This window comes from Neomonachus schauinslandi, chromosome 8 (assembly GCF_002201575.2).
Source record: "Neomonachus schauinslandi chromosome 8, ASM220157v2, whole genome shotgun sequence".
Lineage (NCBI taxonomy): Eukaryota > Metazoa > Chordata > Mammalia > Carnivora > Phocidae > Neomonachus > Neomonachus schauinslandi.
This window is the reverse complement of record NC_058410.1, coordinates 64,919,877-64,991,965: the sequence shown is the minus strand read 5'-3', so window position 1 is coordinate 64,991,965 and position 72,089 is coordinate 64,919,877.

The window sequence follows — 72,089 nt, the reverse complement described above, 5'->3', positions numbered from 1 at the left end:
TGTTCTGATAGAATGTATGCTGGCTTCCATAAAGCATGATCTTGGAATATTCTCAGAGTAAACTGATGCTTATCAAATGTCCCAAACATAATGGGGAGAGAGAAAAAGAGAAACAGTCACAAGGGGTAAATGACATGATAGGGACCCAGGAAGCAACTTTGGAGTCTCTGTGATTTTCAGCAGGCATCTAGACAACATAGTGCCACAATATTTTTGCATTGTTTTATCTGATAAATACCATAGATTTTAGATGAAATGAAAATAGCCAAAAGGAAACTGAACTTTTATGTATGTGTATTGTTTGAATTTCAAAATATACCTCATTATCATAGAAAAATTAATCTAGGATTGATGATACGTAGGTAGGTAGAGAGACAGACGGATAGATAGATAGATAGATGATAGATAGATAGAAATAGATAGATAATCATAAACATCAGATGACTAAATGCAGATAATTTTAAAATAATATGGAGGAGGAAAAGAAAAGGGAAAAAACATTAAATGAAGTTAGAAAGTCCTTATAAAGAATATCTAGTGCATGGTCAATATTTATTGAATAAAGGCAGAAAAAAAAACACTGCTAGTACTTTATGAGAAAAAATATATATATGCTTGAAATAGGTCCACATGTCTATTTTCTAATCCAAAAACAGTAAAAAGAGAGTATTCTTGAATGCAATATATACTTGAGGTTCAGATGGAATATAATATAAATTTCACCATGAAAATACCATCTACTATGGTAGAATGAGACCCCCATAATTGGAATATGCTAATGGGAAAGTATAATTTATTAAGATATATGCCTGAGTAATAAACAGAATAGTACTATCTAAAGGGTTATACATCTACAAATTTTCTTTATGCTATATGGAAAGTGAAATGTAATTTAAATGTAAACTATTATGTAAAAATTTAAGAAATAGTGAGCATTAAGCTGTATTAAGTGGGCCACCATTTAAGGAGAAAGGGAATATGATCCTTCTCTTCTACCCTCATTGAATCATGTTTTTGTTTTTTGGCTTTTGTTTTCTGTGATTTATTTGTTTGCACATACAAAGGCAAATATAGGAAACCATCTTTGTAAGGGGATACAGAATTATGCTATCTAAGAAATGTCACCTTCTAATAACAGGCACCAGGATTGTCGTGTTCATTTCTCTGTCATAGATCTCTAGCACAATGTCTGATACATAGTAAATGAAAAATAAATATGTTTTAAGTAAGTAGCAACTGTATTCAAATATTTGATGTCAAATTAAAGTCTCTGAAATTATGATAGAAAACAGATAGAATCTTAACCAAAGGATGGAAATAAGTATGTTTCACTAATAAAGTGGTTTGTCATTTCCTTTAGTTGATTGAGAGTAGATTTGAAGACTAATTCTGTGGTTTCTGTGGAAGACATGCAAAATATAATCAGTGGTGAGAGATGTTAGAAAAATGATTGTGGAGTCTTGCTAAACCTTCACAATCTAATTGTATATCATCTGTGTCTCTCTTTTTCAGTTTTCTAATTGCCCAACTATTAATAAAACCCAACAAAATTAATTTAGATTTTAAGCTATTGTTAAATGCTAAGACTTTGCATAGTGATAATCAAATACCATTAACTATTTCATTTGAAAGGTCAAAGTTACAGCTTAAAAATAACATTAAAATGACAATAAAATAGTACACTTGCATACATTAATAAGCTCATTTACCACACTCATTGGCTATAATTAAGAATTTTTTAAATTTTTTTAGATTTATTTATTCATTTATTTGAGAAAGAGAGAGTACAAGCAGGGGGAGCAGCAGGCAGAGGGAGAAGCATGCTCCCCACGGAGCAAGGAGCCCGATGCGGGGCTCAAACCCAGGACACTGGGATCATGACCTGAGCTGAAGGCAGATGCTTAACCGACTGAGCCACACAGGCACCCCTATAATTAAGAAATCTTATAAAATAATATGAATAACATAGTTAAATTATGGGGCCTACTAAGATCCTACTTCATCTGAAAATCATGTATTATGCCAGTCTTATTCCAGCTTAAAGAATCACATACCTCTAGCATCACTTTCCTATTTACGACAGAACACTTAATTGGTAGAAAACTTTTTTTCACTATTTGAACACATTTGACTTACTGCTATTTCATAGTGCTGTATCTTTCTTGGGTTATTTTGTAACTTGATGTTTCCATTGAGACCATTATAACAAGAATGAGGGTCAGAGATCTGGAGGAAGACCCCTTCAAGCAGAGGGAAGACTTAGGTAAGAACCTGGCTGAATGAAAAGATCAAAGGGACAATGTACTGCAGCGTAGTAAGTGAGGGACAAAAGAGTAGGAAATTAAAAGTATATGGAAGCCTTCTATGCTAAGGGTGATGGCAAAACTTTAGAGAGTTTACAGCAGGGAGTTAGCATGAACTGAGTTCTGATTTTAAAAGGTCACTGTGACCGCTTTGTGGAGGGATAACAAAGAGAGAAGAGTAGAAGCAGGTAGGGGTTATTCCATTATTTTAGGCAAAAGCTATTAATGGCTTAGAGTAGGGTATAAATGGTAAGAATAGAATCTGACAGATTCTATATGTATGCTCAATTTGGAGACAATACAACCTGAGATATTCAGCTGAGAAAGGCAGAAAAGAGAGCAGGGGGGCAATAATAGCTCCTAAATTTTGGCTTGCTTAACTGGATGGATCATTGGATCATTATTACCATTTACAGAGATGAGAAGTTCAGAGGAAGAAACAGATTCAGAGTAAGTAAGGGGAAAATCAAGTGTTTGTTTTTGACATATTAATTTTGGGATGCTCATTAGATATCTAGCTATAGATGTCAAGATAGGGTTGAATTTACAAGTCTAGAGTATTAAGAAACAGATTGTAAAATCTCCTTTCCAAATATCCGTCCCTGCCTGAAGAGCTTATCAGAATTCTTCATGAGTTTTTGTTGTTGTTGTTGTTGTTGTTGTTATTTTTAATTGCAGTTTCTAAACCTCTGTTAGTTTTTTAAAGAAATTATATTATTCTTCTTTAATATAGTATTTCTTTATGTAAGGAGAAACATTTTTGAGATGATTTGTATTTGACATGTGAACTTTTTAAAGGTAGAAGTTTCTAAAACTCAGAGGGAAATAATGAAGATAAAATGAATGCTCTGAATTTGTATCTTGATTCAGAGTTTGCTTTTTCTCTCTCTTCCTTCATATATATCCTGAGAAATTAATTTTGATTCTTGGTATTAATATTGAATTATTTGCTCATAAAACAATGGAGGTCCTTTAAATGTATTTTAGCCTGGACAACTAGAGTCTATCCTTATTTTTCTTCTCAAGGACATTCTTCCTTTGCCTATTCTCTTTCTCCTTTATATCATCACTTTTTGTTGTTGTTGTTCTGAAATTCTGTCTGGAGCATTCTTATCTTTATAATTCCATGTTCTGTTCTATTTCAGCTTAAACAAATAAAAAGCAACTTAGTTAAAATACCTCTCTAGCTGAGAACTCATTTCTTTGTTCTCATTTTTGCAGCAAAACTCTAAGGACTAATTGTCTAGACAACTTATTACTTTGCACTTGCTCTGCTAACATTGCTAATCTCCACTGCAGTCCACAAAAGCTATACAGTCAAAGCCACCAAAGACTTACATACTTCCCCCCCACCAAAAAAAAGTTTCTATCCCTATCTCATTTGATTTCTCAGTAGCTCTTTATACATTATCATCTCACCTTTTATAAACTCCTTCTTAACTTTTCGTATTTCCTTTCACAACAATATGCAGTCCTGGTTTTCTCCCTAATTTATTGGCCATTCCTCAATATTCTCACTGATTTCATAAGTTACATCAGAGCTCTAAATATTAGAGTACCTTCAAATTATGTCATGGGTCAGTTTCTTTTCACTTTATATTCACCCCTCACCAAATTTTATGGCCATCTGTTTGGTGATTACTTTCAAAGTATATCTCAAGCCAAAACAATTTCTCTGAACCTCAGACTGGTATATTCAAATTTCTACTTGACATTTCCACTTAATCATCTCAAACTTATTGTGCGCAGAACATAAGTCTGGATTCTCTTTTTATCCAAAACCTGTTACTCATTTAGTAAATGGCATCACTGTCTACCAAGTTGCTAAAGCCAGAGATTCTGGGGTAATGCTCCACTTATTCATCTTTGCCTTACTTTCCATATCCAAGTTTGTCATGTCCTTTTCATTCTATGTCTAAAGTCTAATATCCATTCACTTTTCTCCATTTCCACTCCAACCTTGTTAAAGCCACCATCATTTTTTTATGTAGCTATTTCAGTGGCTCCTTAGATGATCCCTCTGTGTCCTCTCTTGCCTCTCTAAAATCTACTTAATATACAGGAGCCAGAGTGATCTTTAAAACAAAAAGAACTGATCAAATCATTCTCCTGCAGGGCTTCACCGTGACCAAGAAGGCCCTCTGAATCTAAGCTCTCCCTTCTTTCCACACTAATGTTATGCCTGTCCTCCCTCATTCAATTTGCTCCATTCAACTTTGGCCTTCCACTACTTAAAATATGCCAAGTGTCTTTCTGCTTAAGGGTTTTACTATTTCCTCTCTTGGGAATGTTTAATCCTAGCTCTTTGCTTGTCTGCTTTCATTCTTCCATTTCAACTTAAAAATCGTCTTCACATAGACTTATCTGATCACCTGACCTAAACAAGGCTTCTGTTCATATTTTCTATTTCAACATTCTTTTTATTTATCTTATGACATGGCCATTATAAATCTACTTGAACTTCAGAGGCCATATCTGTCTTGTTGACTTTACCTGTAATAGTCTTTCAGTATGCTATGGACTGAATGTTTGTGTTACCCCAAAATTCATATGTTAAAGCCTAAATGCCAATGCAGTGGTATTTGGAGGTGGGGCCTTTAGAAGGTAATTAAGTCATGAGGGTGCATCTCTCATGCATGGGACTAATGACCTTGTAAGAAAGAACAGGATAAAAATGGTCTCTCATCGTGTGAGGGTACAAGAAAGTGGCTCTCTGGAAACCAGGAGGTGGGTCCTCACCAAAAACTAAATCTGCTGGCACCTTGATATTAGACTTCCTAGCCTCCAACACTGTGAGAAATAAATGTTTGTTGTTTAAACCATTCAATTTATAGCAATTTGTTATAGCAGCATGAGCAGAATAAAGTAAAATAAGTATTTTTTTTTGTTAGAAAGAAAGAGGAACTTGCCAAGAATACATATAAGGTATTTTATCTTAATAATCTGTGGACAGTAACAGTTTGGGGAGTAACTATGCTTCCATGGTCTTATGTGGCACCAGGACCTGCGAGTCTGGATGGCTCTGCTTTACTAATTGATTAGAATAAGTCCTTGGTATTTCTCTATAGTCCATGCATTCTTTCCTGGAAAGAATTTATGGATGGACTTTAATTTCTGTAAACTGTCTGAAATTATATGACATTTTGTGAGTTATTCATTATGAACATTTGCCCAAGATGAGCTTTTCAAAATTTTCCATAGCTTTTACTCAAGTTGCAGAAAAAAAGAGTTCAAATAAAAATGATCAATAGTTACTGAAATCACGGTCATGAATTTTGGACATACTCTGGGTCCTTAATCTAATGTTGTTTCTTTCTGTTTTTGGTAAATACTTACATACCTAGAAGCCAAAATGCAATTACATAAAGAATGTTGATTTTGAATCTTCAAAACCTAGTGAAGAATACTGCTTCTACTACTTACTACTTGGCTGACGTTGGGCAACTTAATTAACCATACTGAAACCTGGTTCCACTGTATGTAAAGTAAATCTAATAACATCTATTTTGCAGACTAATTGTGAGAATTAGAGAAAATATATACTAGGCATGTAATATAGTACCTAGTAGGAATTAATGGTCATTCAATATTGAAAAGCATTGATATTGTTATAATAACAATCATTCTAGATTCATCAACTCATTCTACTTATAATTTCATGTATAGAATGTTTGTATGCAGATGACTCAGAAATGTGAACTTTGTACCTGACATTATACCATTAAACAGCCTAGACTTGATAAAGTCTCTACCAGTCAGCTTGTATATATGCATGCATATGTATGTATATATGTATGCATATATATTATACCTACTGATTGGGTTTGTCACTCTCCTTAAAACTTAAAAAATTCCCTGCCCTGTTCTGTGCTCAGGGATGCTTAGTCCGACATATGGCATCACCCAGGCCCTCTTGATTTCTGGCCTCTGATTGAGTTTGTTCAGTGGTATCATAGGAAATCAGAGGGCTAGGAGAGAAAGTTGAAGGTATTTGTCACTCCTAATAACCTCTGTGTAGCCTTGCCCAATGTGAGCAGTCAATATTCTGTTATTGGTATTCTTATTGGGCAGTTCTGTTTCTATGACTTCAAACTCTCTGTGAGGCTTCAATAACATCATTCCCACCATGTTCCCAGGAAGCCTGTTACTAGTGCTCTAGCACCTTGCTTTATCCCTTAATTCAGGTCAAATCTATATAAAAATTCCCTTCAGGGCGCCTGGGTGGCTCAGTTGGTTAAGCGACTGCCTTCGGCTCAGGTCATGATCCTGGAGTCCCGGAATCGAGTCCCGCATCGGGCTCTCTGCTCGGCAGGGAGCCTGCTTCTCCCTCTGACCCTCCCCCCTCTCATGTGTTCTCTCTCTCTCTCTCATTCTCTCTGTCTCAAATAAATAAAAATCTTTAAAAAAAATTCCCTTCATAAAAATGTGTTAAATTAAAAATGGAGTTTCCTAACAGCACTGTGAATATCACCCTACTGTATGCAAATCAATGACCTAAGCACTGTTAATCATCAAAACATCCAAGGACAAAATAATTCTGCCTAGTTCTACCATCACATAAAACTTTTCATTTAGCTGTGTTCAGATATGCTCTCAATGATGCAGCTCAGTCAGTGCCACACTTTTATAAAGCAGATAGAAATAGGAAGCAATTTACTTTGCTGTTACAATGCTCCATTACCACTTGGAAAAGGGAAATGTGCTAAACACAAAATGCTATCTTTCATTGTTCTCTTCTGAAAGAATGTTTCCATAATTCTTCTGAAATCAAAATGTGTGTCTGTTGAATTAATGTCAGGGATTGAGTGGTAGTGATTTACTTCCTCCTACACAATTTCAGAGAAAATGGGTAAAAAAGAAAGAAAAAATAATTGCTTTCACATAAGTACTTTTGACTTAAAGCACAAATGTCAGAAACGAAAAATTATAAAAATATATTTATAAGAAACAAGTGGATTTTACAATGCTATTGTGTATTATTTCCATTTAAACTAGTCCTGAATTTTAGTAGATGTAAAAGGCAACATTCATTCAAACACATAGAGATAGATAGAGAAATAGAGGTAGAGACACACACACACACACACACACACGAATACCTTATCTTTTACATATTTTTTGAAATTTTAGTATTATAAAAATATCTTCCATTTATTGCCAATACTTGGAGAACACATAAAGAGATTATTTTGAAAAACCTTCATACATCATACTCTGTGCTTGATAGGTACAAGTAGCAGAAAGAACCTGAGAACGTTATTTGCAAAATCTAGATTATTTGAAAAATAGGTATATTAAGATTTTGACCACAAAAGAGAGGAAAACACTCCCCACTGCAGGCAAGGAGAAACTCTGCAGAGGACTAACCTGAGGGAAAGAACAGCCAAAACACAATGGTAGAGTGCACATAGCACACCTGAACCACTTCCTGAAGCACCAGGCCCTAGGTAGTATATGACCTCTTCTTCATAAAGATATTACTCCCAGGAGCAGGAAATATAACAGGCTTTCCTAACACAGAGAAGAAGACAGAGACATAGACAAAATGCCAGGAAGAGGAATTCATCCCAAAAGAAAGAACAAGAAAAGGTCACATCCAGGGATATAATCAAAACATATATAAAAAATATACCTGATTCAGAATTTAAGGCAATAATCATAAGGATACTAGCTGGGCTTGAGAAAAGCATAAAAGACACCAGGGGGTCTCTTACCACAGAGATAAATGACCTAAAAACTAGTCAGGCCAAAATGAAAAATGCAGTAAGTGAAATCTGAAAGCAACTGGAGATAGTGGCCACAAGGATGGAAGAAACAGAGGAATGAATAAGTGATACAGAAGATAAAATTATGGAAAATAATGAAGCTGGAAAGAAGAGGGAAAGAAAAATATTAGATCACAAATGTAGACTTAGGGAACCCAGTGACTCCATAAAGCCCAATAACATTCATATCATAAGAGTCCCAGAAAAAGAAGAGAGAGAAAAGGGGTCAGAAAGTTTATTGGAGGAAATTATAGCTCAAAACTTCCCTAATCTGGGGAAGAATACAGACATCCATATCCAGGAGGCACAGAGAACTCCCATCAGAATCAACAAAAGCAGGCCAACACCAAGACATATTGTAGTTATGTCCAGCCTCCTGGATTTGCAAAATATAAAGAAAAAAATCCTAAAAGCTAGCAAAACAAAGAAAGTCCTGAATTCACAAGGGAAGACAAATAAGGTTAGCAGCAGGTCTCTCCACAGAAACTTAGCAGGCCAGAAGAGAGTGGCATGATATATTCAGTGTGCTGTGGAAAAATATGCAGCCAAGAACATTTTACCCAGCAAGGCTGTCATTCAGAATAGGAGAAATAAAGTTTCCCACACAAATGAAAACTAAAGGAGTTTGTGACCACTAAACCAGTCCCACCAGATATATTAAAGGAGACTCTTTGATTGGGAAAGAAAAGTCAAAAGTGACCAAGACTAGAAAGGAACAGAGAAAATCTCTAGAAACAATAAAACAAGTGCAAAAATGGCACTAAACTGATATCTATCAATAATTACTCTGAATGTAAATTTAAAACTAGATACCCTGATCAAAAGACATACAGTGTCAGAATGGATTAAAAAAAAAAATAAGACACATCTATATGTTAACTACAAGAGATTCATTTTAGACTTAAAGACACCTGCAGATTGAAAGTGAGTAGATAGAGAAACATTTATCATGCAAATGGACATCAAAAGGAAGCCAGAGTACCCATACTTCTATCAGACAATTTAGATTTTAAACCAAAGACTGTATGTAACAAGAGATGAAGAAGGACACTTTATCATAATGAAGGGATCCATCCAACAAGAATATCTAACAATTGTAAATATTTATGCCTCCAACTTGGGAGCACCCAAATATATGAAACAAAAACAAATATAAACAAACTCATTGATAATAATACAATAATAGTAAGTAACTTTGACACCCCATTTACATCAATGGACAGATCACCTAAGGAGAAAATCAACAAGGAAGCAGTGGCTTTGAATGACACACTGGATCAGATGGACTTAACAGATATATTTAGATCATTCTGTCCTAAAGCAGCATTCTTTCAAGTGCACATGGGACATTCTCCAGAATAGATTATGTAGATTACATACTAGGTCACAAATCAGGGCTCAACAAGTACAAAAAACTGAAATCATACAATGTATATTTGCCAAACACAATGCTATGAAACTTGAAGTCAACCGCAACAAAAAATTTGGATAGACCATAAATACATGGAGGTTAAAGAACATCCTACTAAAGAATGAATGGTTTAACCAGGAAATTAAAGAAGAAATTTAGGGCACCTGGGTGGCTCAGTTGGTTAAGCGACTGCCTTCAGCTCAGGTCATGATCCTGGAGTCCCAGGATCGAGTCCCACATCAGGCTCCCTGCTCAGCGGGTGGTCTGCTTCTCCCTCTGACCCTCTTCCCTCTCATGCTCTCTGTCTCTCATTCTCTCTCTCAAATAAATAAATAAAATCTTTAAAAAAAATAAAAAAGAAAGAAAGAAAGAAGAAATTTAAAAAAAAATACATGGAAACAAATGAAAATGAAAACAATGCTCCAAAACCTTTTGGATGCAGCAGAAGTGGTCACAAGAGGGAAATATATAGCAATATAGGCCTACAAGAAGCAAGAAAAATTTCAAATATGCAACTGAAACTTACACCTAAAGAAGCTAGAAAAAGAACAGCAAATGGAGCCTAAAGTCAGCAAAGGAAGGGAACTAATAAAGATTAGAGCAGAAATAAATGAAATAGAAACAAAAACAAACAAAACCAATAGAACAGATCAATGAAACCAGGAGCTGGTCCTTTGAAAAAATTAATAAAATTGATAAACCCCTAGCCAGACTTATCAAAAAGAAAGGAGAAAGGACCAAAATAAATAAAATCACAAATGAGAGAGGAGAGATCACAACCAAAACCATAGAAATACAAACAATTATTAGAGAATATTATGAAAAATTATATGCCAATAAATTGGACAAACTTGAAGAAATGGATAAATTCCTAGAAACATATAAACTACCAAAACTGAAACAAGAAGAAATAGAAAACTTGAACAGAACTATAAACAGCAAAGAAATGGAATCAGTAATAAAAAATCTCCCAACAAACAAAAGTCCAGGCCAGATGGCTTTCCAGGGAATTTCTACCAAACATTTAAAGAGTTAATACCTATTCTTCTCAAAGTGTTCCAAAAAATAGAAATGGAAGGGAAACTCTCAAACTCATTCTACGAGGCCAGCATGACCTTGATTCCAAAACCAAAGACCCCACTAAAAAGGAGAATTATGGACCAATATCCCTGATCAACATGGTTGCAAAAATTCTCAAGAAGATACTAGCAAACTGAAACCAAAAGTGCATTAAAAGAATCACTCACCACAATCATGTAGAATTAATTCCTGGGCTGCAAGAGTGGTTCAATATTCACAAATCAATCAAGATGATACACAACATTAATAAAAGAAAGGATAAGAACCTATGTTCCTGTCAATATAGGCAGAAAATGTATTTGACAAAATAAAGCATCTATTCATGATAAAACCCCTCAACACAGTAGGTTTAGAAGGAACATACCTCAACATCATAAAGACCATACACAAAAACCCATAGCTAATATCATCCACGATGGGGAAAAACTGAAAGCTTTTCCTCTATGGTCAGGAACAAAACAGGGATGTTCACTCTCACCATCATTATTTAACATAGTACTAGAAGTCCTAGACTCAGCAATCAGACAACAAAACGTAATAAAATGTATCCAAATCAAGAAAGAAGAAGTCAAACTTTCATTATTTGCAGATGACAAGATATTCTATGTAGGAACCCTGAAAGACTCCACCAAAAAATTGGTAGAACTGATACACGAGTTCAGTAAAGTTGCAGAATATAAAATCAATGTACAGAAATCTATTGCATTTCTATACCCCATAGTGAAGCAGCAGAAAAAGAAATCAAGTAATCTATCTCATTTACAATTGCACCAAAAACTCTAAGATACCTAGGCATAAACCTAACTAAATAGGTAAAAGATCTAGACTCTGAAAACTATAAAAGACTTATGAAAGAAATTGAAGATGACATAAAGAAATGAAAAAACATTCCACGATCATAGATTGGAAGAACAAAGCTTGTTAAAAGGTCTATTCTACCCAAAGCAATCCCTATCAAAATACCACCAGCATTTTCAAAGAGCTAGAACAAACAATCCTAAAATTTGTATGGAACCACAAAAGACCCAAAATAGCCAAAGCAGTCTTGAAAAAGATAAACCTGGAGGCATCAGGATTCCAGACTTCAAGTTATATGACAAAGCTGTAGTGATCAAAACAGTATGGTACTGGCACAAAAACAGACACTTAGATAAGTGGAAGAGAATAGAAAACTCAGAAATGAACCCAGAACTTTATGGTCAATTAATCTTCAACAAAGCAGTAAAGAATACACAATGGAAAAAAGATAGTCTCTTCAACAAATGGTGTTGGGAAAACTGGACAGCAACATGCAAAATGGACTGAAGACCTAAATGTGAGACATGAAACCATAAAAATCCTAGAGGAGAACACAAGCGGTAACCTCTTTGACATTAGCCATAGCAAATTCTTACTTGATATGTCTCCTGAGGCAAGGGAAACAAAACCAAATATTAACTATTGTGACATCATCAGGATAAAAAGCTTCTGCACAGCAAAGGAAACAATCACCAAAACTAAAAGGCAACCTGTGGAATGGGAGAAAATATTTGCAAATGACATATCTGATAAAGGGTTAGTTTACAAAATATATAAAGAACTTATAAAAATCAACACCCAAAATTCAACCCATTTAAGAAATTGTCAGAAGACACAAATAGACATTTTTCCAAAGAAGACATCCAAAGGCTAACAGACACATGAAATGGTGCTCAACATCACTCATCATCAGGGAAATGGAAATCAAAACCACTATGAGATATCACCATACACCTGTCAGAATGGCTAAAATGAATAACTTAGGAAACAACAGATGATAGCGAGGATACAGAGAAAGAAGAAACCTCTAACACTGTTGGTGGGGATGCAAACTGGTGCAGCCACTGTGGAAAACTGTATGGAGATTCCTCAGAAAGTTAAATATAGAACTACCCTATGTTCCCACTATTTTACTACTAGGTATTTACCCAAAGCATACAAAAATTTTGATCCTAAGGGTACATGCACCCCAATGTTTATAGCAGCATTATCAACAATAGCCAAATTATGGAAGGAACCCAAATGTCCATCAACTGATGGTTGGATAAAGAAGTGGTATATATATACAATGGAACATTCCTTGGCCATCAAAAAAGATGAAATCTTGCCATTTACAATGACATGGATAGAGCCAGAGTGTATTATGCTAAGCAAACTAAGCCAGAAAAAGAGAAATACCATATGACTTCACTCATTTGTGGAATTTCAGAAACAAAACAAATGAACATGGGGCAAAAAAAAAAAAAAAAGACTGAGAGAAGCAAACCATAAAACAGGCTCTTAACCATAGAGAACAAACTGAGGGTTTCTGGAAGGGAGGTGGGCAGCTGGATAGATTAAATGGGTGATAGGTATTAAAGAGGGCACTTGTGATGAGCACGTGATGTTTTATGTAAGTGATGAATCACTAAATTCTACTTTTAAAACGAATATTACACTATATGTTAAATACCTAGAATTTAAATAAAACTTGAAACTACAAAAAATAAATAAAACTAGAGTTTCTTCATGGGACCATTAAAAGGAATAATTAAAGAAATCCATGTAACATACTAAATGCAGAGCTGGATATATGTTAAGCACATAACATTGGTTCACTGTGCTTACTTTTATTGTAGTATTCTGTAAGACAAATTCTTTAGGTCTATCCCTGATATATAGATAGAATTTTGTATTCAATTACTAGTTAGAATCCTCCAAAATTGCTAGGTATATATCCCACCTTTTTGTAAACTCATGGTCAGGCAGTAACCACTCCACACCTGGTTTTTTGATGTTGACCTCTATGCACAATAGAAAACATCACTAATTTGGTTATAGTTTCACCTCTCAGTTTGTAATAAAGAAGTGATTGGGAGATATTTTAGCCAGAATTTATTAAAGGAAATATATCTATCTTGTTCCAGAATTGGTCCAGTTCCTTTTTCTGTATTAATTGATCTCTTGTTTTGACCCAGACAATTTACGAAGTCATATTATTTCACTGTTAAGGGTCAACTCCTTGATTCTTTTAACATCAGTTGCAGAAATTCATGATTTTTCATCAATGGTATTTCTTGGCAATAACTACCTCATAGACTTCTACAATGTTGAAATATAAGAATGAATTGAATTTCGGGGCGCCTGGGTGGCTCAGTCGTTGGGTATCTGCCTTCCGCTCAGGTCATGATCCCAGAGTCCTGGGATTGAGCCCCGCGTCGGGCTCCCTGCTCAGCGGGGAGCCTGCTTCTCCCTCTCCCACTCCCCCTGCTTGTGTTCCTTCTCTCGCTGTGTCTCTCTGTCAAATAAATAAAATCTTAAAAAAAAAAAAAGAATGAATTGAATTTCTTTTAATTCATTGCTAAATACTGTCTTCAGCTATTTATTATCCCAGAAATGAGTTATCTCTGAGATTTTTCATGTTCGTTCAGCATTCCTCTTATCCTGTAAAGTGGTGAGTTCATTCTCAATTATCATTTCTGGTTAAGGTTTAAAGCAGACCTTAGGAAACCTGCATTAACCTTTGGAACTGAGTAAAAACCAAATGGTAAAATTGGTTTTTTTTCATTGATGCTCTTTAGCATTCTGCTATAGATTCAAAATACAACTATTTAAAAATGTAAGACTATGTACCTGAAGTACATTTAAAAAAGGAAGAGGGGCACCTGGGTGGCTCGGTCGGTTGAGCGTCTGCCTTCGGCTTGGGTCGTGATCCCAGAGTCCTGGGATCGAGCCCCACATCGAGCCCCACATCGGGCTCCCTGCTCAGCAGGGAGTCTGCTTCTCCCTCTCCCTCTGCCTGACATTCTGCCTACTTGTGCTCTCTGTCAAATAAATAAATAAAATCTTCCAAAAAAAATAAAAAGAAAAAATAAGGTACAAAACAATTTTTAAAAAATCTTATTAAAAATAAGAAAATTTTAAGGACACAGTAGGAAAATTGATATATTACATATGATGGATATATTATATTGTTAGCATCAACAAAATACAATTGAAATCAATTGACAAAAAAAATGAGAGAGAACCCCCTGAAAAAATAATTTGGTAAAGAATATAAATAAGCATTTTATATTTATAAATAAGCATTTTACACAAGAAAAATTATCAATGTCTAATAATAAATAAAAAAACATAAAAAAGGATTAAACTCACTTGTAGTGAAAATATAAAATTAAATAATATTCAAATACTATAATCTGCTTACTAGTTCTATCTATTTATGGAGCTATTTATCCATCTATTTGCCAATGTAAGGGAGCAGGCTAGTAAATATGATGTGACACTGCTCATGGTATTATAAAGTGATAAAAGCATATGAAATCCAAGGTGGAAATGAGAATGAAAAATTCTAAAAATAACATATGCCCTTTAAAACAGAAAATCATCATGTAGGAATTTATAATTATAAAAAAGAATAGAAAACCAAATTATTTATAAGGATATTCATCACAATATGATCTGAAACAACACAAAATAAGAGAAAGTTTCCTCAAATATGAAATTGCATAAATAACTGGCACTCCATACAACTCTTCAAAGTCAAGATGTAGAATATTATTTTGTGACTGGAGAAAACAAGTTTAGAAAGGAAGCCCAGGGACGCCTGGGTGGCTCAGTCGGTTAAGTGTCTGCCTTCAGCTCAGGTCATGATCCCAGGGTCCTGGGATCGAGTCCCGCATCGGGCTCCTTGTTCCGCAGGGAGCCTGCTTCTCCCTCTGCCTCTGCCTCTCTCTCTCTATCTCTCATGAATAAATAAATAAAATCTTTAAAAAAAAAAAAAAAAAGAAAGGAAGCCCAAAAGCAGAATGTATGGTAATTATAGTATGTGTCTTTATGCAAGTTATCAAAACTGTTTTACTCAGGGACATAGAATTATGGGTAAAATTTTTTCTGTGTCAACCAGTTTCTTTCCCAATCCATATGAACTAGTTTCATGCTAATGATATCAGATTATGAAAATGAATAAAAATGTACAAAAATGTGTTGGAGGAAGAACATTACCAAGCCTAAACACATTTATTTAGATCTAGTGAATGACAGTAAAAAATCAGAAATGGAATAAAAAGATATGTCATTTGCTTCTTCTAGTGTTCCTGTATTGGAAAGTAAATCTGAAGCAAATTTATTTATAATTAAGTTTAATTTTGAGACTTTATGTGGATCTTTATGAAGATTAAGAAGCACAAATTGCATAAAAACATTTTATATTTATTTAATTATGGCAGAGGGTAGAAAGAAAAATAACCAGCTGATTATGTACACAGAAAATGTACTTTGTGCAATACTATGAGTTTATTGAGAATTGTGTATAAACAGACCTGTAGTCCCTTTCAGGATTATAAATGCTCATCCATAATTTCTAATGAAGTCTACTGAACTGTACACTAGGGATAATATATCTATTTAAAAATGAGTTTCTGAGCTTCAAGGGTTTTTTGATCTAAAGAAATTGCAAATTCAAATTCATTATGTATATTTGACCTCTGCCCCACTATCGTAAATGAAAAAGGACATAACAACTACATTTTCTCCTGTCAAAATAAAACTGTCATTTTGAACACTAATAAGAACTTCATCTATTGATTTAATCTTTAGCTAAGTGTTGTGGATGTCTCCTTTTGGTTTTGGCACTTGACTATAAAGCCTATCCCATATTTTATTGATTAGAGAACGATAAGTCAATGGTTTTATTCACTATGGCCGACATGAAGACTTAATATATCCACATAACCAGACATATTATGAACAAATAAGTATACTAGCAATCACTTTAGAAATTTGTTATTAGAATTTCTTAAGATATAAAAAAAAAATCTGTAGAAAACTGTATGTGTATAAGCATCTGAATGTAATTTACATTTATTCTTTAGATTAATAATTAATAAGCCCATGAAAATCCTACTTAGCATAGTGTGATGGCACATGAATCAATATTTGACTTGCTACACAAATATCTTATTACAGTTTCTTTGAATATAGGAAAAGGGTAAACTAGATGGACACCAAAATAGGGAACTATAAAATACAGATGAAAGAAAGAAAGGAAGAAGAAAGAAAGAAAGAAAGAGAGAAAGGAAGAAAGGAAGAAAAGGAAGAAAGGAAGAAAGAAAGAAAAGAAAAAAGAGAGAAAGGAAGAAAGGAAGAAAAGGAAGAAAGAGAGTTTTCTTAGTAGCAGAGTGAAATGCTTCTGTGGAATGAAAAATTCCAACTTTTCCTATTTTACCTTATGCTTTTTAATATATCGTGCTATTTAATCTTCTATCTGGATCAGTGCTTACAAGTCTATTTTGAAGGTCTCGTTGCCATACTAGATGCTCTCCGATTTAAAGGCATTCTTAGGTCATTAGTTTTGTAAGTAACATTTTTTCAGGTCACTAGGTTCTCAGAGTTCCTTTTTTATGATATATTTTACTTGATATTTCTGTGCATGGTCTCTTGATAGACTCCTCTGGGTAAAAGTGAAAGAGAATAAAGGGCAAAATATGTAGGCAGAAACCTAAACAGCAATGCCAGAGTGTATTAAACTCTACTTTATATGAGCAGATAAAGTACATAGGCCAATTTTGTTGTTGTGAGGGGGCATTTTTTAAAGGTGTGCAGATGTACATGCATGTGGGTGTGCATGTTTGTGTATGTGTATATTCATTTATTTCAATTCTGATCAGAGTTACAAGAGGTAAGAATTCCTGAAAAACAGAAATTGAAGGTGTCATTTCTTGCCCTTAACTATTAGATAGGTACCCCAAATTTTGAATATATGAACGAAAAGAAAAACATATTATCCTTCATTGTAACACTTGTTGATATAAAACAGGAATACAGAAAACATTTTTACTGTCTTTTCTGGAGAAGGTGAAATAGATCATTTAAGTCCTTGAGGAAAATACTGTATCTGCAAGTTGCTTAAATCCGTATGTATATTAGAAACTATCATTTGTTTCCCACACTCTTTTACACCCAGACTGATTCTCATAAGTTTCCACATTGTGAGTTTGTTCCCTCAGAATTCTGGTTATTTTTTACACGTCTGGGGGTTAAAGAGCTAGGAGAAACCTAAAGTAATGAAATTTTTTAAAAAAGTCATTTTGAAAAAGCAAAGAACCAAGTGGTAGAGGCACCTGCACAATGGAGAAAGAATCCAGACACTGTGAGTCAGGAATTGCTAGAGAAGACAATGAGTTCAGAGTTGTCCAAAGATGGGGTCTGGATGAGAACATGTTAAATACAAGTGGGGCAAGTCTAAGGCAATGGTTGAATGAAATTGTAATCAGATGGTGGTTGTGGTGCTTATGTATATGTTATTAAAGGGCCAGAGACAAACACCCAAAATGTGGATAATAAAAATATCAAGGGAATTTTCTGAATGAAATAAGCCCTTTCATTTTTATCTCTTTTATATGCATAACATAAGCAAAATTTAGCTGATTAATCAGTAGTAGGTAGTATTGTGTAACTATTATAATCTCTAATCAATAGAATAAATTTTAAAGTTTTTTCAAGGTATTTAAGTGGAGACTATAACTATTTTGTGTGTTGTTAACTAAGAAAATAACTGGGATATCTTGGTTTCTTCCAATGCTAAAATTCTATTCTTTTAAAAGCAAAGTCACTTTTTAGGAATGCCTGATATGTAGTGAGATGGACCTCATTTTGTTGAAATTGAGAAACCTAAACAGTATATCTGCCTGAACCAAAAATTGAGCCCTCTGTGCTAAGTTGGAGTTTCTCTAAGCAAAGGTAGAGGACTTCTTTTTTTTTTTTTAAGATTTTATTTATTTATTTATTTATTTATTTATTTATTTATTTATTTATTATTTATTTGAGAGAGAGTGCAAAGGAGTTGGGGGAGGGACAGAGGAGAATGGAGAGGGAGAGAGAGTCTCAAGCCAACTCCACACTGAGCTCAGAGTCCTGAGTGGGGCTCAGTTTCACAGTCCTGAGATCATGACCTGGGCCAAAACCAAGTCAGATGCTTCACCCATTGATCCACCCAGACATTCCAAAGGTAGAAGACTTCAAAATGAAGGAGTTCTGACTGCTCTAACACATGGAGGCATATTTCCATTAGCTGTTTTTTGTTCAGTTTTTAAAAAAATATTTTACATACATTCCCTCCAGAGTAGCACATACAATCGGGGGCTTGCACGTATAACTTTCTTACTGTCCATTCTCTTACACAATGATGGTTTTCTTCTGCAGTATTTGAAACTCCTTTCATAACAGATGCTAAGGAGTTAATACCCCAAGTTCAGCTCACAACCAGTAACAGATAGGAATCAATGAATAAATATATCCAGTTTCCCTCTTGTGGGGTGGGAAAACTCTAAACAGGTCTTATATGGCCTCCAGGAGGTCCACTGATTTGGCCACAATTCCCCAAAGTACAAACAACTTGCATATAAATGTATCCTTTGTTGATTTTTTTCCTCTCCATATCTCACTTTTCTTCCTTTTTCAGTGTTCACTTGAACTTCCTCACACAAAAATCAAACCTAAGACAATCTCCATTTTTCCACAACGATTTTTGTGATAGCTTATAAGAATATAAATGATCTAATAAAAAATGGAATTAAAGTTCCTAAGGTTAAAAATTATAACTAAACTTGAAAATTTCAAAGCAGATATTAAAGTCATCCATTATAGAGAGGAAAAAAATAATGCTATAATTTTTACCAATATATTATCAAAATTACAATAATATATTTATTGAAAATCCATACCTTAAGAATTGCCCCAAAATAATTTTCTGAATATCATTATTGGATATAATTCATTTAAATGTTGTAAACGTAGATAAATATTTTAGAATTGTTAATGTCAATTTTTTTTTTTTCCTGGTAAGGCTAACCTGCTCTTTGCGAAAACAAAACTATGTAATCAATATTTAAAGGGCTTTGTCTTTATATGTTATGGAAAATGGGACATAATTCAGATAATCAGAAAACAGTTGCTCATAGTTAAAATATTAGTTATGCGAAGGGATATAAGTATGTTTGTATCTTCTTTTGTATATGTGTGAGGAAATTATTCATGTAGTCTCTGATTCTCAAAATAGTGTTAAAAGTCAGTGTTGTCAATAAGATAGAGTAAGTGCACTTATTCCTGTTCTTCCCATCAAGTATAGGTAATTATATAAAACAAACATAAGAATACTCTGAAATGTGGAGAGAAGAAGGCAGACTGTCCAGGGACATTTGGACCAAGGAATAGCATGGCAGTTTATTCCCTGGATTTCCTTTTCGTCTCATGTATCATTAATTTGGTGGTATAAAAGCTTGCAACCCGAAAACACCAGCAAAAACAAGAAAGCCCCAATAAAAACTTTTTCTCTTGCTGAAGAACCAGGAAAGACAGCCTAGCAAGACAGAAAACATTTAGGTAATAATTGACCTACTCTTGACCAAACATCATAGAATAAACTGTGGACCCACCATAACCTTTGCAAACGAAGTTTGAATAGGGGCCAGGACTTCCACCCTCAACTATAATGAGACACCCCTGAGTTGTATTGAGGCCAGAAGGCTGAATGAAGAACTGGGACTTTCATTACCGCTGGATGATAATGAGAACTTCTGCCTCTCTCTCATCCCCCTGGTGTCCATTGGAGACCATGTGGGGAATATAGACTTGTACCCTCACCCAGATGTAATGAGGATCCCTTCCCCTACAGTCTGCTAGATGGGTGTCAGAGGTGGCCTACTAAAGAGTCAGATCTTTCCCCATGGCCCAGAGGTAATGAGCAATGTCTCCAACTGTGGGAGAAGAGGGGCATGTGAAGTGGTAATGAGGGCCCTCTGACCTACCAGGCAGGGTGGCATCTATGAAAGCCTAGTAAGGAGCCTGACCAATGGTAAGGAAATGGCTCCTAACTTGCACGGTATGGATGGAGGATGAGTAGAATGTGGACTTTCACCCCATTTAGCAGTAATGATATGATATTTCCCTTTCCCTGATGGCACAGTGTCAGAAGAGTCCTCCCAAAGCAGATAATTTAAATAAGATTCAAAGTTTCATAACATATTATCCTAAATGTTCAGGAAATTTTCTTTTTTATTTCTTTCTTTTTTTTTTTTTTGAGGTTAGAAAAAGTTATTTTTTTGTTGAAGTTTTTGTTTTAATCCAGTTAAACATACAGTGTTATATTAGTTTCAGGTGTACAATATACTGATTCAACAATTCCATACATTACCCTGTGCTCAACAGGACAAGTGCAATCCTTAATCCCTTTCACCAATTTAACCCATTCCCCCCACCCACCTCCCCTCTAGTAACCATCAGTTTGCTCTCTATAATTAGGAGTCTATTTCTTGATCTCTCTTCTCTTTCTCTCTCTCACTCTCTCTTCCTCCCTCCCTTGTTCCTTCCCTCCCTCTCTTCCCCTTTGCTTATTTGTTTTGTTTCTTAGATTCCACATATGAGTGAAATCATATATTTGTCTTTCTCTGAGTGACTTATTTTGCTTAGCATTATACTCTCTAGCTCTATCCATGTCATTGCACATGGAAAGATTTAATTCTTTTTTTATAGCTGAATAATATTCAACTGTGTATATATATACCACTTCTTTATCCATTCATCAGTTGATGGACAGTTAGGCTGCTTCCATAATTTGGCTATTGTAAATAATGCTGCCATCAAAAGAGAGTACATTGTTTTGAATTAGTGTTTTTGTATTTTGGGGTAAATACCTAGTAGTGCCATTACTGGATTGTAGGGTAGTTCTATTTTTAACCTTTTGAGGAACCTCCATAGTGTTTTCCATAGTGACTACACAAGTTTGCATTCCCACCACAGTGCACCAGGGTTCCTTTTTCTCCACATCCTCAAAACACTTGTTTTTTCTTGTGTTGAGCCACAGATTAGAGCCATTTTGACAGGTGTGAAGTGGTACTTCCTTGTGGTTTAGATTTGCATTTTCCTGGTGTTTAGTGATGATGAGCATTTTTTCATGTGTCTCTTGGCCTCATGTCTTTGGAGAAATGTCTGTTCATGTCTTCTGCCGTTTTTTAATTAGATCATTTGTGGGGTTTTTGGTATTGAGTTTTCTAAGTTCTTTATATATTTTAGAAACTAACCTTTTATCAGATATGTCATTAGCAAATATCTTCTCCCATTCCAAAGGTGCCCTTCTAGTTTTATTGATTGTTTCCTTTGCTGTGCAGCGGCTTTTTATTTTGGTGTAGTCACGATAGTTTATTTTTGCTTTTCTTTCCCTTGCCTCCAGAGACCTAGCTAGACAAAAGTTGCTATGGCTGATACATTAAAAAAAAAAAAAAAGTACTGCCTGTATTCTTTTCTGGGGTTTTTATGGTTTCAAGTCTCACATTGATGTCCTTAATCCATTTTGTCCTCAATCCATTTATTTTTGTATATGGTGTAAGAAAGTGGTCTAGTTCCTTTCTTTTGCATTTTGCTGTTCACTTTTCCCAACACCATTTGTTGGTGACTGTCTTTTTTTCCATTGGATATTCTTTACTGCTTGGTTGAAGGTTAATTGACCATATAGTTCTGGGTTCATTTCTGGGCTTTCTGTTCTGTTCCATTGATTTATGAGTCTGTTTTTGTGCCAGTACCATACTGTTTTTATTTTTTTATTGTTGTTATTTTATTTTATTTTATTATGTTATGTTAATCACCATATATTACATCATTAGTTTTTGATGTAGTGTTCCATGATTCATTGTTTGTGCGTAACACCCAGTGGTCCATTCAATACGTGTCCTTTTTGATACCCACCACCAGGCTAAACCATCCTCTCATTCCCTCCCCTCTAGTACCCTCAGTTTGTTTCTCAGAGTCCATAGTCTCTCATGGTTTGTCTCCTCCTCAGATTTCCCCCCCTTCATTTTTCCCTTCATACTATCTTCTTCTTTTTTTTTTTTTTAACATATAATGTATTATTTGTTTCAGAGGTACAGGTCTGTGATTCAACAGTCTTACACAATTCACAGCACTCACCATAGCACATACCCTCCCCAATGTCTATACCCCAGCCACCCCATCCCTCCCACCCCCCACACTCCAGCAACCCTCAGTTTGTTTCCTGAGATTAAGAATTCTTCCTATCAGTGAGATCATATGATACATGTCTTTCTCTGATTGACTTATTTCTCTCAGCATAATACTCTCCAGTTCCATCCACGTCATTGCAAATGGCAAGATTTCATTCACTTTGATGGCTGCATAATATTCCATTGTGTGTGTGTGTGTGTGTGTGTGTATACCACACCTTCTTTATCCATACTGTTTGGATCACTACAGCTTTGTCATATAACTTGAAGTCTGGAGTCCTGATGCCTCCAGCTTTGTTTTCTTTTTCAAGATTGCTTTGGCTATTCAAGATCTTTTATGGTTCCATACAAATTTTAGGATTGTTTATTCTAGCTCTGTGAAAAATGCTGTTGGTATTTTGTTACAGATCGCATTAAGTGTGTAGATTGCTTTGGGTAGTATAGACATTTTAACAAGCTTTGTTCTTCTGGTTCATGAGCATGGAATGTCTTTCCATTTCTTTGTGTTGTCTTCAATTTTTTCAAGTGTTTTATAGTTTTTAGAGTATGGCTCTTTGAACTCTTTGTTTAGGTTTATTTCTAGGTTTCTTTTTTTTTTTTTTGGTGTGAATAAGATTATTTTCTTAATTTCTTAATTTATCTTTCTGCTGCTTCATTATTGGTGCACCAGATTTCTGTACATCGATTTTGTATCCTGTGACTTTACTGAATCTGTTTATCAGTTCTAGCAGTTTTTTTGGTGGACTCTTTTTTTTTTGTTTTTAGTTTTGTATAAGTATAGTATTATGTCATCTGAAATAGTGAAAGTTTTACTTCTTCCTTACTGATTTGGATGACTTTTAATTCTTTTTGTTGTCTGACTGCTGTGACTAGGACTTCTAGTACTATGTTGAATAAAAGTGGTGAATGTGGACATCTTTATCTTGTTCCTGACTCTACAGGAAAAGCTCTCATTTTTTCCCCATTAAGGATGATGTTAGCTGTGATGTTTTTTATATATGGCCTTTATTATGTTGGGGTATGTTCCCTCTAAAACTACTTTCTTAAAGGTTTTTACCACGAATGGATGTTGTACTTTGTCAGATGATTTTTTTGCATCTATTTAAATAATCATATGTTTTTTATCCTTTCTCTTATTGATGTGATATACACTTTGATTGATTTGTGGATATTGAAGCACTCTTGCATCCCAGGAAAAAAATCCCACTTGATTGTGCTGAATGATTTTTTGAATATATTGTTAGATTCAGTTTTCTAGTATTTTGTTGGGGATTTTTGCATCTATGTTCATCAGGAATATTGGCCTGTAGTTCTCTTTTTTAGTGGAATCTTTATCTGGTTTTGGTATCAGGATAATGCTGGCCTCGTAGAATGAGTTTGGAAGTTTTCCTTCCATTTCTATTTTTTTGGAACACTTTGAAAGGAGTAAGTATTAACTCTTCTTTAAATGTTCGGTAGAATTCCCCTGGGAAGCCATCTGGTCCTTGACTTTTGTTTGTTGGGAGTTTTTTTGTTTGTTTTTGTTTGTTTGTTTTTATTGCTGATTCAGTTTATCTCCTGGTTATCAGTCTGTTCAAATTTTGTATTTCTTCCTGTTTCAGTTCTGGTGGTTTATACATGTTTCTAGGAATTTATCAATTTCTTCTAGGTTGTCCAATTTGTTGGCATATAGTTTTTCTTTTTTTTTTAAAGATTTTATTTATTTATTTGAGAGAGAGAGAATGAGAGAGAGCACATGAGAGGGGGGAGGGTCAGAGGGAGAAGCAGACTCCCTGCCGAGCAGGGAGCCCGATGCAGGACTCGATCCCAGGACTCCAGGATCATGACCTGAGCCGAAGGCAGTCGCTTAACCAACTGAGCCACCCAGGCACCCGGCATATAGTTTTTCATATTATCTTATGATTATTTGTATTTCTATGGTGTTTATTGTTATTTCTTCTCTCCTATTTGTGATTTTATTTGAGTCCTTTTTCTTTTTTTTCTTGGTAAGTCTGGCTAGAGATTTATCAGTTTTATTGGTATTTTCAAAGAACTAGCTCCTGCTTTCATTGATCTGTTCTATTGGTTTTGTTTGTTTGCTTGTTTTAGTTTCTATATCATTTATTTCTGCTCTGATCTTTATTATTTCCTTCCTTCTGCTGGTTTTAGGCTTTTCTTGTTTTTCTCTTTCTAGCTCCATTAGGTGTAAGGTTAGGTTGTTTATTTGATATTTTTCTTGCTTCTCTAGGTAGGTCTGTATTGCCATAAACTTCTTTCTTAAAACTTCTTTTTCTGCATCCCAGAAGTTTTAGACCATTGTGTTTTCATTTGCATTTGTGTCCATGTATTTTTTATTTCTTCTTTTATTTCCTGGTTGACCCATTAATTGTTAGTAGCATGTTATTTAACCTCCATGTATCTGAGGTCTTTCCAGATTTTTTCTGTGGTTGACTTGCAGTTTCATAGAGTTATTGTCAGAAAAGATGCATGGTATGACTTTGATCTTCTTGAATTTGTTGAGGCTTGTTTTGTGGCCTAATATGTGATCTGTTCTGGGGAATGTTCCAGGTACACTTGAAAAGAATGTGTATTCTGCTGTTTTAGGATGGAATATTCTGAATATATGTTAAATTCATCTGTTCCCCAGTTTGTCATTCAAAGCCATTGTTTCCTTGTTGATTTTCTGTTTAGATGATTTGTCTACTGATACAAATGATGTATTAAAGTCCCCTGCTATTATTGTATTATTATCTATTAGTTACTTGGTTTTTGTTATTAACTGTTTTATGTATTTGGGTGGTCCTATGTTGGATGCATAAATATATACAGTCATTATATCTTCTTGTTGGATTGTCCCCTTTATTATTATATAGTGTCCTTCTTTGTCTTTTGTTACAATCTTTCTTTTTTTTTTAAAGATTTTATTTATTTATTTGAGAGAGAGAGAATGAGAGAGAACACATGAGAGGGGATAGGGTCAGAGGGCAAAGCAGACTCCCCACAGAGCAGGGAGCCTGATGCAGGACGGGATCCAGGGACTCCAGGATCATGACCTGAGCCGAAGGCAGTCGCTTAACCAACTGAGCCACTCAGGCGCCCAACAATCTTTGTTTTAAAGTCTATTTTTTCTGACGCAATTATTGATACTCTGGCTCTCTTTTTTTTTAAATTTTTTATTGTTATGTTAATCACCATACATTACATCATTAGTTTTTGATGTAGTCCATGATTCATTCTTTGTGCATAGCACCCAGTTCTCCATGCACAACGTACCCTCTTTAATACCCATCACCAGGCTAACCCATCCTCCCACCCCCCTCCCCTCTAGAACCCTCAGTTTGTTTTTCAGTCCATCGTCTCTCATGGTTCGTCTCCGCCTCCGATTTCCCCCCTTCATTCTTCCCCTCCTGCTATCTTCCTCTTTTTTTTTTTCTTCTCTTAACATATATTGCATTATTTGTTTCAGAGGTACATATCTGTGATTCAACAGTCTTGCACAATTCACAGCGCTCACCATAGCACATACCCTCCCCAATGTCTATCACCCAGCGACCCCATCCCTCCCACCCCCCTCCCACTCCAGCAACCCTCAGTTTGATTCCTGAGATTAAGAATTCCTCATATCAGTGAGGTCATATGATACATGTCTTTCTCTGATTGACTTATTTCGCTCAGCATTAACACCCTCCAGTTCCATCTATGTTGTTGCAAACGGTAAGATCTCATTCCTTTTGATGGCTGCATAATATTCCATTGTATATATATACCACATCTTCTTTATCCATCTGTCGATGGACATCTTGGCTCTTTCCACAGTTTGGCTATTGTGGGCATTGCCGCTATAAACATCAGGGTGCACGTACCCCTTTGGATCCCTACATATGTATCTTTGGGGTAAATACCCAGTAGTGCAATTGCTGGATCATATGGTAGCTCTATTTTCAACTTTTTGAGGAACCCCCATACTGTTTTCCAGAGTGGCTGCACCAGCTTGCATTCCCACCAACAGTGTAGGAGGGTTTCTCTTTCTCTGCATTCCCGCCAACATCTGTCGTTTCCTGACTTATTAATTTTAGCCATTCTGACTGGTGTGAGGTGGTATCTCATTGAGGTTTTGATTTGGATTTCCCTGATGCCGAGCGACGTTGAGCATGTTTTCATGTGTCTGTTGGCCATTTAGATGTCTTCTTTGGAAAAATATCTGTTCATGTCTTCTACCCATTTCTTGATTGGATTACTTGTTCTTTGGGTGTTGAGTTTGATAAGTTCTTTATAGATTTTGGATACTAGCCCTTTATCTGATATGCCATTTGCAAATATCTTCTCCCATTCTGTTGGTTGTCTTTTGGTTTTGTTGACTGTTTCCTTTGCTGTGTAAAAGCTTTTTATCTTGATGAGGTCCCAATAGTTCATTTTTGCCCTTGCTTCCCTTGCCTTTGGCGATGTTTCTAGGAAGAAGTTGCTGCGGCTGAGGTCGAAGAGGTTGCTGCCTGTGTTCTCCTTTAGGATTTTGATGGACTCCTTTCTCACATTTAGGTCTTTCATCTATTTGAGTCTATTTTTGTGTGTGGTCTAAGGAAATGGTCCAGTTTCATTCTTCTGCATGTGGCTGTCCAATTTTCCCAACACCATTTGTTGAAGAGACTGTTTTTTTTCCATTGGACATTCTTTCCTGCTTTGTCAAAGATTAGTTGACCATAGAGTTGAGGGTCCATTTCTGGGCTCTCTGTACTGTTCCACTGATCTGTGTCTGTTTTTGTGCCAGTACCATACTGTCTTGATGATGACAGCTTTGTAATAGAGCTTGAAGTCCGGAATTGTGATGCTGCCAGCTTTGCTTTTCTTTTTCAACATTCTTCTGGCTATTCGGGGTCTCTTCTGGTTCCATACAAATTTTAGGATTATTTGTTCCATTTCTTTGAAAAAAGTGGATGGTATTTTGATGGGGATTGCATCAAATGTGTAGATTGCTCTAGGTAGCATTGACATCTTCACAATATTTGTTCTTCTAATCCATGAGCATGGAACGTTTTTCCATTTCTTTGTGTCTTCCTCAATTTCTTTTGTGAGTATTTTATAGTTTTCTGAATACAGATACTTTGCCTCTTTGGTTGGATTTATTCCTAGGTATCTTATGGTTTTGGGTGCAATTGTAAATGGGATCGACTCCTTAATTTCTCTTTCTTCTGTCTTGTTCTTGGTGTATAGGAATACCACTGATTTTTGTGCATTGATTTTATATCCTGCCACTTTACTGAATTCCTGTAGCAGTTTTGGAGTGGAGTCTTTTGGGTTTTCCACATAAAGTATCATATCATCTGCAAAGAGTGAGAGTTTGACTTCTTCTTTGCTGATTCAGATGCATTTTATTTCTTTTTGTTGTCTGATTGCTGTGGCTAGGACTTCTAATAGTATGTTGAATAGCAGTGGTGATAGTGGACATCTCTGCTGCATTCCTGACCTTAGGGGAAAAGTTCTCAGTTTTTCCCCATTGAGAACGATATTTGCTGTAGGTTTTTCATAGATAGCTTTTATGATATTGAGGTATGTACCCTCTCTCCCTATACTCTGAAGAGTTTTGATTGAGAAAGGGTGCTGTACTTTGTCAAATGCTTTTTCTGCATCTGTTGAGAGGATCATATGATTCTTGTTCTTTCTTTTGTTAATGTATTGTATCACGTTGATTGAGTTGTGGATGTTGAACCAACCTCACTTGGTTGTGGTGAATAATCTTTTAATGTACTGGTGGATCCTAGTGGCTAGTATTTTGGTGAGAATTTTTGCATCCATGTTCATCAAGGATATTGGTCTGTAATTCTCCTCTTTGATGGGGTCTTTGTCTGGTTTGGGGATGAAGGTAATGGTGGCCTCATAAAACGAGTTTGGAAGTTTTCCTTCCATTTCTATTTTTTGGAACAGTTTCAGAAGAATAGGTATTAATTCTTCTTAAAATGTTTGGTAGAATTCCCCTGGGAAGGCATCTGGCCCTGGGCTCTTGTTTGTTGGGAGAGTTTTGATGACTGCTTCAATTTCCTTAGTGGTTATAGGTCTGTTCAGGTTTTCTATTTCTTCCTGGTTCAGTTTTGGTAGTTGATACATCTCTAGGAATGCATCCATTTCTTCCAGATTATCTAATTTGCTGGCACATAGTTGCTCATAATATGTTCTTATAATTGTTTGTATTTCTTTGGTGTTGGTTGTGATCTCTCCTCTTTCATTCATGATTTTGTTAATTTGGTCATTTCTCATTTCTTTTTGATAAGTCTGGCCAGGGGTTTATCAATCTTGTTAATTCTTTCAAAGAACCAGATCCTAGTTTCATTGCTCTGTTCTACTGTTCTTTTGGTTTCTATTTCATTGATTTCCGCTCTGATCTTTATTTTTTCTCTTCTCCTGCTGGTTTTAAGCTTTATTTGCTGTTTTTTTCTCTAGCTCCTTTAGGAGTAAGTTTAGGTTGTGTATTTGAGACCTTTCTTGTTTCTTGAGAAAGGCTTGTATTTCTATATACTTTCCTCTTAGGACTGCCTTTGCTGTATCCCAAAGATTTTGAACAGTTGTGTTTTCATTTTCATTGGTTTCCATGAATTTTTAAAATTCTCTTTTATTTCCTGGTTGACCCATTCATTCTTTAGTAGGATGCTCTTTAGCCTCTCTGTATTTGAGTTCTTTCCAACTTTCCTCTTGTGATTGAGTTCTAGTTTCAAAACATTGTGGTCTGAAAATATGCAGGGAATAATCCCTGTCTCTTGGTACTGGTTGAGACCTGACTTGGACCTAGGAAGTGATCTATTCTGGAGAATGTTCCATGGGCACTAGAGAAGAATGTGTATTCTGTTGCTGTGGGATGGAATGTTCTGAATATATCTGTGAAGTCCATTTGGTCCAGTGTGTCATTTAAAGTCTTTATTTCCTTGTTGATCTTTTGCTTAGATGATCTGTCCATTTCAGTGAGGGGGGTGTTAACGTCCCCCATTATTATTGTATTGTTGTCAATGTGTTTCTTTTCCTTTGTTATTAATTGCCTTATACAATTGGCTTCTCCCATGTTAGGGGCATAGATATTTACAATTGTTATTGTAAATCTTCTATTATAGATCTTCTTGTTGGATAGACCCTTTAAGTATGATATAGTGTCCTTCCTCATCTCTTATTATAGTCTTTGGTTTAAAATCTAATTTGTCTGATATAAGGATTGCCACTTCAGCTTTCTTTTGATGTCCATTAGCATGGTAAATGGTTTTCCACCCCCTCACTTTCAATCTGGGGGTGTCTTTGTGTCTAAAATGAGTCTCTTGCAGACAGCATATCGATGGGTCTTGTTTTTTAATCCGTTCTGTTAGTTGTGTCTTTTGATTGGGGCGTTTAGCCCATTTACATTCAGGGTAACTATTGAAAGATATGAAATTAGTGCCATTGTATTGCCTGTAAGGTGACTGTTACTGTATATTGTCTGTGTCCTTTCTGGTTTATGTTGCTTTTAGGCTCTCTCTTTGCTTAGAGGACCCATTTCAATATTTCTTGTAGGGCTGGTTTCGTGTTTGCAAATTCCTTTAGTTTTTGTTTGTCCTGGAAGCTTTTTATCTCTCCTTCTATTTTCAGTGACAGCCTAGCTGGATATAGTATCCTTGGCTGCATATTTTTCTCATTTAGAGCTCTGAATATATCATGCCAGTCCTTTCTGGCCTGCCAGGTTTCTAATGTTTCTACCATTCTAGGTTACATATCTCTTGTCCTGAGCTGCTTTCAGGATTTTCTCTTTGTCTCTGAGACTCGTAAGTTTTACTATTAGATGTCGGGCGGTTGACCTATTTTTATTGATTTTGAGAGGGGTTCTCTGTGCCTCCTGGATTTTGATGCCTATTTCCTTCCCCAAATTAGGGAAGTTCTCTGCTATAATTTGCTCCAATATACCTTCTGCCCCTCTCTCTCTTTCTTCTTCTTCTGGGATCCCAATTATTTCAATGTTGTTTCATCTTATGGTATTGCTTATCTCTCGAATTCTGCCCTTGTGATCCAGTAGTTGTTTCTCTCTCTTTTTCTCAGCTTCTTTATTTTCCATCATTTGGTCTTCTATATCACTGATTCTCTCTTCTGCCTCATTTATCCTAGCAGTTAGCACCCCCATTTTTGATTCCACTTCATTAATAGCCTTTTTGATTTCAACTTGGTTAGATTTTAGTTCTTTTATTTCTCCAGAAAGGGTTTCTCTAATAACTTCCATGCTTTTTTCATGCCCAGGTAGTATCTTTAAAATCATGATTCTGAACTGTAGGTCTGACATCGTACTAATGTCCATATTGAGTAGGTCCCTAGCAGTTGGTACTACCTCTTGTTATTTTTGTTGAGGTGATTTTTTCCATCTTGTCATTTTGTCCAGAGGAGAATAGATGAATGAGAGAACAAAATGCTAACAGGGTAACAACGTCCCCAGAAAATAGAAACCAGAGGAAAAGAAAGGGAAAGAAAGATTAAAGAAAAAGAAAAAAGAAAAAGAAAAAGATAAAAACAAACAAACACAGAACAAAACAAAAAAAACCAGAATATGATCAAATATGATCAGGCTGGTGCATAGATCAGTGCCACACACTAGATTTTGGGTGTATTTTGGTCTGTTAGAAGAAAGTGCCTCCCAAAATTTTAAAGAAAGAAAAACTTATATATGTACAAAAATAAGGGTTGATATGATGAAGGGATGGAATATGATTGTAAAGATGAAAATTATAAATAAATTTATAAAAGGAATTGATAAGAAGTTGTTTGAAAAAAGAAAGAAGAGGATTAAAAAGAAGAAAAGAAAAAAAAAAGGAGAGAATGTGATCAGGCAGGAGACTAGAATAAAGCCATACACTAGAGATTTAGGGTATATTTTGATCTGTTAGAAGAAACTGTATCTCGGGTGCCTGGGTGGCTCAGTTGGTTAAGCGACTGCCTTCAGCTCAGGTCATGATCCTGGAGTCCCTGGATCGAGTCCCACGTCAGGGTCCCTGCTCAGCAGGGAGTCTGCTTCTCCCTCTGACCTTCCCCCTCTCATGTGCTCTCTCTCTCTCATTCTCCCTCTCTCAAATAAATAAATAAATAAAATCTTTAAAAAAAGTAAAAGAAGAAACTGTATCTCAAAATTTTAAAGAGAGAACAACTTATATATATATATATATATATATATGCCAAAAATAAGGGTAACTACTATGAAGAGATAGAATATGACTCTGCAAATGACAAATAAAAATGTTTTTTTAAAAAAGGGATTGATAAGATGTTGGTTGAAAAGGGGAAAAAGAAAAATTCAAAAAAAGAAAAGACAGTTAAAAAAAAAAATTAACTTTGCAAGGCTAAAGAATCATGGTAAAAAAGCCATGAATTCTATGTGCAGTATTCCCCTAGCTCTGGAGTTCTGCCGTTCTCATTGATCGGTAAACTTGCTCTTGGATGGCTGTTCTTGCTGATCTTCTGGGGAAGGGGCCTGTTGCCGTGGTTCCCAAATGTCTTTGCCGGAGGCAGAATTGCCCCACCCTTTCCTCGTCTGGGCTAAGTAATGTGCTCGGGTTTGTTCTTGCGAGCTTTTGTTCCCTGCAAGCTTTCCGTATAGCTTTGGAGGATGAGAGTGAAAATGGCGGCCTCCCAATCTCTGCCCCGGAGGAGCCAAGAACTCGGGGCCCCACTCCTCAGTGAGACCCCAGAGAAAAGCAGTCAATCACTCCCGTCTCTCTGGTCTCCGGCTGCACTCCATGCTCACCCGGCCTGTGTCCGAGCATTTCTGTCTCTGGCACCTGACTTGGTGTGGAGTCTCCAAACCCAGCAGATCCCTGCAGTGCACTCCCACACCACTCCTCCCGGGGGAGGAAGGGGAGTCTCCCCGGATCTGCCACTTGTTGGGTCCCTGCTGGAGGAGCAGTGGCCCAACTGTGCCGCGGGTCATGGTTTATGGCAACCCCGAGCTGAGAGCCCATGCCTCGCCTCCATCTCTGCAGCCAGCTTCCCTGCTCCGATACCTGGGAGCTCTGCCACCCTCAGGCTCCCATGGTCTTTCTGTGACCCCAAGCGTCCTGAGACCACACTGTCCCGCGAGGGTTCCAACCCGTGCTTAGCCAGTTGAGCGACGTCCCTCAGTGGAGCCGACTTCTAAAAGTTCTGATTTTGTGCTCTGCGGCTCTATCACTTGCCAGAAGCAGCCACCGGAGGCCCCTTCCCCCGCCATCTATCGTCCTGAATATCACTTCTCCACATGTCCTACCTTCCAGAAAGTGGTCGCTTTCCTGTTCAGAGTGTTGTTGCTATTCCTTTCTTCAATCTCCTGTTGAGTTCGTAGGTGTTCAGAATGGTTTGATCCCTATATAGCTGAATTCCTGAGACCAGACGAAATCCAGGTCTCCTACTCCTCTGCCATCTTGCTCCGCTCCCGATACTCTGGCTTTCTTTTGACATCCATTTGCATGATAGATGTTTCTCCATCCCCTCACTTTCAATCTGCAGGTGTCTTTAGGTTTAAAATGAGTGTCTTGTAGGCAGCTATAGATGTGTCTTGTTTTTTGTCATTGTTGTTGTTGTTTGTTTATTTATTTTTTTATCCAGTCTGTCGTCCATGTCCTTTGATTGGAGCATTTAGTCCATTTATATTCAAAATAATTATTGACAGATATGTATTTATTGTCATTTTATTATTTGTTTTGTGGTTGTTTCTGAATATTTTCTCTGATCCTTTCTTATTTATATCTCTGTCATGTTTTGCTGCTTTTTTTAGTAATATATTTGGGTTTCTTTGTCTTTATTCTTTGCATATTAATTAGTGGTTTTTGATTTGTGGTTACCATTAAGTTTGTATGTAACCTCTTCTGCATGTAGCAGTCTGTATTAAGTTAATGTTTAAGTCTGAATCCATTCTTTACTACTGTGCTTCACACATTTTATGTATAAGTTGTCATATTTTTCATCCTTTTATTTTATGGTTTCCTTCACTGATTTTTTACAGAAATATTCATTTTTACTGCTTTTGTGTTTCCATCCTTTATACTGTCACTTTTGGTCTCTCCTTTCCACTCATAGAGTCCCCGTTAATATTTCTTGCAGGCCTGGTTTAGTGTTCATGAACTCCTTTAGTTTTTGTTTGTGTGGGAAACTTTTTCTCTCCTTCTCTTCTGAATGATACCTTCTTGGATAGAGTATTCTTGGCTGCAGATTTTTCCCATTTAGCACTTTGAATATATCATGTCATTTTCTTCTGGTTTGGAAAGTTTCTGCTGAAAAAAATTCCCTAATAGCTTTATGGGATTTCCTGTCTATGTTACTATATTCTTTTGTCTTACAACTTTTATTGTTGTTGGTGTTTTGTTTTTTTTCTTCATCACTATATTTTGTCAATTTAATTATAATATTTCTTGATGTGGATCTACTTTTGTTGATTTTGTCAAGGATTCTCTGTGCCTGCTGGATCTGGGTATTTGTTTCCTTCCCCAAATTAGGGAAGTTTTCAGTTATTATTTGTTCAAATAAATTATCTGCCCCTTGTCTATCTCTTCTTCTTTTGGGACTCCTATAATATGAATGCTACTGTGTTTGGTGGAGTCACTGAGCTCCCTATGTCTTTTTTCATTTGGTATATATATATTTTTCTTTCTCTTTCATTCATCTTGATTACTTTCCATTACTCTGTCTTCTATGTCACTAATTTGTTCCTCTGCTTCTTCCAGCCTGATATTTATTCTATCAAGTGTATTTCTAATTTTGTTTACAGAGCCCTTTATCTCTGCTATGTTATTTCTTATTTCTGTGTAAAGTGTCTCACTCATGTCTTCCACTATTTTGAGTAAAGTAATTATCATAATTACTTTAAATTCTCCATTATTCATGGAGATAATTACTTTAAATTCTCCATTATTCATGTTACTTATCTCTTTCACTTAGATCTCTGGCTGTGGCTTATACTCTTCTTTCATTTGAGACAAATTTGTCTGTCTTCTCATTTTGTCTAAGTCTCTGTGCCTATTTCTCTGTGTTAAGAAAGTCAGCTATGTCTCCTGTTCTTGAAGGTAATGGCCTTATGAAGAAGAGGTACTGTAGTGCCCTGCCATGTCATGTTCCCTGTTCCCCAGGGCCTGGTGCTTCTGGGAGTACCTCCAATGTGTGTTGCATGTGCTCTGCTCTTCTGTCCTGGCCAATTTATCCTTCATGCCAGTCATCTGCAGAGGCTCTTTGTTATGGGCAGTGTCTGGTCCCTGGTCTGATTGTGGCACATTTTATCTGGGTGTGCTCTGGTCTGCTTGTGAAATGAGACCTGTCACCACCACCAGTGGAACTGAGGCTCCGCAAAACTTCCAAGTCAGGAGACATGGTATAAGTAGGGGTATGGACCAGTCTTCTGGGGGATGGGGTCTGCCAAGCTGGAGGCAAAGCAGACTGAGAAGGGTGGTTCCACTGGGGTACAGGGGATGGGAGCTTGATGTAAGCATGTTAAGTAGTTAGTGTTGGTGCTGCACTGGTTCCCATAGGTGGTCCTGTGCTTGTGCTGAGAGGTGGGGGAGGGAAATTATGCTGGCCAGTTCCTTTATTACTGGAGGGGTCTCTCTGTGAATGTTGCCTCTCTGGGATATGCTCCAAGTTAAGCAAATAACCTCCCCACTGTGTGTTCCAAGCTCTTTTCAGATTGCTGTTTCTACACTGTATGTCTGAGGGTTATTTTCCTGTATTCTCTCCAAGAGCAGTGCACTGCCCTCCAGACTCTATCCCAGCCACACCTGCTGACCTTTAAAACTCCATGCTTTAAGCTCCACTGGTTGCAAGAACTTTGAAATTCGACCTCTCTCACTTGCCAAGCCAATTGCTATTGGGATTTGTTTTATCTGGGCACTCCTTTGTTTGTTAGTCTGCCTCTGGCCCTCCTCTGTGACTGAAGTTCCCTCCACCTCACAGTGGCCATATTCTGTTTCTCTCCCAAACCATGTCTCTGCACTTCCTACCTTATTTGATGTGGCTTCTTCTTTGCCTTTCATTGTGGAGTTCATTTTGCCAGTCTTCAGGTCAATTTCTGGGGTTTGTTGGATGATTTGATAGTTATCTAGTTGTATTTGTGGGATGAGGCAAACCTAGGAGCCTAGGGTCCTCTCACTCTGCTGTCATCTTCTAACCCCTGTTTTGTTTATTTGTTTGTTTGTTTTTCCAATTTCTCAAACCTATCAAACTCCTTGCTGCCTCTGTCCCTTTGTGTTGTCTGTTCCTTCTTCTTTGATTGCTCTTTCAGTTTCAATACTCTTCCTCCCCAACCACCCATGCTCATCCTCAGAAGATAACTTTTCAGCCTCAAAGTTGAGCATCATGTGCAATTTAGTTTTCATTCCACTCTGTAGTTTTGTCTCTTAGAACCCACCACAAGGTGTAATGATGTGTCTATGTATTTTGTCTTTATCTGCCTTCTTGTCCCTGTCCTCCAAAGAGTCGAAAAGCTCTTGCTGCTTCACCACTTTAACCCAGAGACCTAGCACATAATAAACATCCAATAAACATTTCATGACAAAAAAATTGCTAATGGTAGAATTTAAGTGATTGGGTATGTGGGTATTCAGTGGGAGTCTCTTTCAGTTTTTCTGTATGTTTTCAAATGTCCATAATAAAATGGGAAAAGAACAAAACAAATTAAATATTTAAATGAACATTAATAGCTGAGAACCAGTAGTGTATTCATCACAATTTAGAATTATATGTTCCTATGAATATATTCAAAGATCAGAAAGGTTTGATTTTCTTGACAAAATATTACACAAGATGATAGAGCATTACATTGATCAGTAATGAAATCACTACACCTGTATTCCTCTTTCTTTTCATATTTTGTAGGCTAGACTAGGGAGACTTTATCTGGGAAGCCATTAATAAGGTCTACTCTATGATGTACTATCTATCCATGTAATGAAGTTATATTTTAAAATGATATACAGACTATACATGTCCAAATGAAATGTAATGCAAAACACATGTATAATTTTATATTTTCTAGGAGCCACATTTAAAAGAATAAAAAGCAGGTTAATTTTAATAGTCTCTTATTTAACAAAATACATTAATGTATAATATTTCAACATGCAATCAATATAGAAATTGTTAATGAGTTGTTTTTTTTTTTAATGCAAAGGCTCAAAAGCACAGTATATGTTTTACAGCATATCTCAGTTCAGGCCTACTACATTTTAAGTGCAATAATAGCCACGTGAACCTAGTGGCCCCTCTATTGGACAGCAGAGGCATAGACAATATGCTTAGTGCATTTAGACTAAAACATGACTTATGTTTGTAGAATGACTGGTAATCATGAATGTATTCAGGGTTCTCCAATTAGAGTAGATATTCAATAATACTAGTAGTTACACTGCTCATTGAGTGCAGTTAAATCAAATGAATTCTTTGAAGAACTGTATAGGGTCCCAGGCTCATGAGTCATTAGGCACCAGGAAACCAGAGGCTTTATCCAAATGCTGTAAACTCTAAGAGCTAAGCATTCTGAACAATATCTAACATCACTGTTTATCTACACTCTTTCTTGTGAATGCCAAAACTTGAACATCTATGCTCAAAACCCACTTTTACTATCAGTTCTAAAAGTTAGACCTGGAGCTCTCCAAAATGATTTGATTTATTAGGTTTATGCTTTGTGGTGCAATAAGAAATTTATAGTAAGTTTAACATTTTATAGACTCCTAAAAAGCCTCCTCAGTGTTTGATTTCATATCCTGCTAGATCAACCTTGCCAAGGGCTCATATTTATTTGGTTTTTGTTTCTTCCCCCAGAAGAAACAAAACTGTCAAACCAGACACTAAGAGGATGAGACCCACATTTTCCCAAATAGTGACCAAGAAGAATTCTCAATTTTCACTTCCTGTAGCTTGTCTTATATCTATATTTACATAATCTAAATGAGGAAGTGGTTCATTATTCTTGAGTTCTCAAAATCATCATTCATAAAAGATAGGCTTATAATTAAGAATATAGAAATTATTGGTAGGGAAATGAAGGACTAGCATGAAATCTAGAAACAAACTGTAATTTAACATAACCATCTCTGTTTTTATAAAGATGGACCCAACTGCCCTCAGCAATTTCTCTCTGGCTAACTTCTTTAGCTTGAGCTGAGCTCTGACCATGCCACTGATGAGAAATGCAAAACTAAATGAAAAGAGCTTGTGTGTGTGTGTGTATGTGTGTATGTGTGTGTGTGTGTGTTTAAAGAGATGACAATAATATGAAAAGTGGTATATAATTAGGTAAGATATTTAAGTAGATTGCTGCCAGATCTTTGATGGTCTTATAGGTCATGGAGAGTGTGTCAGTCCAGGTCCCCCAATACACAGGCACTATGGTGAAATTAGAAGTACAATAGGTTTGGGTGGCATAATAGCTGTGAAAATAATGGGGGACAAATTAGGTTTGGATGTAGGCTGAGGTAGAATAAGAGGAGTAAAGGGTGATTTTTCTGGATTTTTACAAGAGCAGCTGGGTTAATGATTGTGCCATTTGATGAGAGGAGAAAAATGAGAAAGTAGTTGGTTTGGGAGGGAGAAAAAAAATAGTACTGTGATGTGAAGAGTGAGGTACCATTTAGATATCCACGTGGAGACACTGAATAGACAATTTGGTATAGGAGTTTGAGTCTCAAAGGAGTGGTCTAAGCTGGATATATTTATTTTGAAAGTCATAGCTTATCAATTACACTTAAAGTCACAAGATTGTACAGAATCAATCAAGAGGTAAGTATAATGAGAAATTAATTATTGAAAAAAATAGTATTCAGAGTCTTGCATAGAGAGAACTATCTAGAAAATGAAGTTTAAAAAGAAGCAACCAGTGAGGTAAGAGGGAAACCAGTGAAGTGTGGTATTTAAGAAACCAAGTGTATTAGTAAGGGTTCTCCAGAAAAACAGAACCAATAGGATATATATAAATAAATATAAGAGGACCTCTGGTGTCTGATGTTAGTAGAAATTGGATACCCTGGGTCAAGAAGAGAGAGAATTTGCTCTCCCTCTACCTTTATGGTCTAGTTGAGCCCTCAGTGGATTGGGTGTTGAGTACCCACATTGTTGAGGGAAGATTTTCTTTACTTGGTCTACTAATTCAAATGCTAATCTCTTCCAAAAGCACCCTTACAGACATACCCAGAAATAATGTTTTACCAACTCTCTAGGCATCTGTTAACCCAGTCAAACTGACACATAAAATTAACCAACCAAATGAAATATGTATTTTAAGCAAAGACAAATGCTGTGAGAGGCTTTTGTGAGAATCCTCTGTTTCTCAGACTAAGTGAAATAATTTCTTTTAGGACTGCCTTCCAGGGCGCCTGGGTGGCTCAGTCGTTAAGCGTCTGCCTTCGGCTCAGGTCATGATCCCAGGATCCTGGGATCGAGTCCTACATCGGGCTCCCTGCTCGGCGGGAATCCTGCTTCTCCCTCTCCCACTCCCCCTGCTTGTGTTCCCTCTCTCGCGTTGTCTCTCTCTGTCAAATAAATAAAATCTTAAAAAAAAAAAAAAAAGGACTGCCTTCCAAACTCAATTATTTTCAAATTTGGGGGAAATAAATACGGATTTTCACCTTTGGGCTTGCATTGTCATATACATAAAAGTACATTAAGTTACTCTGGGAAAAACAAAACAAAACAAAAACTATATCCGTTAGGTTATCAACCTAAGATCACAGAAACAAAATCTGTGTCCTATTATGTAATCCTGCCCTTTCTCTCCTCTGGACTTTGGATATGAAAGGAGCTATAAAAATGTATATGTTACCGAGAAAAATTATACTACGCTATTTAGAAGACAGGAAATGCCACAGTAAAATATATTTTTGACTATTTAAAGAAACATTTTTCTACCCTTCTTGCCTCATTTGATGCCAAAAGGATGTTAGAATGAATGTAACCCTGAGCACAGGCATATCTCTTGCTTGAGCAGGGTTTTATAAGTATCCGTTTTACACTGACAGTACTCTTTTACTTTATGCCTTACAAGTTACAAGAGAGATTGGGGAGAGTCTAGGCTTTGAAGGTGACTAGTGCCCCCTTTTCCATGACAACTAATTTCCAATGTTTTGTTGTCCTTGTCTCAATTATGATTGAACTTGAATGCCATTCCACCTTCATAATCCTAGAATTGCTCCAAACCAAAGGATCTTAACTTTAGATATCAGCAAACATTTTATGGTTTTGATATTGCCTCTATTATATAATATTTTTTTCAGTACCCTTTAAACACCTGTAAGGAGAGTCCTCCCAGATAGCCTGTGAAAAGTCATAGTCATTTTCTCTTGTCACTGTTGTAGAGTTCCCTTTCCTTTTACTATCTTCCTTGCTCTTAATTCCAACATTTCAGAGATCTTTTCTATAGGCAAACCCTTCTGTGAAGCTGTATGTGAGTGACAAGGCACATATAAGTCATGTTTATTTATTAGCACTTTATTTTTAATGTAAAAATTCTGCATTAGCTAAAAAAATACCATGAATACAAAAGCATCTTGATTTTTTGAAGGGAAGTTACCATTCCAAAATTCCAAGATACTTCATTTTATCTGCGGAAGAAGTAGTGATTTTTACAAGTCAATCACATAGATTAGAGCAGTGTCACTGTTGTGTGTTTGTGTGTGTGTGTTACCAGTGTTACATTTCCCACAGAATCTTGCTGTTCACAGAAATGCAATAGTTCTCAAGTGGAGTGAAGTTGGAGTTGACTGTAAGAGACAGAGCTCCTTCTGCTTATACATTCCAACAAAATTGAGAGTCAGAGATCAGTTAAAGATTTTTATAATGCGTTGCCAATGACATAAAGAGAGCTTGTTCAATAGCTTATTTAATATGTAATAAAATGTCTCAGATTCTGAGGTTTTGAAAATGTCTGGCTCTTCATTTGGTGCTCAAAGAAACCTAATTTTAACCACTGAACATGAAATATATAAATAAAATATTTTTAAAATATGTTACTATAGAGTATTTTGCACACAGTTACAAATATATGCCCAACTCTGATCAGATTGCCCAGAAGGTGCACAGTGAAAGGTTCCTGCATCCAGCTGAAGGGAAAGAGAACATTGGGCTTCAGAGGCTTTCTCACAGGGGGTGTCACAGAAAACTGTGAGGCAGGAAGTGAATGAAAGGGACACTGAAAAACCCACACATTTTCCCATGAGAGAACCAGCATTTGAACTCTTAGCCTACAAATAGCATTTTTGTTCTTCAATGTTGTCCAGAGAAACTTCAAGAAAGTTACAACTACACTCTGGTATTTTGCAGGGCTTAGCCAACTTTCTCCTCTCTCTCCTCAGCCCAATACACAAGAAGGACTGGACCTTAAGGATAAAAAAGAGGACAGATATCTTAGAGCCAGACGATGTTTCTCCTTTATAACCTGTAGTCCAGAAACCCAGCTCACGTCTGCCCTGAAGGTATGAGAGGTGATGAAGTTTAAAATACACTTTTTAAAAAAAGATTTATTTATTTTAAAGAGAGAGAGCAAAAGCAAGCATAGGCAGGGTGAGGGACAGATGCAGAGGGAGAGAGAGAATCTCAAGCAGACTGCCTGCTGAGTGCAGAGACCCTGAGATCATGACCTGACCTGAGCCAAAAAGCAAGAGACAGTTGCTTAACTGAGCCACCCAATCACCCCTAAAATAAATACACTTTCAAATTGAAGCTGTACATTGAATTTAATAATAGAAAGTGACTAGAAATTTATTGGCTTTGTACACAATTGGGAGAAGCAACAAAAATTTAAAAGAGCATTTATTGATTCATTTAATCAATGAACATTTATTGATCATCTACCACATAGCAGATATTGCTCTAGTCGTTGAGGATACAACTGTGAACAATGACACAAAATGTCTGCCCCCATGGAGCATAAACGTAAATTCTACTGAGAGTCTTTTTTTTTTTTTAAGATTTTTATTTATTTGACAGAGAGAGACACTGCAAGAGAGGGAACAGAAGCAGGGGGAGTGGGAGAGGGAGAAGCAGGCTTCCCCCCAAGCAGGGAGCCCTATGTGGGGCTTGATCCCAGGACCCTGGGATCATGACCGGAGCTGAAGGCAGATGCTTAATGACTGAACCACCCAGGCACCCCTATTGAGAGTCTTTTTAAGACAGTGATTAGAGAAAAAATAAAACCAATTCCTATTTCAACTTCACCGAGTTGAAACACATTATTACCATTATTAAAACCAGTATAAAAATTTCACATTATAAAATTGAAATAAAAATTTAAGCTGTTTTTCCCCCAAAATCTGTTTGTAATTCATTGCATTAAGTCAGCTTTGACATGGCACTCCATTCTTGGAGTTGCTCATCTTTCTACATTGACCTTGCCTGTACCTGTACAGGCCATCAGTTTGTTCCCTGCTTCTTGTTTATTAGGAGTTTAAAGATAATTTTAAGTCTTAAATAGTAACTTCTTTTTCAGCCATGTCAATAAATCATTTAATATTACATCTTTCATGAAAACCTAGTGAGATCCATGTGTGAAATAACAAGTCCAATGTTCTTTTTGAGACTTAATTTCCAGAGGTAGTACATTCCTTTGTTTTTGTATCTCCATCTTGGTTCTACTTTTACTTAGTTGTCTTTGCATACACCTTGGGCTTATCTAACTGTGATGGGACAGCCAGTATTCTTTGTTTTATTTTGTTTTGTTTTTTGTTTTGTTTCTTTCCTGAGTCACTTTGTCTGAATAAAAGTATTTGGTTGTTCCTTAATTGCTCTTTGAACCACTTCTATACATTTTTGGGTATGATGTCATACCCGTAAGTCAGTCATTTATTTCTCCTCAAAAAATGTCTCCTTTTCTTCTCTCACAATTTGGAGTCTGAAATTGGTTGACTTTCCAACATTGCAAAGCTTTGAGTTTCTTGAATCTCCCTAATACCTTGCAATCTTGCTTGTTAACTAGCAGATTCTTTCTGAGCTCTTCTCTTTCTCATCCAAGAGAGATCAGTACAAACAGATTCCCAGTAATAACATTGTTTCGTGCCTTCTTTTTCTCATCCTAGAATTTTATTTTGTCATTTTCTGCTTCCAAATATTCAGGTGACACTTTCACCATTTTTTTTTTTTTTTTGCCATTGCATAATGTTGATTGCTATCTTTTTTTTTTTTTAAAGATTTTTATTTATTTATTTGAGAGAGAGAGAGAGAATGAGAGAGAGAGAGCATGAGGGGGGGAGGGTCAGAGGGAGAAGCAGACTCCCTGCCGAGCAGGGAGCCTGATGTGGGACTCGATCCCGGGACTCCAGGATCATGACCTGAGCCGAAGGCAGTCGCTTAACCAACTGAGCCACCCAGGCGCCCTGATTGCTATCTTTTAAGCGTACAAAATATTCTTTCTGCTGTCCAGTTTTTGGCCTCTAAGCCAATGCTTACAGTTCCTTTTTTTTTTTTAAGAGATACTCTTCTATAGTGAATTCCAAAAAGAGGATGAAAAACACTTATATTTAATTTACATATAAAAGAGTTAAGGAGGGGCTTGTTGGGGAAGAAAGTAAAAGTCCTATAGGCTGGGAATAATGGAAGGAAAGTTTGAGATGGGAAAAATAGGCTCTATAGAGTAAACTGGGAAAAAATTTAGTCCAAGCCTATAAAGGATATAAGAAAAAATGTTGGAGGTTAGGTATTGCTTCACCTTTAATGTGTTTTGAGAGATAAAGATAAAGAAAGCATTTTCTTTTAAAGGGTTGACAGTGAAACTTTGTCATAGATGTAAAATTTCTCAGATACTGAACACTGGACCCTAGTTTCAAAAGAATTTTACATATAAACCACAGTGGTTCCTTTTTCAACTTAAAAATTCACTGTCATAATTTGTGGATGTAATAATACTGGCATAATTCTAATATAAAGGTGGTTTATTGTAATATGATTAGATGTGTATAAAATTTACCATGTAGATTCTAAGAATATTTTCCCTTTATTACAAGGTGTCTAGAGATTCCCGTCTTTTTTTTATGTCAAAGATAGTTTTGAAGTTAAATGGGAAAAAGGCAAAAAATAAAATTCAACTATTATATTTTTCTTCTTTCACTCAAAAAGTCAGTACAAAAGCCACAAAGATGGTACTCTGTTCCTTTCATACCCATCCTTTGATTCATAGTCACATTAATTTTTTCTACTTTTTCTCCAAAACAGAAATGCAGATGGATGGTCCAGAATGAGAAAGTAGGGAATAGTTTTATGTTTCAACTTTCTGATGTTGGACTGAAAATTTATAAGAGTTATAGGTCAATTACATTGAGGAATATATATATCATATCTGTTTCTGAACTTTGAATTTTGTTCACCATATTTTCCTTTGGACATCTAAAGCACAGGAATAATGGAAACTAAAATTTGGAGCTAAATTTTATAGACTATTGTTAATACACTGTATATTATTCTGCATATATACTTAGCTGAAGGAGCCCAGTGCTAAGAATTAATAGATCATGATAATTTTCTTGCCTCTGACACTAACTATAGCTAGAATTCTAGCAAGTTATTTACTTTTCCAGGTACTAATTTTCATATCTTAATATAAAGAAACTTCTGATTTTATTAATTTCTATTCTATTCTAAAATTCTATTGTTAAATTTGTATTTGATTAGTTATATATAACAAATATTTTGTTTTATAATTAGTGAATTCTATGAAATATGAGCTTATTATTATAATCTTTTCCAGTTAGTAGAAAGAGTATTTGAACTTTCATGTTCACTCAAGCACGCATTTCTTTGGATGAGTCAATTAACATCTCTAAATGTTATTTCCCCAAATTTTCTTATCAGTAAACAGGGATAATAGTATTATGCACATAACCATGGAGACAAAATAATAAAATATACACTCATAAACTGTAAAGCAAAAATGATGATGTATTTCTTTTCTTAAAATATATTTGAAGAAGTAGGATGGCTGTTCAATATTTATTTTTTTCCAAGTTAAGCATAAATAGCAACATATTTTAAACACAGGAGTCACTTGGAGAGTGAGAATGCCATTTTTAAGGTCATAGGATGCTGTTTTAAAAACCAAGGGGAAGTGGTAAAATAATGATTACCCTGAAATGCTTACACTAGCTTGTGTTTTGAGGATATCAAAATACAACAATGGAAAGAGATGGCCAAAAAGCAAATAATGTTGCTTTTCCTAATTATTATTTATATTAATACCAAGAAAATATTAAAAAGATTAAAGAACACAATAAATTTCTGACAACTTTTATAAAACAAATAATGGTTAGACATTTTAAGAATACTGGATGCCTAACCAGTTATCATTCTGAAAGTAGAAAGGTGTGTAGGTGAAAACATACATATGCAGATATAAATAGATTTACATACAGCTAAGTATTCAAACACAAAAACACCCATTCTTATTGTGTGTGTGTGTGTGTGTGTGTTAATGTAGTCTATATTGTTTCTGTAAAGTGGAGAAAATAATTAAGGGTTTATCTTTAAGGTGTTGGGAAATTTATTCAAAGTTCTATGATTTTGAAAAGAGTATTGAAAACAGAAGCATTATCTTTCAGGACTTTCTATTTCTCACAAATATCAAGGTATTTTAAGGTTTATAGATTTTTTTAAGGCAAGCAAAGTTTTTTTTTTTTCCTTCTTTGGTTGACCACCATGAATATTATACTGAAACTTGACCCCACTTGAACCAAAGCTTATAAACACTTTTCAATGCTCATGAAACCCTAAAGAGCTCAAATCACCATTTTGTGAATTTGAACTCCTTTTCTGGTTAATGTCTTTACATTTATTGTTTTGCCCATATATCCTTCTAGAGTAATAGATAATTCTTCTTTCACATTCTGATCCTTGTTTTCAGTATGATGCATGTAACAGATAAAGTGAGATAAGATGAGATGTTTCTTTATTTGCCTCTTAACTTTATATAGTATATTTCATTTGGCATCATGTTTGAGGATATCAATTAGGATTCAGTTCAGAGAAGTCAGAAATCTCTTCAAGTTAAATCAGTGAGAACTGCTGTAATCAGATTTTACGCTGTTCTTTAAATAATTGTGGCTTTATAGAACATTTCTGCAAAGAAAATATATTGATGGATGTAAGAGGACAACTTTTAAGTATTGAGTTTAAGTTAAAAGTGATTTTCCAATTAGGGAATGTTTGATAACGATATATAAAAACAAGTTCATGAGAATCTAAATTTAATGTTATCATTTTAATTTAATCCTTGGGTTTGTAAACCACTGATATATATATATATATCTTGATTATTTTTAATTTTGAAAATAAATATAGATTGTATCACAACAAAACTTCCTAAATTATGTAAAAATTATAAGGTATAATTTAAGTTTTGCAAACTAAAATTGCAGAGCTATTTTCAACTGTCAAATCTTTCTACTGTGTTCAAGTGCATCAAAAATAAAGCAAGATAACTTCATCTTACTGCCAATTAAATGTATAATGTTTTTTTTAATTTTATTCTGAATGAATGGCCTTTCAAGCATTTCATATGTTTTTCACTAAATGGACTTATTAAATAGTTAAATATATTAGTTAATAAGAAGTAGACACACTTTTGCATTGTAAGATTACAGAAGGAATATTTAAGGAGGTGTATTATACAGTATCTTCAGTGTAAGAAAAACAGTGAGGTTGCAATAAATAGATTATATTATGGCAAAAGGATTAGTTTGCAGTGAAGAGAAAATCAAAGCATATAAAATGGCTATTCAGTGTTGGAGTTTAAGCACAATCCATTTCATTTTATATTGGAATCTCTAGTCTAATCTTTCTGAAAGTCTTCCTAAATGAGTTGAGATAATAACAATCTCATGCTTCTTGGCTTATCTTCCCATAAATACTTCTATCAAACTTAGAATATTGATTGTCCCCGAACATTTGCCAGCCCATTTAGTAACCACCTTCTTTTCAACAAATATTGCTAGAATGCTCAGTTATCAGCTGTTAAATATCTGAACAATATCCTTTGTCTGGCCAGCTGCTAAAACGTCCAGTTGCTGGGCTTATTTCATCTCAAATAATAGGAGGCCTGCCAATAGCATCTTATCTCAGCACCCTTCAACCCATCCTGATACCATCCTTTCAGTGGCCAGCTGTTGTATTTATCGTTAAATTGTTGCCAAACTAAAGGCCACGAAAAACAATGCCTTGTCTTTTTTTTTTTGGAACTTTTATCTTTCTCAAGCTTCATCATCAATGTCATATTGCCCTAAGCTATCGCCAGCATCTTACAGATCTCCAGAAAGCTTTTGGAACTTATTTTGTATACATCATAGCTGGCAAATAATTGAAGCAATCCACCTGCTCTAGGGCTTGTCTGTCAACTTTGATCTGGTTGCAGCATGAGTGACACTTGCTTATTGCTGTAAATATGGATACTGGTTTTCAGGCAAAGTGAGCAACATGTGCTTTATGATAGATCTCTGTAGGTCCTTTTGCTCTTGAAAAGTACAACTGTTACAGTTCTGAATATTCATAACTGCATTTCTGTTTTATCCATAAACACTTATTTTTAAAATGAAAATAAATTGAATTCTGCCTATAAAATAAATAATGGCTAAGTGTATAAAAACATTTATTGTGGAAACTGTATATAAATTATCTATATCCCTGACATAAAATAACCACTTTAAATACTAAGTGTTGGGGCGCCTGGGTGGCTCAGTCGTTAAGCGTCTGCCTTCGGCTCGGGTCATGATCCCAGGGAACTGGGATCGAGCCCCGCATCAGGCTCCCTGCTCAGTGGGAAGCCTGCTTCTCCATCTCCCACTCCCCCTGCTTGTGTTCCCTCTCTGGCTATCTCTCTCTCTGTCAAATAAATAAAATAAAAATCTTAAAAAAATATAAATAAATAAATAAATAAATAAATAAATAAATACTAAGTGTTATTCCTTAGTCTTTTATCATGGAAATTGCAAATGGATGTGTATATGAATTAAAATCTTTTTGGTTACTATTTCTTACTTTAATTGCTGATATGGGATGTTACCATTTTGGTAAATTAGTATATTTTTATGAGAAATATATAATAATTGTGAAACTAGCAAAAACATTGAAAATAAAAAAATAAAACTAATGAATAATTATTAATATTTTTGTGGCAAATTGCTCTATGTTTTTCTATTTTCTATTCTGTATACTTATTATAGTTTTAAAAAGTGGGATAACACTATACATATTTGTTTCCCTTAATACATGCTTGTAACAAATAAACAATATAAATAAATAATAAAAGAAAAGCTAGTAATTCCCCCCTTCTCTCTCTCTCTTTTTTTAAAAGATTTTATTTATTTATTTTAGAGAAAGAGAGTGTGTGCCAGTGACAGGAGGAACAGAGAGGGAGGGAGAGGGAGAGAGAGAACCTCCAGCAGACTCTGTGCTGAGCGTAGAGCCCAACCCGGGACTCAATCCCATGACCCTGAGATCATGACCTGAGCTGAAACCAAGAGTTGGATGCTTAACCTACTGAACAACCCAGGTGTCCCATGTTCCCTATTTTTTAATAGATACTTCATGGAAAAAAAAAAAATCACTGTTACTTTTCCACATGTATTTCTATTTTTACAAATCAATACAAGAATGTGCAGATAAATGCTATTCAGGAATTTTTACTTATAATACCATATGGTACACAATATTCTATAACTTGCAGTTTGAATTTAACAAGAGTATCATTATGTTCAAAGTTATTTTCTCATATATGATGTTAATATTATTTCCTCATATGAGTAATATAGTTGGAAACTTGATTTTAATGGGATATATAGTTTTATTTTCACTGTTGATTTTTCTTTGATTATTAAACTTTTGTTTGAAATTAAGAGCATTTATAATTTTTATTTTATAAACAGTGACAATGAGCAATATGATGCAAAGTGTTAGTAGCAGGTATTGATTATTTATTAGGATAGGCTTCTAGAACTGAAATTAATGATCAAAGAATATAAAGTTTAAAAAATCTTGATTTATATCATCTCTTGCTTAACAGAAAGAAAATTTATACTTCAACCATTTTAAATATGTCCATTTTGAAATAGATTATGATACTATTTTATAGTATAGAATGTATATTTCTCTTTCAGAGATAATCGTTGTTTTTATAACTATTATTTAAAAGGCCTGTGTATAATCAGTTTTTAAAATATTTCATGCAAATATGTAATATTTGTAATATTGTAAAATATGTAAAATATGTAATATTCATGTAATATGCAAAAAGTCAGAAAAAGTAGTTCAGAAAATTATTACTAATTGCATTTGTAAATGCATATGTAATTTATATATTTAATTTTAAATAGATACATTAACTTGATCCTGAGATCAATGCAAATATATATATACATATGTATATCTGATTTGCCACTTTTTGTAAAAGTGGAATTATACTCAAAAAACTATTTTATTATTAGAGAGCAGTAATCAGTAAAACAATCTAATCAATAAATGGTATTAGGAAAATTCATTGACCTTTAATATTTATATTCATATGTTTCATGATGAAAAAAATTAATTGCAAATAGATTAAATATTTAAATATAAATAAGCCAAAACTTTAAAATAATTAAAAGCAAATAATTTTATGACCTTTGCAGATTATATTTTCTTAAACAAAATATAAAATGTAAAAAAATAAATTAGTAAAGGGAAATAATGGTATGTGCAGCTACAGAAAAATTTAAAATTTAGATAATATTTAAAATCCCACTTGAAAACATAAAACAAATGAGTTGTTGAAAGCTTATGGGGGAGATGAACCATGAGAGACTATGGACTCTGAGAAACAAACTGAGGGTTCTAGAGGGGAGGGGGGTGGGGGGATGGGGTAGCCTGGTGATGGGTATTAAAGAGGGCACGTATTGAACGGAGCACTGGGTGTTATACGCAAACAATGAATCGTGGAATACTAAATCAGAAACTAATGATATAATGTACGGTGATTAACATAACATAATAAAATAAAATTTTAAAAAAGAAAGCTTATGGATAATGAAATGTATATATTGCTATGAGAGTACAAATTATTATAACCAATTTGGAGTATAATTTGACAGTATCTAATACAATTTATAAGACACCTATTCTAAGGTGTACTTAGGAATTCTACTAAATCTAAGAATTCTACTTTAAGCATCTATTTTAGAAAAGCACTCATATGTATGCCAATGTAGTTATATAAAGAATGACTAGCATTTTGTATGACCAAGTGTGGAAATCAATATTATGAAAAAACATGAATCATAAGATGAAGTAGTAAAGTAATTTTTTCTTTGTCATGAGGAAAGACACCTCCATTTTTTATGTGGATCTAACCAAGGAGAGATGAATGCAAATATTATCTTTTGTAGGTGTTCAATTGAGAGACATGTTATTTAATTTAATAATGATTTATCCTTTTAATGTATTTCTTCTACAGTCTCACAGCAATTTATCTGTTTCACTTGACTGAGGGAGAGTAATTTAAGTAGTAGCAGACATCATCTTTGTGAAAAACAAACATGCTTTGCCTGTGAACCTTTAAAAGTAAGTGAATGTCTTTTTGGGCAATTGTGTTATCCGGAATTTAAAATCTACCTTTCTCTATACCTTGGAGAAGGAAGGGAAACAATAGCATTCTGTGGTTGGTGTTTCCCCATGTTAATGGGATAAATATTGATTTCTACAATTTGATTAAGTGGGATTCTCAAGTATTATGCTATAATAGTTTGCCCATTTATTTTGTTAGTTTGGCACAAAAAACTATATGTTCATGCACATATTTTCATGTTTTGTTTTTCCCTGAATGTGATAATAATGTCTCAAGTTCTAAGAAATATTCTAAGAAACTGGTTTTGAGAAAAGCATATATGCAAACACAGAATTTGTTTATTACCTCTATATATTGATACACTGCTTTATATGATTCTTATTTGTAGTCTTATTGTACGCATATTACATTTGTTTTTCTAAGAGTACTTTAAAAATATAATCTCTGTGCATTTAAGAAAATGAAATCAATTATTATCAACTTGTTTAAATTTGTTCTTTTTAAATTTATTTTTAAAGATCTTGGCATATGTATATTTCTTTGGTATGTGAATGATTATATGGGAACTTTCTCAGTATTGTAAAAACCTTGTTGGATTTCCTCTCCAAGAAGCATTTTGGAGGCAATAAAATTTAAGTTAGATATTGAGTGTCAGCACCTGACCTCATTTGTAGAGCTATTGTATGACCTTGGATAATCAACCTAACTACTTTTATTTTCTGTTGTGAAGTTTAAAAATAATAATAACCTCAAAAAAAGTACTGAATATTGATAGAATAGTGTTTGAAAGTCACTTTGAGATATTTTGTGTAAACAGAAAATATTCTTATATCTGAAATGAAATGTGATTTGTAAGATGTAATTTGAATATTCTCTGGTGAGATATATAAGAGAAATTATAATAGTCCCTTACATTTATATAAAGATTTAAAATTTTACCAAGTATTTTTATATATAATATTTTGTTTTATAGCTTTATTTCCTTTTTTGTTATTCAGTGGTAGTTCTTTGAACAAAATTTGAAAAACATACAGACAAACCTAATGAACAAAACCTTAGTATTAATTTCCCAGATATAACCACTGAGTCAGTCACATTTGTGTATTTTTAAGACACTTAACTAATTATTGCAAATTGAATGTTTAAAAATATACCTCTTACTTGAAAATATTTATTATATTAAGAAATATATAAACAAAATGTAATAAAACTAATTGCAGATTGAGATCTTACAATCATCTCTAAAGCAAAAAATAAAGAAAGAAAGTGAGGGAGGATTGAGGGTAAGAGGAAGAGAGACAGAGAGAGTGAAAGGAAGGGGGAGGGGGGAAAGGAGGGAGGGGAGAGGGAGGAAGAGAGAGAAAGACAAAAGGAGAGAAAGACAGGAGAGCAGAGAGGAGAGGAGAAAAGGGAGGGAGGAAGGAAGGAAGGAAATTTGTACAGGAGTCAGGAATTGACAACACCATTTAGGAAAGGTGTCTTCCATAGCATAACTGATTTAATATGCAGCATTTGGAATTAGACATTGTTCTAAAGCTACTGAAGGCATTAGTGAGTCTTTTTCTGAGTTTATAATAAAGAGTATGAATGATCATCTGAGCCCACCCTCAAAGCACCAAGTTTCAATGCTCTAAAGGCATTTGGCATATTCTTATTGACTTATAGACCATGGAAAGAAAGAGATTTGAATACATTTATTGTGGCTCTCCACAGTGGTCTGATAACTTGACTATCAAGTGGGGCTTTGGGGCCTGTTAGTGGCAAAGCTGTGGAAAAAAGCAAAGTCACTTTATTTTATTAAACTGGAAAGTTTAATAGTATTGGACTGCTAGTGCATTAACTCATCTCTACCACAAATTTTCAGTCTACTAAAGAAGAAGAAGATGGTGTGGATTCATGTAAGATCAAAATAATAAATCCAAGTGTTTCTTTTCTATTTTTTAGTGGCTCTTGGGAGGCTTTTTGCACAGAAGACAATTCCTAAGAAACTGCAAACCGAAGAAGGTTTTTAATAAAAAAGTGAGTTTTATGGTCAGCTAAAATTGAATATTAAGTAATTTTGTCTTTAAAATGCTGATGACAAATGTGTCATGTTAGCCTGGTAATGGTAACATAAACAGCAACTTTAATAGATCTCACATTCATGGGGTCATCATACAGATATTGTACAAAATGCTTTATATACATTTTCTCATATCCTCCATACAACTCTATGATGTAGATTTAGTCATTATCCTTCTCCACAGATTGTAAAACTCAGCCATAAAAAGATTAAGTACCTTAAAGAACAGATCAGTAAGCACTAGATCTGGGATTTCAACCCAGAGAATTTAATTCTGGAGCCTATTCTTTGAAATACTAATCTCCAAATCTCATTAATTTAAATTAAATGAGCCACAGATTAATGCAGAGATATTACATTGGACATTATCATGAAGAAGGATTACATTTTAGAAATATTCTTTGTGATTTTCCATCCCCTGAGTTCTAATGCATCTCTTTCCTCTTGTCTTCTACAACTTTAATTTTTGCCTAAACGATGGTAACTGTTATTCTGCTTCTTCTCAAACCAGTCCTAGGCACAGAAATACTTTACTCTGCCATCTTCAGGTTAACTGGACAACTGAGGCAATGGAGTAAAAATGCTCATATTATGTGATGCAATTTTCAATACATATAAAATAGTCTCAAATAGATTAACATCTTAAAGGAAAAATTAGGCTCAAAAATGGGCATGATGCCATATATTCTATTTTTTTCTTGGCATTGTAAGCAATCCAACAAGTAACACTATTTAGCTGTTCGAGTTGAGATTCAGTGAAAACATAGAGGAGACAGAGAGATGGAGATGGGTATATGAGTTTTATTACTGACTAGAAATGAAACAATTTGCTTAGATTTAAGATGGTTACAGTGGCTTATCCATACATCACCCAAGAGTAACGGTCTTTTATTCACGTGGACATGGGCAGAGCTAAAGCCCATGTGCTATGCATGTGCTCATGACATGGCTGTGGTCACATGGACTCAGACTTGGAAAACAGGAGATACTAAAAGAGGGAGAGAAAGGTAAGGGGCTGAGCAACAACATCTCAGTCTCTTTTTTAAAAGCCCAGTCAGATCATTTGCTGTTCTTTGGGAGAATATGGAGTATGCTTATAATTTGGCAGAGGGTGCCAGTAGGGTAGGAGAAAATGCTAGTAATGGTGAAATGAGATGAAATGAGAATTAAGAAATTATATTTCCCTATTCATTATTTTTTGTTTTTTATTGTAGAAAGTATAATCATACAAAATATTCTCATCTTATAATGTTTAAAACCTATATGCAAAAAGAAGAAAATAAATATTTCTGTGATGTTTTATTTCTGTTTATTATTTCAACAGAAAAATAATTTGTATATCAACTTAGTTTTTTCTCTTGTTTATTTTTTAAATATTGAATCATTACATATGTACTATTATTCATATTGTCTTTCTCCTTTTCTTTCTGAATCTCTCACAACACGCATGTGCACACACAGGTCATAACAATTTTTTATGATATTGTGCTTACTGTCTGGTGCTTTCTTTATTACTGCATTCATAAACCATTTCATGGGCTTTAGTTAAACCCCTTTGCAAGGACATTTGATTTCTTTCTAATTTTCACTCCTATCCTTAACACTTGGAACTGTCAATCTTAAATTTTAAGCACACAGCTGGGTATCACCTTATGGTTAATATACTTTTAATAAGTATTTTGGCCATTTGGATAACCTTCTTGTGTAGTACTTTTTCAAATCTTGTGTTTGTTTTTCTTTGCCTTGTCTGTAATTTCTCATTGAATTATATTTCTTTATATAATTCTAATGTGAACTTTGTGTCTTAGATATTTTCTCTGACTCCAAAGCTTCCCCTCACAACCTACAGTGTCATTTAATAGACATATTTTAAACATTTTAATGTAGTCCAGTTGAGCAACTTTTAATTATTTAATGATTGTTTTTAAGAAATCATTGCTTGCAAGTTTTAATGCTATTAAGGTACACTTTTCTGTATCCTTCTAGAAGTTCTATTGTGTTGCTATTTCCACAATGAAATTATTTTCTGTGTAGGATATATTGTAAGAATTAAGTTTACTTATTATTATTACTACTTTTTATTTGTCCATATATATTCAACTGATGTAGCACAGATTATTAAAAATACTACACTTGGGGGGCCCCCCAATGGCTCAGTTGGTTAAGCGTCCAACTCTTGATTTTGGCTTAGGCCATGATCTCAGGGTCATGAAATCGAACTCCACCTTGGGCTCTGTGCTGGCCATGAAGCCTGCTTGAGATTCTCTCTCCCTCTGCCCCTACCCCCTGCTCTCTCCCTCTCTCTCTCAAAAACAAAACAAAACAAAACAAAAACTACACTTTTCTACTGTCTTAAGCAGGAAATAAACCAGTGCTAGATGTTATTTCTGGTTTCCATGTCTGATAATTTTCTATTTTCTCCCTCTAACTAGTACTACTTTAATATAAATCTGGATGCCTGGTGAAGAATTTCTTCCCACTTTGCTCTACCTATTAAGGCATATGTGAGGCATCTTTGACCCTTTCCATTGCTAGACGCACTTTGGAATTTTCATTTCCACTGCCACCACAAAACATATGAGAAATTTTTTTTTTAAAGATTTTATTTATTTATTTGAGAGAGAGAGCATGAGCGGGGGGAGGGGCAACGGGAGAGGGACAAGCAGATTCCCTGCTGAGCAGAGAGCCCAATGCAGGACCCAATCCTAGGACCCTGAGACCGTGACCTGAGCCAAAGTCACACTTAACTGACTGAGCCACCCAGGTGCCTCACATCTGCCTTCAGCCCAGGTCATGTTCCCAGGGTCCTGGGATCAAGCCCTGCTCAGTGGGGAGTCTGCTTCTCCTTCTCCCTCTCCCCACCCCCTGCTTGTGCTCTCTTGTGCCTTCTCGTGCTCTCTCCTGCTCTCTCGTGTGCTCTTCCTCTCTCAATTAAATAAATAAAATCTTTAAAAAAACATAGATGCAAAAATCCTCAACAAAATAATAGCAAATTGAATCCAATAATACATCTAAAAAAAATCATTCACCATGACTAAGTAGGATTTATTCCTGGGATGCAAAGATGGTTTAATATTTGCAAATCAATAACATGATACATCACATCAATAAGAGAAACGATAAAAACAATATGATCATTTCAGTAGATGCAGAAAAGCATTTGACAAAATACAATATCAATTCATGATAAAAACAGCATAGGTTTAGAGGGAAAATACCTCAACATAATAAAGGCCATATATTAAAAAAACCCACTGCTAACATCATGTTCAATGGTGAAATACTGAGAGCTTTCTCCCTAAGATCAGCAATAAGACAAGGATATTCACTGTCATCACTTTTATTCAACATAGTACTGGTAGTCCTAGCCACAGCAATCAGATAAGAAAAAGGAATAAAAGGTATCACAATTGGTTAGGAAGAAGTAACTTTCACTATTTGCAAATGACATGATACTCTATATAGAAATCCTTAAAGACTCCACCAAAAAACTGCTAGGACTCATAAATGAATTCAGTAAGGTTGCAGGATACAAAATCAATGTACAGGAATCCATTGTATTTTATACACTAATAATGAAACAACAGAAAAAGAAATTAAGAAAACAATCCCATTTATAATTGCACCAAAAATAATAAAATACCTAGGAATAAACTTAACCAAGTAGGTAAAAGACCTCTACTCTGAAAACTAGAAAACACTGATGAAAGAAATTGAAGACAACACAAAAAAATGGAAAGATATTCTATGTTCATGAATTGGAAGAACAAATATTGTTAAAATGTCCATACTACTCAGAGCAATCTACAGATTTAATATAGTCCCTTTCAAAATACCAAAAGCATTTTTCACAGAACTAGAACAAATAATCTTAATATTTATATAGGACCACAAAAGACACCAAAAAGCCAAAAAAAAAATCTTGAAAAAGCAAACCAAAGCTGGGGGTATCACATTCCCAGATTTCAAGATATACTGAAAAGCTGTGATAATCAAAACAGTATGGTACTGGCACAAAAATAGACACATAGATCAACAGAACAGGGTAGAAAGCCCAGAAACAAACCCATGATTATATGGTTATTTAATCTTTGACAAAAAAGGCAAGGATATGCAATGGGAAAAAGACAGTCTCTTCAACAAATGGTGCTGGGAAAACTGGACAGCTACATGAAAAAGAATGAGACTGGACCACTTTCTCATACCATACACAAAAATAAACTCAAAATGAATTAAAGACCTAAATGTGAGACCTCAAACCATAAAAATCCTAGAAGAAAGCACAGGCAGTAATGTCCCTGACCTCAACCATAGCAACATTTTTCCAGATATGTTTCCTGTGGCAAGGGAGACAAAAATGTAAATAAACTAGTGGGACTACATCAAAATAAAAAGCCTCTACACAGCAAAGGAAACCATCAACAAAATTGAAAGGTAACATATGGAACAGGAGAAAATATTTACAAATAACATATCTGATAAAGGGTTAGTATCCAAAATATATAGAGGACTTATACAAGTCAACACCAAAAAAAGCCCTACAAATAATCCAATTAAAAATGGGCAGAAGACATGAACAGATATTTCTCCAAAGAAGACCTACAATGGTCAACAGACACATGAAAAGATGTTCAACATCACTAATCATCCCGGAAATGCAAATCAAAACCATAAGGAAATACAACCTCACACCTGTCAGAATGGCTCAAATCAAAAACACAAGAAAAAACAAGTGTTGTGAGATTGTGGAGAAAAAGGAATCCAGTGCACTGTGATAGGAATGCTGTGTAGCCACTGTGTAAGAGTATGGAGATTCCTCAAAAAGTTAAAAATAGAACCACCCTACAATCCAGTAATGGCGCTACTGGGTATTTATCTAAAAACACAAAAATACTCATACAAAAGGATGTATGCACTACTATGCTTATTGCAGCATTATTTATAATAGCCAAATTATGGAAGCAGCCTAACTTTCCATCAATAGATGAATGGATAAAGAAGTGGTATATATATACAATTGAATATTTTTCAGTTATAAAAAAGAATGAAATCTTGCTACGTGCAACGATGTGGATAGAGCTAGAGAGTATAATGCTAAGCAAAATAAGTCAGTCAAAGAAGACAAAAGCCATATGATTTCACTCATGTGGAATTTAAGAAACAACAAAGAAAGTAAGGGAAAAAAGAGACAAACCAAGACACAGACTCTTAACTATAGAGAACAATCTGATGGTTACCAGAAGGGAAGTTGGTGGGGGGATGGGTGAAATAGGTGATGGGGATTAAAGAATACATTTATCATGATGAGCACTAAGCAATGTGTAGAACTGTTGAATCTCTATTTTGTATACCTGAAACTAAAACAACACCGTTTGTTAATTATACTGGAATGAAAATAAAAAACTTAAAGTATAGTTGATTTTTGTATATTGACTTAGTATTCATCAACCTGTGCTGACTTAATTATTTTAATATTTTTTGTAGGTTTGATTTTTTTTAAAGATTTTATTTATTTATTTGACAGAGAGAGACACAGCGAGAGAGGGAACACAAGCAGGGGGAGTGGGAGACGGAGAAGCAGGCTTCCCGTTGAGCAGGGAGCCCGAGGTGGGGCTCGATCCCAGGACCCTGGGATCACGACCTGAGCCGAAGGCAGATGCTTAACGACTGAGCCACCCAGGCGCCGCCGTAGGTTTGATTTTTTTTTTAATTTTCACAATTAATACAAATAATGATAGTTTCATTTCCTCATTTTCTATCACTTGCCTTATCTTTTTATTATTTCACTGGCTACACCTTTTAATAAATAAAAATGATAATATCGCACATTATTAAAACATTCCCAATCTAGAAGAACTTTTTTTTTGCATTTTAGTATTAAATGTGAAATAGCTGTGTAAATGTCATCTATTCATCTATTTATCTATACTCTTTCAGATTGATGAATGTTCTTTCTAGTTTGCTGAGATTTTGTCATAACAGTTTTTTAGAAAATCTATTGATCTAATCATTTATATTGTTTTCTTTGTTCTGTTAAAGGGGAGAATTATATTGATTTATTTTTAAAAATGTTAAACCAAACTCATAATTCTGAAAAATCAGATTTGATTAAAATGCATTATCCCTTCGTATGCCCTAATCAGTTTGCTAATATGCTTTGAATCTATGTTTGTATCTATGGATTGTTCAAATTTTTGATAACCTTACTAATTCTTTGTTGTCTCATCAGTTTTTACAAGAGCAGTGTTAGTATTTCCCATTGATTTTGGAGTTTCTCTCTCTCATTTTTGTCCATTTTTGCTTTAGACTTTGGGGACTATTACTAAAAATATACAAAATTAGTATTATTATATCTCCCTGATAAATTACATTATTTAATCATTATGAAATGTTTCTTTCTATCCCCAGTAATATTTTGTGATGGTATCAAACTTCTAAATTGCAAATTTAGTTACTTGCTAAAACCTTCAATATATGTGCATGGTTAAGACTACAAGATCTTTCTAAGATCAAGGCAAAAATCCTTTTAAAAGTCTCTGTGCATTTAAGGGTAAATTCCATAAAATGGCATTCAAAAACCTTCCATAAGCATCCATAAATTTAGCTAACTTTATCTTCCATCCTGCCCATCTGATGTTGTATAGCCAAATCATTCTGAATGAATATTTCCTGACTATTAAAGAGTTCAGCCCTTAGCCAAAATCTTATGTGTAATTTTTTAGGTCCAACCATAGACAATTACCGAAGATTTACCTGGCAGGCCTTACACGGGAGAGCTGCTTCCCCCATACCAGATTGGTGCACAGCCAATGTATTGCAGGCTCTGAAGGGAGTTATAGTCCAGACCTCAGGTCCACCTAGGGGCCAAGCTTCCATGCATATCTGCATTTGTAGCCTACATGCCTCCATTTGGAGGTCTCTTTATTGGGGGCCTTGAAAACACATTGTCTCCACTTTGAGACACTCAGTATTTAGTACTTTTCCAGTTCTACCTCATCCCTTCTTCTCCCTTGACCCTCAATCCCTGGCCCCTGGTTTCACAAAATGACTAAAGCCTTTTGTTCAAGGCTTGCCCTGTACTGAGAATCCCCCATGTTTACATTGATCAACCAGATCCCTACCCAGTACTGTTCCATGGGGAAAGCTGACACTTTATCCTATGTACTATCTTGCTTATACTGTTAATAAAGTGATTAAAGACTTGACTTTTATTTTCATTTTGGTTTGCAGTCTTAATCAATTACTCTAATACCTGACAGCTCAGGTTTCTTCAGCTTGGCTCTTAACAAATATAATGTAACTTTTCACTTGCATCTTCTTGTTAAGTGACTAGAATGTCCATCTCCTAAGTTAACTGGCCTATATATTTTTATCTTGTAAAACTCATGTCAAATACCATCTCACCTACAAAGACATCACTATTTGTTATTGACTATACTTTCATGTTAGCTCTGTTAGTCTATTCTATATATAGAGAGAAATAATATATATAATTGTAATATAACTAATATAATGACAATCATATAACATGTAATTATAATATATAGTATAGATTACATATAGTTATATTGTATATAATTATATTTACATAGTCTTCTAATTTGCATAGTCAATTACCTAGTGGCAAATACAGCACCTGATGCAAAGTGGACACTCTTTAGAGAAAGAATGTGTGAATAATGCTCAAATGAATGAAAAATAAATGTCATCCTCTACGGTATTTTTTAAGAATATTTTTCATGTTGAATTAAGTGTTAATTTAAGAAAAATAGAATCTGATTATATAACACTTAAATTGAGATAATTAAGAAAATAAATGAACAAGATCCTCCTTTGTTTAGGTCAAATATGTTTTAGCTAATTAGGTTACTCTTTGAAATGATAATTTGAAGCAAAAATTGTAATGCATATGGAGGTAACACATTTAAATATATAATTCAAAAATATAATTACAATCATAAAAGTAGAGTTGAAAAAAGAAAAGGTTTAAAGAATAACTTTCTAAAAAAATAACTTTCTCTGAAAAAAAAGCGTAACAATTTCTTCATAGGATGGATGATAAAAATTCCTGGTAAACATTGGCCACTGTGGTGTTTAGCATCAGAAGTTATACCTACATGCCTTTACATTATCACACACATGCACATACACACACACATACACATGCTCTTATACTTTTACATTTTGACTTTGCCCAGCTTGATACTAAAAAGAAAATTATGATAGAAATGATTTTTCTCTTATAAAAATTGCCAATAAAAATAGTTATATTTTTATTTCAATGTTGATGTGTCTGCATGTGATTCCATTTGGAGATAATGACAGTACAGCTTTGAAGACTGAACAATAGGCTGAGGAAGGTGAAGAGAGTTAAGGGCCAAACAATAAGTATTTCAGCTTCCAGACTACATTTATTTGATATTTTTGTAATGTACTTCCAAGATCATCTCGTCAGGCAGATTACTCTGTGGTTTTAAGGAAAAAGATCTCTGAAGTCAGCACAGAAGCCAGTATTGTCGTCACCAATCGTATATGTGCAAGGATGCTGAGTGATGAATAAGAGAACTGACATGGTTGTTCCTGTGTAGACCATTAACTAATTACTCTGATTATAGTTCTATTTCTCCATCTTGCTTCTAATATATATAGACTCCTACCTTGAAAACTCTCTCCAAAAAGTCTTCATTAAAAAGAATTGGCAAAGGATTCCCATCCCACTTCCACCATCTCCAAAATGTTCACCTGTGGTTTCCTACACTTTGGTGTAATACCCAAACTATCCCATTATTGTCTTCTAGAAATTCTTTTACATTTTGGAGTCACTTAAGACTACTCCACCTATTCACAGTGCCATTTTGTATCTATCTCTTTTGGTATATGTTCATTGTCATTTTAATGAGCTAAAGGGATTAAAAGGGAGGGAAGTATGTAAGTTCAGGTAACGGATGTGAAAGGAAAATTGCTTTAGGTGGTAGGACTTTATTCAAAATTATTACAATAGGGAGAGAGATTGAACTCTGGTCTTCTGAAATAAAAGGTGGTATAAACAGTGGAGTGAGCTTTATTGATGATTCTATTCAAAATAATGGCTCTTAGGTCCCTGAGTAGTTATTCCTAGGTTATAGAAGATTTACATCACAAAGGAGCAGAGAAATAATTTATAATTGTAAGTTTCTAAAACAAGGGAGGTGAGGTGCCTATATTTAGGAAGAAACCTGTCTGAATTTTTATCAAATGAGAAATTTAAAATTATCAAGATCACTATGCTGATCAGAATATCAGAATTAGTATTTCTAAAACCTTCCCAATCATTCTTATGCATGGCTGGACTAAGCACAATAACACAACTGTGATCTTTTATAACAGTTTAATTCAAACTCATGACTAAACTTAAATTAGGTTATTTCTCTAACTCCATTGCCACTATGTTCTCTCTTTATAAAATAAATTCACTTTTATCCCCACCCACAAATAATTCTAATTGTTTTCAGCACATGATTGTATTATTTTATGTTTGGTGTTCTTCATATTGCAGAATAAATTAATACCAGAAAATTTATTATTTTAATTATAAAAATCAATAACACATAGTCACATCAAGAAAACCACCAAGATATTTCCCGTATGTGAGGACAATGCTAATCTGGGCTCTGTTAATGTAAAATTAAGACATTTTGTCATGGGTGAGACATTAATTTTGGGCTTCTAAGCAAATAAGTAGGGAGAAATTTTTCATTCTTCTGATTATAGTAGTGGACCTCAGAATGTCTAAGGTCCTTCCATTTCTCCAGAGTTAATGGCCCTCTTAGAGATTCCTGAGAGGGAAGGTGACTGGACACTGCAATCTAGTGAGACCTGTGCATTAAGTATGAGGGCTTCTCCCACTTAAGCAGAAGTAGAAGGACACTGGCAACTATTTTACAGCTACTACTGTATCCAGGGAATCACTTCGGATCACTTTCAGTAGAACAATCTAAAAAACAAACCAAAACAAACTGTTTTGTGGACCCTTCAGCCCCAGCCTCTGCTGCTGCATTACAAAATGCTGGATACCACCAGGACTCAGTTTAAGGACCCACTTCCCTGCTTCTGACACTTGAGCTAAGTTAATGGATCTTACCTGCTTTAGCAATGCCCCTGAGTCTTGTCTAAAAGGTTTAATCCAGTTTCACAAGGCATCTTGAGCATCTACAATTTTCAGATGGGATCGCTAGTCAGATGGCTATGATCAAATATGGATGATTTGTGTGACCTTCACTGAGATCAGTATTGCTAATGTAGGCAGAAAAAAAAGTAGAGAATGGCTTTTGTTCACCAACTGTTCACAGATCTGGGCTGTGGTTGTATCTCTACAGGGCATGGTTAAATGATGATAAAGTTTTTCATATTAAAGTTAAGCCAGTTGATACTGAAATTAGCTATTTTTTCTCTGTTAAACCAGTTAATACTTTTCCCCCAGAATTTATTAATAGGACTTTTCATTTATTGTATAGTTATGCTTTTATTAATGTAATAGTTTTTATCATGTTTATTCTGTTTCATAATTCTAGAACACTATGTTACCTGTTTAAAATATTGCTTTTTCAAAATTATATGATTTTTCACAAAAGCATAAGAACAAGTTTATCTAAAGCATATTTATTCTCTTCAAAATGAATTGAAAATGTATTGCCACTAACATCACACTGATACTCTTTTTCACATAAGTTTACCCTTGAACAATACAGAAGTTAAGGGATCTGTACCCCATGTAGTTGAAAATCTACACATAACACTTGACTCCCCCAAAACTTAACTACTAATAGTCTACTGTTGACCGGGAGCCTTACCAATAACATAAACAGTTAACACATATTTTGTATGTTATATGTATTATATAGTATATCCTTAAAATAAACTAGAGAATTTTTTAAGAAAATTATAAAATACATTAACCATACCTTACCATATTTATTGAAAAAAATTGACATATAAGTGAACCCATGAAATTTTAACCCGTGTTACTCAAGGGTCAGCTGTATTGTGGAAATATATTTTGTGTATGAGTTGGTTTCTCATAAAAATTGGTACTCTAAATTATAAGAGAGATTAAAAATAGATAAATATTACTTACTTCACCAATTTTTAAAATTTTAAAATCCAGTGATGCACCCCTAGTAGAATATCCAGAAACCATATGACTATCGAGCATATGAAATGTAGTTAGTACAAATTGAAATGTTTGTAAGTGGAAAATACATACTGGATTTTAATAACTTGGTATACAAATAAGTAAAATATCATGATTTCTATATCAATTGCATGATAAAATGATAATATTTTGGATATGTTGCATAAAATATTATTAAAATCAATTACATTTTTTTTAACTTTTTATGTTGCTACCAGAAAATTAAAAATTACGTATGTGACTTGTATCATAATTGGGCAGTGTTGTCCTAATGCCTTGGAAGTTGAATTTTGCCTTTAATGTCAATATACTGATTTGTTGGACTATGAGTACCTAAATTAAATATGGGTTACAAAAAGAACAAAACCACAGTCTCAGAATCATTTCTCATGATAGAAATCAACAGAGGGACACCTGGGTGGCTCAGTCGGTTAAGCGTCTGCCTTCGCTTCTGGTCATGATCCCAGGGTCCTGGACTGAGCCCCAAGTCAGGCTCTCTGCTCAGCGGGAGCCTGCTTCTCCCTCTCCCTGCTGCTCTCCCTGCTGTACTCTCTCTGTCAAATAAATAAATAAAATCTTTTTTTAAAAAAAGGAAAAGAAGTCAACAGAAATATCACTAAATTGTCAGTTTTTAACAATTTTTTGTCTATGAAAACATCTACTTCATGTAGTTCAACTTTTTTATCTTATCTTTTCACTTTGACTTAAAATTTCATTGGTATTTATCTTTTAATATCAAATGACCATGAATATCTCCTTCTTACCTCATAACATCCAATCTAATTCTTTCTGTATCAGTGCTCAAAATTCCAATTTTTATGAGATTTATTTGTGACAATATGTTAACTGGGTCAGAATCTGTCTAAATTTATTTTGAAAAACTATGCAATTCCTGTATGATTCTCTGAAGCCTACTCTCATGAGTAGCAGAAAGTTTAGGGTCTATCTTAATAGTCTCAGAATGCTGGAGATATTGAGACATATATAGTGATTCCCCTTGATTTTAATTGGGAAAGGAATTAATTTTGATCTATTCTAATTAGAGTAAGTCTATCTGATAGACTATATGTCCCATGAGCTGGAAGTAGGGAGAGATCATTGAAATTAAGAGGAAAAAGTCATACGAGTGAAGTAATACGGCTGTGTGAGCCATAAAAGAAGACAGGGCCTGAATGTAAAATTAAATAATATTTCTTGTTGTAATATGCATCTATGTCCAACTGTTCTTTGATCTGACTCCCCTTAAAACTATGGTATAAATGAAATAAGCATACCACTCTTGAACCAAGAGCTCTACTATGGATAACTTTTCTGAAAAAGTTAACTATGAAGAGACAGGAAAGAGTTTCCATGCTGGGGGTAAGGAGAGAAAAGAGTATAGAAATTGACAGATTGGGCAAGCCCAGATAGGACAGAACCATTGACAGTGAGCAGAGCAGGGAGCTGGCAAACAAAGTGAACAGGGAAAAAATTAAAAAGTTACAAAGAGCATGTCTGTTTATAAATGGTAATTCTCCAGTCTCAGAGATGTCCAAAGCAACTCTTTAAGGAAGAAAATTGAAGAAATAATCTGAATTTCCAAAGTATTCTAGGAATACCCTGAAGTTTCATCAAGCCAAGAGATACAGAACTTTAGGATATTGTAAATATGGCAAAATTATACTCTCTTATTTCAGATGAAAGGGCAGACAGAAAACATGTTTTTAAAAGTTTTATCCTTATCCACTTTTCCCTATACATATAATTACATTCTGATCTGAAAATATATTTCATGGTGTCTATATTTTGACATTCTTTTCAAATTTAGGATACATCAAAGTTCCCTTTGATTATAATTTCTATTAAAGTCCTCCATCAATTTTTGGTGGTAGATACTTTGTCTTATGAAAGCCAGGCTTTTCCCAAGTTGGTCTTAAATAAGGTGACACTTTCAGTTATATACTTTAAATTTTAAAATAATATGTCTGGGGTGCCTGGGTGGTTCAGTCAGTTCAGCATCCGACTCTAGATTTCAGCTCAGGTCATGATCTCAAGGTCCTGGGATCAAGCCCCACGTGGGGCTCCATGCTCAGGTCAGATTCTGCTTGTCCCTCTCCCCCTCATATGCTCTCTCTCTCTCAAATAAATAAATAAATAAATAAATAAATAAAATCTTTTTTCTTTTTTCTTTTTTTTTAAGATAATACGTCTGTGTCTATTCAGTGCCAGTGTTGAAAAATTCACCTTTGCCCACTTGGTAATACCTGTTTCCCGTAGGTTTCCTGTGACTTGTCCTAATGCCTTCAAGCAACTCTGATAAAGCAGCCGAGTAGAACCCTTCAGTGAAGCAATTGTCCTAGGTAAGGATTTCTACTGAAATCATTCTTTGGCCTACTATCTTGGTTTGTTTGCCTTTATACACATATCTATACGTTTATACAGACCTTTTATCCTCTCTGACCAGCTGAATGAGCCTCTGCTCTTTCCTAGAACTTTGTTAGATGTTGAGGATGGAGTGGTAAATAGGATTTAACATGAATTGCTTTAAAATAAAATTGTTAACTCCCAACAGTAATTAGTAGTTAACCTTTGCCTGGAACCATGGAAATTTAAAATATAGCCAATTTTGAATGCTTTCATTTTGTTTGATCATGCTATCAAATTCTAGTTCCCAATGAATGTAGGTCCAGGTGATTATGTGATATTCTTGTTATCTAGCTAAGAGATGCTAACCTAGGAATTGTCTCTCTTTTCTTCTCTTCCCATTCTTCATTGATAGTGGCTAATTTGAAACTTCCTGTTTGGGAAAAAAAAAAGGCAAATAATGTGATATGTGATGTGTACTCACGCATTCCTTCATTCAGTAAACAAAAAATGAGGAGTGTCAAGTTGAAATTGATAGTCACTAATTATAGCTATGACATGGCTAGTTAATAGGGCCATCTTTTGTTCCCAAAATGAATTTTGTTGGTATGAGTCTATTAATATCTTTCACATTTATTTCTCTTTTTAGTAATACTGCCTACAATGCATAGTTCCTGCCCTAAATTGCTTACTACTGGGTACTGAAATTTCTGCTTAAGAAAGATCACTGCAATAGAGTGGTAAAAGGAGATGAGATATCAGGACGACACTAAACTGAAGGATGAAGCAATTGTTTGATGGTGGTAGGAGTGGAGATGGAGAAAGGGTTCAAAATATTTAGAAACGGATTAGAAGGACTAGTTTGAAAGGATAAATAGACTGAGGAAAAGTGAATTTAGGAGTTTAGGATGGCTTGTTAATGTGTAAGTACTTTGCAAGTATTTTTCATGAAAAAATTATTTTTCTAAATATTTTTTGCATGGTCATCTATGGAGTGCCTTTGGATTGGCACTGAGTAGGTGAGATTATTCAGATGTGGACCAAAAGAAACATAACACAAATATTGAATGAAAGACTAAAATAATCAGGAAAAATAACTAAAAGTAAAGATACACTCATTTCCTAAAATTTCAGCTAATGATGGTTAATATTTTTTTTGCAGTATCAGACATATTCTTAAATATTTTACTTGTATTAAATAGATTAATATTCACAGTACTCTGTAAATTAAGCACTGTTATTTTTCCAGTTTAATAGATAAAATTAAAGTCTGAGTCACTTAGTAACTTGTCCAGTGTTTTATGGCTTGTCAGAATGAGGATTGAAACAAATTTAAGACCTATAATAGGCTTATAGCCTGGTCTAGTAATATGTATACTCTATTGTCTCTATATTTTAAATTTCTGAAATGCTCTATAAGAGCAAATATTAGGGTGCCTGGGTGGCCCAGTCGTTAAACATGTGTCTCCGGCTCAGGTCATTGTCCCAGGGTCCTGGGATCGAGCCCCGCATTGGGGTCCCTGCTCGGCGGGAAGCCTGCTTCTCCCTCTCCCACTCCCCCTCTTGTGTTCCCTCTCTTGTTGTGTCTCTCTCTGTCAAATAAATAAATAAAATCTTTAAAAAAAAGCAAGTACTATATCTTCTTCTTTTTGAAGACAAAATAAAAATATACGTTAAAATTACATTTTTCTTATTTATTTCCGAAATACTTATTTTCTGGGACTATTTATGACTTTGATAATTATCTCAATATAATATCACATGTAGAATTCTTACTACTTAATTTTATCCATATGAAAAGATTATTTTTCTATTTCCCTGTATGGGAATTTCATGCAAGTTGAAATTCTATACCAACAAAACATTTTTAATGGAGGCTGATAATTCCTAGCAGAATTTGCCTCAAGTAAAATTTTGATTTTTAATAACTTCTTATTAAACTGATTAGAAGAATTTGAGGAATAATTTCCTTAAAGCATTTATTTCTAAAGTCATTTTTAAATTACATTATCATTTTCAAGTTGTGATCAGCCTGCATTATTTTCAGAAAAGAGGCAATCTGGGAACAGAATCTGTAGTACCAGACAATTCTTATCATAACTTTGTTAGTGACAGAAAACATAACAAAATTAAACATAACTAACCAACAATTTTCAAATATTGTTTATAGTATATTTGACTTTAGAAAACAAAATAGATAACTGTAGATCTCTGTAATCCCTTGAAGAATTATAATTTTAAAACTTTAAGGAAGCCCTCTGATTTTAAATAAATCATCTAGTAGAGTGCTTCACAGACTTAGCCTGCATCAAAATCATCTCGAAGGCTTGTTAAAATGTTGATTCCTGTTCCCTAACCCTGGAGATTCTGATCCAGTGTCTCCAGGATAGGGTCCAGCTTTGTCTTTGTGACAGGCCTCCAGGTGATTCTAATGTTGCTGTTTCATGGCCCACACTTCACACAGCATTGCTTTAGTACACATTTAAGACTATTGCAATATCATGGTGAAATTAAGCAAAAACAAAACAATTAATCAAAATACAAAAAAGAACTAGATTTGTTCCCAACTTCAATACTTCTTGTTTTGTATTAATTTATTTGTTTGTTTACTTTCTAAGCTGAACTCCTACTTGGAAAACAGAAAACAAACAAACAAAAAAGAACCCCAAAGTATTTCATTTGTGTCTTCTCTGAATAGTAGAAGACAAGCTCCACACATGTCTATGATGAAGAGTACATCCAATCAGCCTCTAGACATAAAATGATCCAACCCATGTGATTTACCTTTTAATCTTCATCCTTTCTGGCCATCCTTTTCTCATTAGATCTAAAACACACTAATAGTGTTTACTAAAATTAGAAGCTTTAATAGAAAAATAACAAAGACAGGCCATGAGAACCAGCAATCTTAGAATTGTAATTTACATTCCAGTGGGAGCCATCTATGAAAAGACTTATTTTAATTTAATCCTCAGTTAGGGGTCCTGTTTTAAGAACAAAAAAGAAACACTGAAATCAGCTCTCTATAAGCAATGCAGATTTTTAATATAGGTAGATTATAAGGTAATAGCATTTTATAAGTTTCTCAAAACTTATGATTCCACACAGGTTTAATTGCCATAAGCCTTTAGTTGAGAACATTTTCTTGAGAAATATATATTGAATAAAAATATGAATGGAAAGCAACTGTTTCAAATACCTTAAACTATGGAACTTCATGTTAAATGTTTTTTCTCATATGAAAATAAAAAAATAATATATTCTACGTTTAGAATTTCTCCAATAGCTCATTTAAAAAAAAAAAAGTATCAGTAGAGGGGCACCTGGGTGGCTCAGTTGTTAAGCATCTGCCTTCGGCTCAGGTCATGATCCTAGGTTCCTGGGATTGAGCCCCACATCAGGCTCCCTGCTCGGCGGGAAGCCTGCTTCTCCCTCTTCCACTCCCCCTGCTTGTGTTCCCTCTCTCACTGTGTCTCTGTCAAATAAATAAATAAAATCTTAAAAAAAAAATAAAATAAAAATAACTAAAAGTATCAGTAGGAATAAACAATCATAGAAACAAACAAACAAAAAAGAGCTTATCCAAATTTCCTTTTTGTATGTTTTTTAGGAGACCAAGTTAACATGTACGGCATACTATAATTAAAAACACAGCAAAGTCTAGTAGGTGTGCTACTTATTCTCCATCTACCCTTACCCCAGATCTGTTCTTCTTTTCTAGGTTGCTCTCAGTCCAAGAGGCTGGCCCCTTTGCACTCTATCTTCCAGATTCCCTTGATACCTAGCTTTAGTTGGATGTGGATAATGGTAGCATGGGCAGTTTAAAGGAAGAGACAGAAACCAAAGTATTTGTTCCCCACTCCCTCCATCCTATCATATTTGTCCCTGGTAGTCATTGTATTCCTCTGTGGCAATAAATTCCACAAGCTGGTCCACTTATCCAATATTCCAGCATTCACTGAGTACCAGTAACTATTTCCTTCCTTCCCCTCTGGCCCCCCCTCCCCGAGGCCGTCGAGTTGGTAACTGTCCTTCTGTAGCTATTCTCTGGGTATCTCACTATGATTTGATCTTTATCCCAGGATTTTCCATATTGACATAATGGACATTTTCAACTGGATAGTTTTGTGTGTGTGTGTGCAGAGCTATCCTATGCATTGTATGATGTTTAGCAACATTTTTGGCCTCTACCCACTAGAAACAAGTAGCAGCACTCCTCAGTAAGGATAATCAAAAATGTCTCCAGACTGTCAAATGTCATTTGGAAGACAAAATCCACCTTTCCTCCTCCTCCTCCCTACACACCTTCTAGCTGAGAACCATTGCTATAAACCATCTCATGGTTCTGTATTATTTTCTATAAGGTCTATTCATTATAGCCACTGGAGTAGAATCTTGACTCGTATAACAGAAAATGATTAACTAAGAAAAATCGATGTATTGACCAATGTCAGTAATGTTGGAAAAGTAAATCATGATTAAGTCTATGTGGTAAGATTATATCAGACTATGGAAAATCTTTAATCATTTCAGATATACAGGAATAGTTGTTAAAGGTGTTACAGTTACACCTATGGAATATACTTAATAATATGTTTAAATAATTTGTTAAATAATATATGGCATTACCAAAATGCAGATATCATAAAAAACAAAAATTATATTATATTAAATAATATAAAGTATTCTAATGAGTTTTAAGAATAGTAAAGTAACCCAAAACTAATAAAAATATATAGATATTTATTGGAATGATGTTAAATAATCATTATTTACATTAGTAAATTATTATAAAAAATAAGCTCAGTGTTAAAAATCCAATGAACACATATTTTAATATTATAAAGTGGTCCTTATTAATGCTATTTTAAGCATTATCAGTTCTCTGCTTCGTGAGCATAAGATGAATTTCTCTGCCTCATTGAAGTTAGGTTTATCCAAATGGCCCTGTTTACCCAATCAAATAGGTGCAGAAGCAATTTCTTTTCTTTTCCTTTTTGAAATTGATGCTCTGTAATTGGCTCTCATATTTAAAGACAATGGTAGTAAGAATTGGTCAATCTCACATATAGTGATAAATAACAGATATCATCAGTCATGATGATTACTTAGTTCATCACTTCTAATAGAGTTTATCTTTTATGCCCATCCTGAAATTTTGAGTTATTAAAAACAAAGTTAGCTTTTTGTTAATTCATCATTCATGATGAAGGCGGGATGAAACACACTGCATATAATTATAGACAGATTTAATATCATAATAATTCATAGGGAAATATATTTAATCACTTAAATAAATGAAAAGCTAATATTTGTATCACATAATTCTTAGTACTCTAAGAAGACTAAACTACTTTGCAATTAATTCTTTCTAAAATTATAAAATAATCCTTCAATTATTAGCTCATCTACTCTCAGCCCTTGAGAATTATGGAAACAAAGTTTGCTAATTGTAGCATATCTGAATTTTAACCTCATATCTTTTAAATCATCATCCAGTGATTTTTCTAATATACCTTCTTTTTCCCTTTCCTATGCCATTAATTTCTAGATCATAAGGTATGGTAAAGAAATGTAAACCACTACATAATGTGTTCTCTGGCTGGTAGAATTAATATAGGAAACAAACTTAATATTTAAAATTTGCATATTCCATATGCAAATTTGTTTAATCTTCACAACTATACTCTTGAGGTCTGTTGCTATTGTTGTTTGTGTGATATTTAAAATATAGGTGGACAAACAATTATTATATTTTCCAAATTACTATTCCAGTATGTAAGCAGCAGCTGCTTATAAAGCAGCTTTCCTTCACTGAAAAATTATCGCAGTAGCAAAATCAAATACCTGTCAGTCTCAAAACTTGGGAAGAATTTAACGAGCAGAAGGACAGAGGGTTAGGTTGTCATTTGACCATAGCTTTTCAAGATCAAGGACATTTATGTATAAAATATATGCCAATCCCTCTGGCCTAGTTTAATGATTCTTTGTTGCATTTGTATATTGTTGGGAGGTAAAATGATAGCATGCTTCACAAGGATATTTACAATAGAATATAAAATACATGGAGTCAGAAGCTTGTACTGTGGAACTTGCTTGGATAAATTGAGTTTATCTTGTTCAAAGCTGCATCCCCAAAATATTGGCTACAGTTTAGCATATTGTTACTATTCCACAAGTTTTGTGTTGTTGAAGACATAATCACATCCACATTTGGATAACAGAATGAGGATTTGAAAGGAAAATCAAAGGAAAGATTATTTAAAGAAGTTAAAAAGCACATAAAGTTATTATAATTGTGAATTTAACTAAATAGTAACCTACATTTTTGTCTAAGAAACATTCTCTCTTAGTGTTCCCATAAATATATGATAGCCTAGGAACTTAATGTACATTTAATAAGAGAAACTTGCTCAGGTCTATTTCAGATGCTATTGTATTGCAATAC